Source organism: Macrotis lagotis, chromosome 5 (genome assembly GCF_037893015.1).
Source record: "Macrotis lagotis isolate mMagLag1 chromosome 5, bilby.v1.9.chrom.fasta, whole genome shotgun sequence".
NCBI lineage: Eukaryota > Metazoa > Chordata > Mammalia > Peramelemorphia > Peramelidae > Macrotis > Macrotis lagotis.
The window spans coordinates 8837582-8905580 of record NC_133662.1 but is presented as its reverse complement, the minus strand read 5'-3'; the positions used below and the strand labels follow the sequence as shown (position 1 = coordinate 8905580).

The window sequence follows — 67999 nt, the reverse complement described above, 5'->3', positions numbered from 1 at the left end:
AGAACTACCATTTCTCCTTCCCCATCTAGTGCTTCTGTATCAATTCTTCCTCTTACACCTCATTTGTATACAATAACTTTTTTTTTTATCTTTTCCCATACCATTTTACTTTTTAGAATCCTATCCTGTTCAGGTTAACCCCAATCTTTCCTTCAAACTACCCAATAACTAATAGCAATCTTGGACATATGGTTTACATTTTCATGTATAAGTAGCAAACAATTCTTCCTTATTGAGTCCCTTGTAATTAGTTATTAAAAACTAATTTTTTTTATTTATTTTTTATTGGATCTTGTATGGCAAATTTTCTATTACATTCAGATCTTATTGCAACAAAAGCCTGAATGTCTTGCAATTCATTGAATATCCTTTTTTGGCTCAGGATTATGCTTAACTTTGGTTGTTTTATTTTTGGGGTTTTTTTTTTAGGTTTTTGCAAGGCAAACGGGGTTAAGTGGCTTGCCCAAGGCCACACAGTTAGGTCATTATTAAGTGTCTGAGACCGTATTTGAACCCAGGTACTCCTGACTCCAGGGCCGGTGCTTTATCCACTGTGCCACCTAGCCACCCCCCATGCTTAACTTTGAAAGGGATGATATTTTCAGCTCCAACTCCAGTTCTCTTGTTCTTACATATGTAGAATTCCAAGACCTGCAGTCTTTTAATGGAACCACTGCTAGGTCTTGTGTAATTATAATTGTGACTCCACCTTATTTGAATTTTTTTCTTTGTTGCTCTTAATATTTGTTCTTTTATCTGGGAGTTTTGGAATTTGTCTATGATGTTCCTTTCAGTTTTCATCCTAGGATCCCTTTCAGATGGTGATCGGTGAATTTTTCCTATGTCTACTTTCTTATCTTGTTGTAATACATCATGACAATTTTCTTTAACTATGTTGTGTATTATTCATTTGTATTATGTATTATTATAATTTATAAATTGTATTATTTATCAAGTTCTTTTTCTTTTTATCATTGGTTTGAAGTAGTCCAATTATTCTGATGTTTTCTTGATCTTTCCTCCAGATTGGTTGGTTTTCTTATGAGGTGTTTCACATTCTCTTTCATTTTTTCATTTTTTTATATTTGTTTTATTATTTCTTGGTCTCTTATAACTTCACTGGTTTCCCCTTGCCCAAGTCTGATTTTCAAGGACTACTTTTCTTCCTTAAGATTCTTGATCTTTTATAGTTGGTTAAATATCTTTTCATAATTTTCTTGTTTTTATTGGATTGTTCTTATTTTTAAAAATGTTTTCCTCAGTCTCTTTTATTTGATTATTAAAGACTTTTTTGAGTTCTATGAATTCTTTTTGAGAAAGTGGTCATTTGACCTTACTCTTTGGGATAGGGGAGGTTTTTTTTGCTTCAGTTTCTTCTTCTGAAGATGAACCAGGATCTTCTCTATTTCTTTTTCCTTTGTCTACTCATTTAAAAAAATTGTTTTAATTGTTAATTGTTTTTATATTTACCTCTAGTTCTGGAGAGTATGGGATGGGGCCTCTGGCCTCAGGAACTTTGTCCTGGTCCAATATCTGCACTCCTTTTCCCCTCCAAACCACAGCTGGGGCCCCTCCACAAACTATGCTGGTGATGATCTTATTCCCTGAGAAGTCCTTCATTGGATAACTTTAAGTTATCCCCTCTAGTCTGGAACCAAAACCAAGAGCTCAGTTCTCCTTTAAGTGTTCACAAACAGTGGTGTCCTACCCACCTGGCTTGTTCTGGTTCTTTCTTACCTCAGACCTGGTCGGCAGCACAGCTGGACCTGGTGTCCCTTATAAGCAGACTTTCTTTCTCTTCCTTCTCTTGGATGCCTGACTCCCCACATTGTCTGAACTGGAGGTGATAGTTCCTCTGACTGAGAGGAATACCACCTCCCAACCAAATTGCCCTAGGGATACCTCTTGCTGTTTCAGGGAGCTTGCCAGAGGTGTTTACACTTCACTCCCCTTTTATCCCAGGAGGACCACTATTCTTCCCCAACTCTTTTTTATTTTTACTACTCTATGTTCACCCTGAGATGCTTTTTTTGACTCATTTGTTGAGGAAATATGTAGAGTTTGGGCTGTTCTGACCTACTTAGTCGTTTTCCAAAAATTCTCTCTAAGTCCAGAACTTCTGACCAGCAGTGCTTTTTAAAAGTTCTTTTAGGGGGCAGCTAGGTGGTGCAGTGGATAAAGCACTGGCCCTGGAGTCAGGAGTACCTGGGTTCAAATCTGGTCTCAAAAACTTAATAATTACCTAGTTGTGTGGCCTTGGGTAAGCCACTTAACTCTATTTGCCTTACAAAAAAAAAAAAAAAAGGTTCTTTTAGGAGCAAATTCCTTTTGGAAGAGTTATCTCTACCCCTTAATCTGTTGAAGAAATCACCACCTAAGGTTTAGCAACCAGTACCCATTCTCAAACTCAGAGGTAACCCCTAGGGTTGGAAATATAACTTTCTTAAAACTAATATTTGTGACCAGAGCACAGGGAAAGAAATACAAAATAGAAGATCCAGGCAAAGACCTTATTGAGGGACATACAGTCTCAAAGACACCTAGGTAGGTACATATTCTCACTGCCACACTTTTGGAAACTGTTATAACATGGGAGAGGGAGTACAAATCTCATCCACCATCTGACCCATATACTCTGACCCATGGAAGTCTAAAGGAACATTTTGGGGGCCCCCAAAAGAGGGCTTCTTAAAAGAGATTATAAACTCGGTTTTTATTAATCCTTATAATCCATATAGGTGTGTGAGAAATGTAAGGTGTTGGTCTTCACAGGGTGTGGAGGGGAGCCCTTAGGGAATCCATTACAAAGGGAGAATGGCCCAGCCAATCAAAAGACTGGAAGAGTTTTCCTAATCCAATTCCAGGGATACCAAACCCCAAAATAGTTCTCAACTGGTCAAGAGTGACCTAGAGATCTTGACCTAATGCTACTGAGTTTGCACAATTAGGCAATTGAATATTAACCCACACACGCCCTGTGACAATTTGGGTTCATTAGCATATCATGCATTGGATGATATGGGGGGGATCAAATTAGGGGCATGTCACGAAATGGGTGGACCTCTTAGATTGTTACTCAAACTCTGAGAGCCTATGAACATCCAAGAGGGAGGGGAAAGAGTTTCTGAAGACCATAAATTGCCTGAGGTTGAGGACTAATCTGTACTTTACCCCTAGGTGAGGTACCTGTACCTTGTAAGATGTATCTTGCAAGGTTCATGAATAGAATATACAATTTTCTCTCACTCTAGCAGGTTTTTCTTTTCTTTTCATTCATTTATAACAATTTGGGGGCTCATGCCAGGATCTTCAGAACTCCTCAAGGAATCCCCAGAAGAGACAGGGGAAGGAGCACTCATAGCTTGATTTCAAGCCAGATCCTTATTTCTTTTCTGGGGTTCCCTCAGGTAGATATCTGAATGGACCTGAACCCTGCCATTGATGGGGAGAGTGATGAAAAATTGTGGAAACGACCCAGAAAGGTAAGGAAAATTCTTCTGTAGTGATGTTCCTGCCCCTTTCATGGAGAATTGAGAAAAAAAGTCAGGTGAGTGGACATCAGTGGTTGGGATAACCACTTGGGGCACTTTTGGTGCGTAAACTGCAAGCTAGAGCTCCCCATCCAGGATTTTTTCAATAACTCAGGCAGTGAGCCTAGTGCATGCATTCCAAAGCACTACCCACCTGGGTTCCTTGCACTACTTGCCTGAGTTTCTTCTCCTAGATATAAGGATTAACATATGGAAGCATAGTAGTAGAATAATCAGGCAACTACTAATCAATTGAATATCCCAATCTATTTGATGAAGTTACAGGCCATGAACAAATCAAAAACAAAAAGGCACCTCCCCTGGAGCTAGGCCTCTGACTGGTTTCTGAGTGACTTGTGGAAGTCAACAAAATAACAAAACAAGTTCTAATTTGTAATATGTTTTGGTTTCTGAGGTATAAATGCTGATACTGAAAATTTGGCAAGTATCTCTCTGGTACAAACTGCTTACAGCTTGCTGTTGGTAGGAGTCACTCTCTGGAGACCCAAACTATGGATGCTGAGATCATATAAGGTAGTTCAGAAGGAGGGCTGCCTGAATTTGTCTCAAGTACATTTTTATTCTTTGTTCCTAGTTTGGTCCTCTGAAACCCAATAGAAATTGCAAACCTCCATCAAACAATAGGAGATGATGGAAGTGATAGTATTGGATACTAACTGGACCTGGAACGGTCTCTAGGTTTTATTTTTTCTTACGTCATCATCATACTAGCTAAAATTTATAAAAAAGCCTCCTATATGCTAAGCACTATGCTAAGCATTTTACAAATATTATCATTTGATTCTTACAAATGAGATAACAGTACTTAATATCTGTAAAATGCTTAGCACAGTGGGATATAGTATTCTGAGAGATACCTACTCTGAGAGGTAGGTACTATTGTTATGCCCATCCTACAGAGGAAACCAAGGCAGACAGGAGTGACCTGCCCAGGGCCACATAACTAGTGAGTATCTAAAATCAGACACTGGGATTCTTCTTAACTCCAGGTCCAGCACTCTGTCACTGCCCCACTTGGCTACCTAAAAAATTGATGGTAGAAATTTCCATTTAGAAATGGATTCTTTCAGTGATTTCTCATGAATCAAGGTTTTATTGGAACTCTTCTCAATTTGTTCCAAGTTATTTGGTTTTGACTCTTAGGTTGACTGAAACCTCTCCTAGCAAAGTACATTTGTCATATTGCCTTCAATATCCTTTAATAACAGTAGTAGAAAACTGAGTTCAATGGGGAGACAATAAAATACATAATGATGGATTCTGAATTTTGGAAACAGCACAGAAATCCTGACCATAGATGAAAGGAAGGCTTACTCTTGGGTTCCTGATTGGTGCTCATCCAACCTCAGCTTGAAGACCTCTAAGGGGAGGAAACCACTGTCTCTCAAGACAACCTGTATTGCTTTCTGACATTGCTAGGAAATTTTTTCCTTGATGTCAAGCCTTGAATTGCCTCTGTAATTTCCATGCTTTGCTCCTGGTTCTACTTTATGGGGACAAAAAATAATTTGAAATACTCTTTTTTATGTTAATTTTTTTTTTTTAGGGTTTTGCAAGGCAAATGGGGTTAAGTGGCTTGCCCAAGGCCACACAGCTAGGTAATTATTAAGTATCTGAGACTGGATTTGAACCCAGGTACTCCTGACTCCAGGGCCGGTGCTTTATCCACTGTGCCACCTAGCCACCCCTATGTTAATACTTCAGATAATGGAGTGGACAGTGGAGCAGTGAATAAAGCACTGGCCTTGGAGTCAGGAGGTCCTGAATTCAAATGTGACCTCAGACACTTGACACTTATTAACTGGGTTAACTTGGGCAAGTCACTTGCCTGATTGCCTTGCATCTAGAGTCATCTCCAATCATCCTGATCCATATCTGGCCACTTGGAACCAGGTGGCTCTGTAGGGGTAAGTGAGACTAATGACTTAGCACAGCCCCGCCCCCCTCACTCAAATCCCGTTCACTTACTTTTCATAGTATCACTTCCCTGAAGTCATGGTCTTCTTTGAGAATGAAGAACAAACATCATCCATCATCACAGTATTCCGAGTCTTATCTTCTCCAGGCTAAATAAACCCAAGTCTTTCAACTATCCTCCACTGATGGATAATCATGAAAAATCTCAATAGTAGAGAACTGGTAAGAAACACCTCTCTCCTCTCAGCAGAGGAGGTGGAAACCAATCAAAAGGGATCTGGGATTCTACTTCTGCAACTGCTATGATCCCATCCACACTGGATAAATACCTCTTAAGCTTTTTTTTTTAATCCCTAGAGCTTTAACCCCAGGGCACATGAGATAATATTTGTTAAAAGCTACAAAGAAGGAAGAAAGGGAGGGAGGAAGAGAGGAAGGAAGGAAGGAAGGAAACATTTAGCACAATACCTGGCACAGAGTAATAAAAGCTAACATAATAACATAAAATAAATAAATAATATAATAGTGCTTACTATATCCCAGATGTGCTAAGTGTTTTATAATTTTTATTTCATTTGTTCCTTACAACAATCTTACAAGGTAAGTGCTAATATTACATTCATTTTACAGATGAGAAAAGCAAAGTAACTTGTCTAGGATCATACCATACATATCTGAGACAGACTTTGAACTCAGGTCTTCCAGACTCCAGGCCTGGAGCTCTATCTATTATACTACCTAGTTGCCTAAAAGTGTTAAATATGTATATATGTATATATATATTAGATGCTATATAAATGTTTTTCCTTTCCCTAACTCACCTTACAGCACCTAACAATAAACTATTTAATAAATACTTGTTAAATTGAGTTGAATTTGTTGAATGTGGAAGAAGTAAATGGGGAAGAAACAGGTTTATAGAGAAGGAATTATATTAACAATTAACATTTACTATAGCATTTTCCAAAACACTTATATATATATGTTAATATAGAATGGCATAAAATATATATATTATGGTATATATTTATAATATATTATATTATTATATATCACAAAATAAATAATTATAAAATAAATTTAACCTATATGATCTCATTTGATTTTCACAATAACCCTGTGAAGGGGGTTACTATTGTTATCCCCATCTCATAGATAAGGAAGCCATAAGAAAATAAGGATTACAGTTGTCAGGTGTCTATGGCAAAATCTGAACTCAAGACTTCCTGACAAAAGGAACTCATTTCATAGATTGGATTTAGCATGGTTGTTTACCAAAATCTACCTCAATGTTGATATTCCCTTAAATGGCCTCTGCGATCCTGAACTCCAAAATTGGCATTGTATCCTCTGTGACACTTAGTTGTTCATAAATGAGGAAAGAGAAAGAAAACAGGAAAGACAAAGTTGGAGGTTTAGAAGAAGGTTTTAGAAGAATAAAGGAGGGGATGGCTAGATGGCGGCTAGGTGGTGCAGTGAATAGAGCACCGGCCTTGGAGTCAGGAGTACCTGAGTTCAAATCTGACCTCAGACACTTAATAATTACCTAGCTGTGTGGCCTTGGGCAAGCCACTTAACCCCATTGCCTTGAAAATCTAAAAAAAAGAAGAAGAAGAAGAATAGTGGAAAAATCTGTGGGGTTCTTTGTATTTGCATGTCTCTGACCTCTTCTTTGTTTTCTTTACTATCTGGAGATTTTTGCAGACTTGATTGGTAGGAAGGCCATAAATCTACATATGTGATTCAGGGCACTTCTGTCTGCCTACTTTCCTCAACTATAAAATAGGGTGAGGATCCAGAGGGAGGTGAGTGGGATAGAGTAGTAAGGAAAGAAGAAACTAAGACAAAGTTGCTACCTCAAACCTTAATCTTCCCTTTTCTCATTCCCTTCTTTACTAGTGTTTCCATCATTTAATATGAGCCTCCAAGAGATCCCTGGAGCGAATCTCACTCTTGGATGCCTGGTATTTGGCTTCTCCTCATCTATTATCACCCTGACCTGATGCAGAGAATCAAGGGCATAGGGAATATTGAAATTAATTGGAAACAAATTTTATAAATCTTTTGCTTGCACTGTTAAAAATCTTTACTCTTTCTCTATCACTCAGAGCCCTTGACCCCTCCCCAAAAGACAAACTCTCCCATGCGGGACTTGGGCAACTCCCAAATCACTACCTCTTCCCATGGATCCTGAAGGGGGTATTTAAGGAGATTCTGGCCAGGTTTGTCCTCTTTTTACTTTCAGACTTCTGCTAGATCTGGCAACTGGACTGTCAGGATTAAATTAGCAATTCCTTTGGTTTTCTTTAATCTCTCTGACTTCTCTGTCATTTTATGTTGTAATTACTTCTCAATAAATGTCTATTTTCTTTTATACACCTGCATTCCTGAGTCAAGAAGTGATTCTTCACAGGAAAACACTAAATCTATTGCAACATTTTGGCAACCAGTGAAGGATATTTCTACCCTTGACCCTGGAGCTCCCTCAAGCTCAAACTCAGAGAGGTGAGAATCACCCTTTTCCAGACCCAAGATTTCTAGAAAATTAGGAAAATTAAATTGGACCTTTTAGCCACCCTTCTTATTTGCCCCTTCTCTTGACCCTGGGGTAATGCAAGAGAAGGTGCTGTGAATTCAATCCTTTGAGTTGAGGCTGTGAGAGCGTGTGTTTTTTAGAGTTAACAGAGATGATCATCTGGAAGCAGGGTTCATAGGTTTGTGGCCTTAGGAGTATGACTTTGTCTCATATATTTGAGAGGTACCAAATATATGCATAGAAGAATTTTTGACTATAGGTCCAATCAGTATGTTATTTGTTAATCTATTAGTATAGGAAGTAATCATTAGAATTAAAACATTGGGAAAACTTATTTCATGCCAAAGACCTCCCCCCATCTCATTGGAAGGAATTAGACTTACTGGTTTTAAAAAATAAGTATCTTACAAAATTCTGTTACATTGAATTGGCCTGGATATAATCTAAAAGGAGATGAAATCCATGGCACTCTTAAACATGACAATGGAATTAGACAAATTTTGCCAAAAGACAGAGAGAATTACTCATTAGTTATTAGAAATTAGTTATGTTCAAACTTTTATGGCATTAGCAAACCACCAAGAACTTGTTAAAAAATAAAAAGTATTAGTGACAAAATCCCTTCTCAGTGAGGAGGATCCAGAACAGCTAGACATATTTGATTACCTAATTCTATATAGGGTCCCTCCCCCAGTGGCTTCCCTGACTCCAGAGGCTTCGCCCAACTCTAGCGTTATTCAAACTCTAGCTTCACCAGAACCCCAGAACAGTTCTTCTGGCTTGAAATCTTCCACCCATCCCCCAATCTCTAGTTATTCAATCTAGAACCAGGTCCTTAAACACTCTAGGGTCAAAATCAAGTGTCCCTTATGACTCAGCCTGAGAAGCTTTAGCTGAAACCTTGTGTACTCCCCCTCTATATGCTCCCTCTCAGACAGAGCAAGGCCAAAACCTGCCCAGTTGAGGCTTAGAAATCCCAGCTAAAAGGAAAATTGCCTCCAAGCATGAGTCTGAGTTTACTCCAAGCCATGATCAGGCTCTCAACTATTTAAATTTTGAATTGAGTACTTCTCATACCAGGAGAGGAACTCTTATCTTTTACCATAGCAGCAATCATCTTCTCCCATACCCCTGGTTCCTCCACCTCCCCAGCAATCTCCTCCTGCATATTCTGGGTTCATCCACTGGTCTCTCCCTCTCCAACACTGGCAATCCTTCCCCCTGCTCAACCTTCCCCTGTTCTTCTGGCTCCCCCCCTTCAAAAGGATTCCCAAAATATTTTTACTTTTGAGTGGATTCCTCCTGAAAGATTGCCTCCATATCAACTGATGTGGATTGTTACTCCTACAGGGATTTAGGGACAGCTCCCATCTTTTTGGTCAAACATTGGGAAAAGATTTAAGAGACTTAAAGTTAGATGACAGCACAATATCCAGTATGTTGATATTCTGATCTGCAGCCTAACATGAGAATCTGCTTTGAGAGATGCTACCCAAACCCTAAATTTTCTAGGATCAAGAGGATATATAGTCTCAATGAATGAAGTTCAAATAGTCTCTCAATCTGTCAAATATCTGCGGCTTCACGTTCTCTCACCAAAGAGAGAAAACAATTTTATCCATCCCTCCCCCAGTCACTTAGAAACATCTGCATGCTGTGGGTTTTATAGAATTTGTATACCAAATTTGGGGGAAATTGTTAAACCTCTTTATGATGTAATAGAAGACCCTGACAATCTGCCCTTAGGGTCCAGATCAAGCAAAGGCTTTTGAGACCTTAAAATATAAACTGACTTTTTCTTCAGCATTAGCATTACTTAATTTAGATAAGTCCTTCACCTTATATGTAGATGAGAGGCAAGGTCAGGCTTTAGGAGTCCTTGCTCAGACAATGGACCCAAATTTGAGACCTGTGGCTTATTTCTCAAAGCAGATAAATCAGGTAGTTCTGGGATGGCCAGCATGTCTTCGAGGAGTTGCAGCCACAGCCCTTCTGATAGAAAAGGCTACTTAAACTCACTCTAGGCCAACCTCTGGAAGTTCTTATTCCCCCCACAGAGTATCTTGGAGGCAAAAGGCTCTCTGAACAAAATATCAGGCCCTTCTATTAGACATACCTGACCTCTCAGGGTCTGCCACAGTCTCAACCCCACAACCCTGTTCCCTTGACAATCCACCGGCAAGTAGTTTAATTCATGATTGTAAGGAGACTTTAGACTCAGTATATTCCAATTGACCTGCCTTAAAAGACATCCCCCTCACTACCTAGATGAGGAATAGTATTACAGATAAGACAAGCTTTATTTTATTTTTTTATTTTAAAGATTTTATTTATTTTGAGTTTTACAGTTTTTCCCCTAATCTTACTCCCTGCCCTACAGAAGGCAATTTGTCAGTCTTCACAATGTTTTCATGGTATTCATTGATCCAAACTGAATGTGATGAGAGATGACACAGTGGATAAAGCCCCTGCCCTGGAGTCAGGAGTACCTGGGTTCAAATCTGGTCTCAGACACTTGGTGATTGCCTAGCTGTGTGGCCTTGGGCAAGCCACTTAACTCCATTTGCCTTGCAAAAACCTAAAAATAAATAAATGTGATGAGAGAGAAAAGGAAGAAAAATAAAGTAAAAGAGATAGCAAGATTACATAATAAGATATCAGCTTTTTTTTTCTAAATTAAAGTTAATAGTCTTTGATCTTTGTTTAAACTCCACAATTCTTTCTCTGGATACAGATGATATTCTCCATCACAGACAGCCCAAAATTGTCCCTGATTGTTGCAATGATGGAATGACCAAGTCCATCAAGTTTGATCATCACCCCCATGTTGCTGTTAGGGTGTACAATGTTTTTCTGGTTCTGCTCATCTTGCTCAGCATCAGCTCATGCAAATCCCTCCAGGCTTCCCTGAATTCCCCTCCTGGTTTCTAATAGAACAATAGTGTTCCATGACATACATATATCAGTTGGTTAAACTACTCCCCAATTGAAGGACATTTACTTGATTTCCAATTCTTTGCCACCACAAAGAAGGCTGCTATGAATATTTTTGTACAAGTGATGTTTTTAACCCCTTTTCATCATCTCTTCAAGGTACCCAGTAGTGGTTTGCACATTTTTTGTTGCTCTTTGGGCATAATTCCAATTGCTCTCCAGAAAGGTTGGATGAGTTCACATCAAGCTTTATTTTAAAAGGAGAGAAAAAAACCAGGATATACAGTTGTCAGCCTCCATGCTATAGAAACTGAACTTCTCCCACCTGGGTCTTCTGCTCAGAAAACTGAGCTGATTGCACTTACTAGGGCTCTAGAATTAGGGAAAAGCAAAAGGATAAACATTTTTACTGATTCAAAGTATGCCTTTCTAATCCTACATACACATGCAGCTATTTGGAAAGAAAAGGGATATCTCACAGCAAAAAGAAACCCCAAAACTCCCCTTAATAGAATAATCAGGAAATTCTAGATCTTCTCCAAGCTGTTCAAAAACCCAAAAAGTAGTCCTATTTTGTAGAGGTCACCAGACAGATGATTCAGATATAATTGTGGAGAATAGGCTGGCTGATCCGGCAGCTAAGCGAGCAGCCTGTCAGCCTATTACATTGGCTCCTTTAATTCCACATTTGCCTGAATCCCTCTCTCCTCCATAGTACCTAGGAGGTAAGCTTTAGCCAAAGACAGGGATATACACTCTCCTCCTCTGTTTGGTATCAAACACCCTCGGGTCAACTCTTCATCCCAGGAGAGAGTCAGTGAAAACTTCTCTTTGGATTACACCTGGCCATTCACTTGGGAAGAGAAGCCCTTTATTCTCTAGTAACATCTATTTTTACAGGCCACAAGCTAAGGGAGACTGTCAGCCAAGTCTGCAGAGCCTGCTCCATTTGTGCTCAAGTAAACCCTGAGGATGGGATTAAACCTACACTCTTAAAACCTGTGCAAAGGAGAAGTACCTATCCTGGGGAAGACTGGCAAATTGACTTCACCCATATGCCCCCTTTGCATGGCTTTAAGCTCCTCCCTGTATTGGTGGACACCTTCACCTCCTGGGTGGAAGCATGGCTTTATAGAACTGAGAGAATCCAGGAAGTCTTCCAAGTCCTTCTTAAAGAGATAATCCCACACTTTGGCCAGTCTTGCTCTTTGCAGTGATAATGGCCTTGCTTTTGTCTCTCAGATAACTCAGGGAATAGCTGAGGGCTTTGAACATCACATACTTTCTCCACTCAGCTTGGTGCCCTCAAGCCTCAGGAAGTAGAAAAGATGAACAACACTCTCAAAAGGACCTTAGCTAAATTATGCCAAGAGACTAAGGAAGACTGAATAACACTTCTCCCAGTTGGATTGTTGAGAGTTCATATTGCTCCATGAGAAAATATTAAGTTTAACCCCTTTGAACTGTTATATGGCAGACCATTCCTGACATCTGATATCCTTTTTTTTTTAAGGTTTTTTTGCAAGGCAAATGGGGTTAAGTGGCTTGCCTAAAGCCACACAGCTAGGTAATTATTAAGTGTCTGAGGTCACATTTGAACTCAGGTCCTCCTAACTCCAGGGCCGATGCTCTATCCACTCCACCACCTAGCCACTCCAACATCTGATATTCTTGTAGACTCAGAGCAACACTTTTTGCCACACAATGGGGTGCTGTCAGAATAGCTCTCTGAATATGCTAACAAGCATCTCCCCAAACCTAAAGATAATTGCTCTAGAGAAGTCTCTCCTGTAAATCCAGGGGATGGTATATTTGAAATCCTAGATGGCTCACGGAACAGATCCACTGGGAGTGAAATAGAAGGAACCACACTGAGTTATTTTCCCTTCCCCAACAGCAGTGAAATTGGAAGGTCTCCCTAGATGGAATTTCTAGGATTAAACCTGTCCCTTCCCCAGGTTCTCCTCCAGGTGATATCACACATTGTTGTGAACCATTGGAAGACTAGGAGTACCTTTTTAAGAAGACATCCTGGTGGAGCCAAGATGGCACCAGGAAGAACCTCTCCTAGGTGTTTCCTCCATAATATTTTAAAAACCTAAAAATTAAGACTAACTAAATTTGTGAGAGTCAGAACCTACAAAAAGATCCAGTGAGGCAATTCTCCAGACCAAGGTAACCTGGAAAATAGTGGAAAGGCTCCACTCCATGGGGTTAGAGGGGCTACCCACCAGAGGGAAGGAACTTCAGCTTCTTGGAAGCAGCCCCAGGGCACCTGGGAGCCACAACTGGGGGGGGGGGCAGTTTCCTGACCAACACCACAGGGAGCATCGGGCACAATTGGAGGATCAACAGAGAGAATCTCTACCAGAGCTAGCACATGAAGCCCAGATGCTCAGGGCAGTTGCAGCAGTCAGCTCAGTCAGCTCAGTATCAGTGGCCACAGGACAGCACAAATCTAGGAAATGGAAGCAGGTGTGGAGTCAGTAAGGAGGAGCAAAGTGGGTAAGGAGGAGCCCCTAGGCAACTGAGCCTTGAGTGCTCAGCCCACCAAAGGTAGGGGAGTGGAGAGAGACTTCAGAGGTCTGCCCTCTGTACTTGGAACAGGACTCTGAGGCTCTGACCACATTCAGATCCTGATTGTACTCTAGGCCCCCATAGAACAGGTTCCCCCCCCCCACCTCAGCCCACCCCCCAGGACAGAGGGGCACACTTGTGGTCATTCACAGACCAGGAGGGAAGTCAGAGCTTCACCCACTGAGATCCTTGTAGGGGGTGTCCCAATAATACTAAAAAGTTCAGGAAACACCCCCAAACCAGGCACAGGCTGGAGAAATGAGTAAACAGAGAAAAAAGAGGAACACCATTGAGAAGATGCGGAAATACAAGCTCCTGCAACTAAAGACTCCAAGAAAAAATGGAAATTGGGCTCAGGCTATGATAGAGCTCAAAAAAGATTTTGAAAATCAAGTAAGGGATATAGAAGAAAAATTGGGAAAAGAAATGAGATGCAGGAAAAATATAAAAACGAAGTCAGCAGCTTAGTCAAGGAGATCCAAAAAAATGCTGAAGAAAATAACATGTTAAAAACCAGCATAGATCAAATGGATAAAACAGTTCAAAATGTTACTTTAAAAAGCAGAATTGGCCAGATGAAAAAAAATAAGAAAGCTCTCCAAGGAAAACAAATCCTTCAGATGTAGAATGGAGCTAAAGGAAGCTTTACGAGATGTTAATATGCAATACTTCAACACCAAAAGAATGAAAAATTAGAAGAAAATGTGAAATATCTCATTGAAAAAACAACTGATATGGAAAACAAATTCAGGAAAGATAATTTTAAAATTATTGGGATACCTGAAAGTCTTGATCAGGAAAAGAGCCTTGACCTCATTTTTAAAGAAATCCTACAGGAAAATTGCCTAGAAATCCTAGAAGCAGAGGGCAAAAATAGAAATTGAGAGAATCCATCAATCTCCCTCAGAAAGAGATCCAAAAAAAAATCCCCAGGAATATTTTAGCCAAGTTCCAGAACTCCCAAGTCAAAGAGAAAATATTAGAAGCAGCCAAAAGAACACAATTCAAATACTGTGGAGCTGCAGTCAGGATCACACAGGACTTAGCAACAGCTACATTAAGGGCTTGTAGGTCTTGGAATATAATATACTGGAAGGCAAAAGAGCTTGGAATGCAACTGAGAATCAACTACCAGCAAAACTGAGCATCCTCTTCCAGGGGAAAAGATGGACTTTAAATGAACCAGGGGAATTTCAATTGTTCCTTTTGAAATAACCAGAGCTGAACAGAAAGTCTGACCTTCAAATGCAGGACTCGGGTGAAGCATAGAGAGCAGAAGAGAAGGGTAAAATATGAAGGATTTAATGATGATTAAACTGCATGTATTCCTACATTGAAAAATGATACTGATAATATTCATATAAAACTGAGGCAGTTAGGTGGCGCAGTGGATAGAGCACCAGCCCTGAAGTCAGGAGTACCTGAGTTCAAATCCGGTTTCAGACACTTAATAATTACCTAGCTGTGTGGCCTTGGGCAAGTCACTTAACCCTATTGCCTTGCAAAAAAAAAAACCTAAAAACTAAAAAAAAAACCCCAAAATATTCATATAAAACTTCTCACTTAATAGAGCAGGTAGAAGGAGCTTTTATAGATGAAGAACAGAAGAGAGCTGAATTTGAAGATATAATATATTGTAAAAATGGAGTCAATGGGTGAAAGGGAAATGTAATGGGAGTAAGAGAAAGGAGAGGTGGAATAGGCTAAGATATTTCATACAATAAGATTTTTTTTTATTGCAATGAGCTATTGCAATGATATGGAAGGGGGGAAGGTGAGGGGGATGAGGAAACCTTTGCTCTCATCAGAGGTAGCTAGGAGAGGAAACAGCATATATACTTAATGGGGTATAGACATCTAGAGTAAGGAGAGAAGGGGGACAGGGGGAAGGGAGGGGATGTGAGTGATGGAGGAAAGGATGGACTGTGGGGGAGAGTGGTCAGATATAACACATTTTCTTTTTAACTCCTTGCAAGGGGCTGGGTTTGGGTGGCTTGTCAGGGACCACAGGGCCAGGTGGTTGCTGGGCCTAAGGGGTGGTATGTGGGCTCAGGGCCTCGTGGCTCCAGGGAAAATTAAAAAAAAAAGATGCTTTGAATGTGTCAGTGGATACTTTACACTCAGCATAACTGAGCTATTTTACCCTATTTGAATCATATTCTTAACCCCATCCTCACTGTCCTTAAACCAAAACTACTGCTGCTAATTATCTTTTGTTTTTTTCACTCCTATTTCTTCAGGCTTAGGGTTGTCATATTGTTCACAACTGGAACAAATGCTCTAGTTCAAATAGTAAAATTCTATAGGAAGGGTGGGGCTCACAATTACTGGGTGTGTCACCATCATCCTCAAGAGGCAAGCACTCCTTTTGCTTTCCCCTTACCCTCAGAGAAGCTGGCATGGAAGTTTACTTAGCAAAGATCAGTTTTGAATCTCCCTGGTATAATTATTGCCCATCTCTTCTCAAATCTAATGGCCCAAGACCCTTGTTTCTGAGCTGGAGAAATCTGGGAGGCTCTGTTGCTTTTGTCTCCACTCACATTTTTCTGAATGGATCTGGCATCAGCAGTAAAAGGACTTTTATTCATTTTCAACTGCCATTAAAACACCTTATATCCTTACAATGTTAATAAGAATATGCCTGGACCACTTCCAGATACCTGTAACATAGACCTCCCACAAACAGTCAGGATAAGGGCTCTCCTGAATCAGATAATAGGATCTCTTTGTTTCCCTGCTATTTTTCTTTCTAGATTGATTGATCTTAAGATCCTACACCCCTTACAGGTTCTCAGCTCTAGTTGTCTCTCCCCCACCAGCTTCTGGGTCACATACTTCCTCCTGCTATTTACAATAACACCTGTAATAATCATTCCTGTACTAAATGTGAACTTTGGGACAACATCCTTTGGTACCTATCTAAGGGAGCTGAATATTTGCTCCCCCAGCATGGCCTTTTGAAAATGAGGCCATACTCTGCAACAGTTAGAATTTCACTCCTTGCAAATGAGACCTCCCATATCCTCAGATATTCAAGAGTCACAACATTTTAGCCAGTGTGGTTCTAGATAATTGTATGGCTCTTGATAGATTATATATCTCCTTGCCTCTTCAGGTGGCAGGTCTGTGCTCTAGTCAACACATCTTACTCTATTTTTTTTTTTAGGTTTTTGCAAGGCAAATAGGGTTAAGTGGCTTGCCCAAGGCCACACAGCTAGGTAATTATTAAGTGTCTGAGGTCAAATTTGAACTCAGGTCCTCCTAACTCCAGGACCGGTACTCTATCCACTGTGCCACCTTGCTGCCGCTTACTCTATGTACATTAACAAATCCTATAAAGTGGAACTCCATACCCAGAGAATACTATAAAAAGTGACTTGGATACAAAACCTCCACTCCACCTTGAGCTCCTCTTTCTCAGGATCTCCCTGGAGTTCTTGCTGAGTCCTTCAATTGTTCCACTTATAATTGTTCTTTCTTCCTTTTTGGTCCTTGCCTATTTAAACTCCTTGTCAAATTTGTTTCTTCTAGGATCCAAACAATGGGTCTATTGCTAGTGACCTCACTGGAACATCAGCCTCTATCTCATCCTGATTGCCCACATCCCTTGGATACTACTTCAATTGAGTTTCATCTGCAGGATATTCCCTCTCCAAATGGGCCCTAATAGATGAAGGATAGGTAGGGAGATTGCTACATCTGTTCTTAGTCTTGAAGAAGTTCCGGAAGGCAGACCTTCATCCCAATTCCTCGTTAGAATCTAGATCCCCAATAGGGAATAATGAAATTAATTGGAAATAAATTTTACAATCTTTTGCTTGCAATTAACAATCTTCACTCTTCCTCTATCATTGTTAAAACACTCCATCTTGACCTCCAGTCTGTAAATCGAGCTAGGTTATGCAGGCACTGAAATTAGAGACCCTTGATCCCTCCCCAAAAGGCAAACTCTCCAATGCAGGACTCTGGGCAAATCCCAAATCACCACCTATTCCCATGGACCCTGAAGGGGGACTTAAAGAGATTTTGGCCAGGCTTGGCTTCTTTTTACTTTTCTATTAAATCTGGCAGCTGGATTGTCAGGATTAAATTAGCAATCCACGTGGTTCTTTAATCTTTAATTTCTCTATCACTTTTTTTGTGTTGCAACTACTTCTCAATAAAGCTCTTCTTTTTACACCTACATTCCAGGATCAATAAGTGATTCTTCATAGGAAAACACTAAACCCACTGCAATAGACTTGGCTTTGAGATGGAGAACCTCTAAACCAGGGACCCAGGATCCTAAGGTTGGAACCTATCAGAGCTGGACAACTGAAAATTCCATCAGATGAGCGCAGATATACCTGCCTTGTGGAACACTGAGGGTAAATCCTTAATGCTCAGTCTGAGCAGGGTAAGGAGTTATTAGAGTTGTGGGGACTTGGCTATATTTCCAGGGTTTAAAAAAGTGATGAATTTCCTCCAGACTCTTGGGGTTATGTGTCACAGTGGCTGGATCCCTGGGTCTGGAGTTAGTTAGACCTGAGTTCAAATGTAACTTCAGGGGCAGCTAGGTGGCTCAGTGGATAGAGCACCAGCCCTGGAGTCTGGAGTGCCTGAGTTCAAATCCAACCTTAGTCACTTAATAATTACCTAGCTGTGTGGCCTTGGGCAAGCCACTTAACCCCATTTGCCTTGCAAAAACTAAAAAAAAAAAATGTAACTTCAGACACTTAATAGCTATGCAACCATGGGTAAGTAGCTTAACTTCTGTTTCAACTACAAAAGTCCTCATCAAATGAGGCAAGTAGTCTACCTATCAAAGCAGACTCAGAAACTTTTTGAAAACAATTACAAAACACTTCTCACACAAATAAAATCAGATTTAAATAACTGAGCAAATATCAACTGCTCATGGATAGGCCAAGCAAATATAATAAGAATGACAATTCTACCTAAATTAAACTACTTGTTTAGTGCCCTAACAATCAAAATTCCAAAAAAAATTACTTTAATGAATTAGAAGAAATTATAAGTAAATTCATATGGGGAAATAAGAAATCGAGAATCTCCAGAGATTAATGGAAAAAAAAGTGTAAAAGAAGGTGGCTTAGCCCTACCAGATCTAAAAATATATTATAAAGCATCAGTCATCAAAACTGTCTAGTATTGGCTAGGAAACAGAGTGATAGACCAGTGGAATAGACTAGGTGCAATAGCAGGAAATGATTATAGTCATCTGCTGTTTGATAAACTCAGAGTCCAGCAATTGGGATAAAAACTCTCTTTGATAAAAACTGTCGGGAAAATTGGATAGTCCACCCCCCAAAAAAAGTATGGAAGAAACTTAGACCAACACCTCATACCCTATACACCAAGATAAGATAAAAGTGGATACAGGATCTAGACATAAAAAACAATATTATAAGCAAACTAGAAGATCAAGGAATAGTTTACCTTTCAGATCTATGGAAAGGGAAGCAATTTATGACCAAGGAAGAGATGGAAAACACCAATAAAAATAAACTAGGTACTTTTGATTAAATTAAAAAGCTTTTGCACAGAGAAAACCACTGTAACCAAGATTAAAAAAAATGGAGTAAATTGGGAAACAATTTTTACAACTAGTGTTTCTGACAAAGGACTCATCTCTAAAAATACACAGAGAACTGAAATTAAAAAAAAAAAGACAAGACATTCCCCAATTGACAAATGGTCAAAGGATATGCAAAGGCAATTTAAAGATGCCTTTAAAGATGAGGAAATCAAAGCAATCCATAGTCATATGAAAAATTGCTCTAAATCACTAGTTATTAAGAGAAATGCAAATTAAAACATCTCTGAGGTACCACCTCACACCTCTCAGACTGGTCAATATGACCAGAAAGGACAATGATCAGTGTTGGAAGGGATGTGGGGAATCTGGGACACTAATACATTGTTGGGGGAGCTGTGAACTCTTCTGACCTTTCTGGAGAGCTATTTGGAATTATGTCCAAAAAACAACAAAAAATATGTATACCCTTTGACCCAGCAACACCACTACCGGGTCTATATCCTGAAGAGATGATGAAAAAGGGTAAAAAACATCACCTGTACAAAAATATTCATAGCAGTTCTGTTTGTGGTGGCAAAGAAATGGAAACTGATGGGGAATGGCTTAACAAACTATGGTATATGTATGGGATAGAACACTATTGTTCTTTTAGAAACCAGGAGCGATGGGAATTCAGGGACACCTGGAACGATTTGCATGAACTGATGCTGATGCATGAACTGACTTCCATGAACTGAGGGAAATGAGCAAAACCAGAACATTGTACGGCCTAACAGCAACATGGAAGTGATGATCAACCTTAATGGACTTGTTCATACCAAGGCCTGATTGTTATCAGGCAGAATTTTGGGATATCTATGTAATTCTGCTGTATCTCATACTATACATTTCTTCCTTAAGAATATGATTTCTCTCTCATCACATTCAACTTAGATCAGAGCATACTATGGGAATGATTTAAAGACTAACAAACTGCCTTCTGTGGGGGGTGGGAAGCAAAATGGGAAAATTTTAAAACTCAAAATAAAACCTTTCTAAAATTAAAAATAAAATAAAATTACAAACTATTGCATCTTAAAAAAAAAAAGAAATTTTGAACACATTTATGCATGGCAGGGCCCTAATGCATTATTAAATCCAAAACAAGAAAGGTTGGCTGTCTCCTTCAAACTAGCCCTCTCAGGCTTTTGGACCTAGATTCCAGGGTTTGGCTTCAACTGAGACAGTGCTTAAAAACTTTAAGAGACTAATTTCAACTCCAAATTATGGGCATGATCCCTGTCCATAAGGAAGATAGTTCGGGGCAGATAGGTGGAGCACAGTCATGATAAAGGTCTGGCCCTGGAGTCAGCTGTGTAACTTTGGGCAAGTCACTTAACCCCACTGCCTTGCAAAAACTGATTAACTTTTTTTAAAAACAGGAAGATAGTTTGGTAAAACTTAAAATACATACAAATCAATTAGAAAATAGTTAAGTATTAAATTGTGTGGGATAAGCTTAGGTGAAATGTGGCTGATGATTTTCCAGAACTGTGCTGAATTTTCAACAGAAAGAAAAAGTATGGGGATTAGGAAGGGGAGAGCAGAAATAGTAAAAGATACCAGGCAGAAATGAGTACAACAAATTAAGACCAAATCTATAGTATGTGTTTAGTTCTAGCAGGTCAATTTTAGAAAAGGCATCAACAAACTGGAGGATCTACAAAGATCAGACAAAGGGACAGGAAGTTGAACATAGAGAATAATCCAGTATTTATTCATTTATCCATTCAACAGAACTTTGAAGCTCCTCCTAGCTCTGGGATTCTGATTATCTGTGAGCAAAAAGTAATAGTGGGAGCAAAAAGTAATAGTGGGGGGGGTGGCATAGTGGCGTAGTGGATAAAGCACCAGTCAGGAGTATCTGGGTTCAAATACAGTCTCAGACACTTAATAATTACCTAGCTGTGTGGCCTTGGGTAAGCCACTTAACACCATTTGCCTTGCAAAAACCTAAAAAAAAAAGTAATAGTGGGGAGTATTGGGAGATAAAGAGAGCCCAGAATGTGAGGAAGAAGAGGAACAATTTGAAGCAGAATGACAATTTTGTCAAATCTAACTGGGGGGAGCAATACTACCTTTCCACAAACCAAAAAATTCAAACCTAAGCAGAAGATACATTCTAATAAAGTGATATTATCCATGAAGGATAGGCCTGAGAATTAGGGTAGGAAGAGGTTGGGACCCTGCTCTGGGGAAAAGGAACAAGCAGGAATGAATGCAAGGAACAGGAAGAGAATGAATGGGTAACAGGAAGAAAATATAAATCTGAACTAGGTAAAGAACTGGACCACTTGGGTTCAATTCTCTAGCACCCAAGATCCAGAGTAGAATGGTGCCTAGTTGATTGAAAGCCCAGGAGCTTTGAGAGCTTGTGGATTCGGGAGCTGGTCAGTCTAGGGAGGGAGCAAGAGGCAGTGAAGCGGACAGGGGCGGGGGACTGGGCAGGGCTGGGGCATTGAAGCGAGGCTGGGCCCAGAGGAAGCCAGTTCCTGGCAGTTGGAAGGCAGTTCAGACATAACTCCCTCCCCAGCCCCAGCCTGCCATGGGTCTCCCTCTACCCTGGCTCTCTCGTTGCTGTTGTCGTCTATTGCCCGCCTGGATCATGGCCCCCCACACCTCTCGTGGGGCCTATTCACAGAATGCTAGGCCACCTAGAGAGGAACTAGCTACGCAAGAGACCAGGAAGACTCTATCCCCAAACAGGGTAAGAGGAATGGCGTTGGTGGGGAGAAGAGGGGAAGAGGGATAACATAGCTTTAGCCTGGAAGGGACAAATCTTAGTTCAATTCAGTTCATCCCCCTACATTCTGGACCTAAGAATCTAATTTTAGGATCCATACTAGAACACTTCCCCACCTCTTAATTTTTAATACTGAGGGATTCAACCCTTCCTATTACCTCCTCCCCACCCCCCACCCGTCCCCCATACCTTCATATAACAGAGTCCACAATGTCCTTGAACAGGTCCCTGGTTTAAGAGTTAATTATTCGTCAGAGGGGAGGTGGTTTTCTTTCAGCAAGGCCTTACAGTCCCTCATATCTAAAGGCTATAAGACCTGCCTCCTCTTCCAGAATCTACCCCAGTTCCCATTGTCTTACTATATTACAAGGGGCTAGGTTGGGATTCAATGGTGGGGGGTGGGAAGAACTTTTTCTCCCCAGTAAACTCAGTGTGACAGTTAAGTTGCTCTGTTCCCTCTGCACTCTCCCCTCCAGGGTCTAGGCCACAGAAGAGCCAAGTTGGCCCAGGCAGAAGAATTGCTGGAGCAGCAGTTAGAGCTGTACCAAGCCCTACTGGAGGGGCAAGAAGGGGTATGGGAAGCTCAAGCTCTTGTGCTCAAGATCCAGAAGCTGAAGGAGCAAATGAGGCGGCACCGAGAAAGTCTGAGAGGTGATGCCTGATGGGACCTGTCCTTACCTTCCTTCACTGGCTGAACCTAAGTAAACACTTCTAAGAACCCTTTTTAATCTAAGGTCCCATCCTGTTTCCTTCCTTTTTTGGAGCACAGAGAACATCCAATGACAAGAAAAGGAATGTTCTCTTGAGAGGAACTGGGAAGGGGTACTCAAAGGAATTCAGCCCTCACCCTATTAACTGAATTTCCTCACAATGATCCTATTTCCAGTCCCCTAAGATGACTTCCATTTCTCCCCCTAGGCTGAAGACACCACCCAGTGCCACCCTTTAAATAAAGGAGCAAAACTCTCAGACACTTGACACTTTTTTGTTTCATTTTTAGTTTTGTTAAAAAAAATCCGACAGGACAAATCAATAAGGGAGTATAGGGATGACATGAACAGAGCCGTTGGGGGCGGGGAGGCTGGGGGTAGGTGGCAGTAGTGTCTCCTTCACCTCCCCTTCCCCGCCACACCCCGAGTGTTTGGCTCCTGGGGAGGGAGAGGGTATCACACTCCAAGGACAGGCCAAGGTCTCTACCGAGTCTGCTCAACTGAAAAATAAAAAAAATAAATTAAGATTAGGTTAGGGGAGGGAGTAGTGATTAAAAGGGATGAAAAAGAATTATATAGAAATGGGGGGGAGGTGATAAGAATTAAAAAAACTTTAAGACTTAAAAAAAAAGGCAAAAAGTTAATTATTAAACAGGAAAGCCGAATACTCACTATAGGAAGAAATGTCTATCTCATCAGGCAGTTCACTGATGTTGACCTCGAAGCGATCCTGGACATCATTGAGGATTTTGGCATCATTTTCATCTGACACAAATGTGATGGCCAAACCCTTTGTACCAAACCGACCTGCCCTAGCCACCTAGGGACAAAAAATGATAAAATGAAGGAATAACCTGAAGAAGAGAGAGAGACAGATTATCAAAAAGAGGAATATGGGACCGAAAGGTGAGGAAGGGGTTGGATAGTCAAGTACAGGGAGGGCATTAAAAAGTATCACCTAACCCTAGGGCTTACCCTGTGTAAGTATGTGTCTGAATCCTCTGGCATGTCATAGTTGAATGCAATGTTTACTCGTTCAATATCCATGCCCCGGCCAAAAAGGTTAGTGGCCACAAGAATACGACGCTGAAAATCTTTGAACTGCTGATACCGGGACAACCTGAAGGTGGGGACAAAGGGAAAAGAGCAGAAAAGGACATGAAACCTGCCCATGGCACTCCCCTGGCCCCCCAATCCAACTTCTCCGCTCACCTCTCCTCTTGGGGCATCCCACGATGAATGGCAATGGCTGGAAAGTTCTGTTCCACTAGAAGCTGGGCCAGGGCAATGCAGCGCTGCACAGATTTCACGAAGATCACCACCTATGTTTGATGGGGTAAGAAAAAAGATTCAATAACCATCTTATACCTCAGGAGACGCACTCCAATCCTTTCCTGTACCACCATACAGTCTACTTTCACTCTGCTTCATTTGACTCTAAAAACTATCATGCATCTTGTTCTTAAGATAAAACCAAAGGGAAACCACCTAAAGTAAAGACAAAATCTTTATAAAATCATGCAGACCAAGCAGATAGGAATGATATCACACAGCATTAGATCTAGGGAGTCTCCCCTGGTATTTATCTTCAAGGGATTTCCCTCCTATTTTCTCACCTATGCTCCATCCCTCCCACCTTTAAGCTGAACTGACCTGGTTAAATTCCAGAACGTCCAGGAGGTCGAAGAGTTTTCGGTTCTTCTCATTGTCCTTCAGCTTCACGTAGTACTGCTGCAGCCCATGCAGCGTCAGTTTCGTCTCATCATCCACGAAGATCTCCATTGGCTGGGGGGGAGGAAGGGAGGGGACGGAGGAGGGAGGGCAGAGTGGGGGTGTTAAACCTGAGGGGGGTGGGGGGGGTGGGGATAGGTGACTCCCAATACACCCCATAAATGGGATAGGGAGAAGAGAGTAGTAAAGATGTCAAGTTCCCTTCCCATCTCCAACCCCACAGCCTCCCAAATTCAACATGGTCTCTTCTCTAGTAAAGTAAGAGTTTTAAGTATAAGCCATCCTAGGATGTCATAAACATCTATGGAAAGCATATTTGGGTAGGAGAACAAAGGACAAAATTGATAACTTCCAGAGAGACCATCCAATGGCAAGAGGTTATTCAGATGGAATTACAAAAGATCACCTCAGTTTGCCTGGGAGAAGGGGTTAACAGTGGGAGTGATCTCAAAAGGAATATGACAGTAACAATCAGATAAATCTGAAATGAAAAGTTAGGTTGATTTAAGATGTTCAAATCTCTAAAAGATTATGATGCCATGTCAAACAGCTGGTCAAAGGGAAATGGAAGTTACGTAAAGCGAAAGACTACATTGCTTTCACCTTCCAACCAGAACCATCTAAGATGGGAGGACTGGCTTTCCCAGCCATAAGGGACCAGCAATAAAGGTATTCAGTCAAAGAACTGAATCACCTCTTTATTAAATAAAAATTCTCCTTTACAGCTCTTGATCTACAAACCCCCTTGAAGGGGAGGACAAAACTACTACAGAGGTAATAACAGGTTCAGCCTTAATTCCCATTTTCCTCTCTCTCTAGCTAGCCCTAAGGAAGGAAATGGTCTAAAGCTCACTTAGGAGCAAGAATTTAAATGCCTCCTTGAAATTCATTTCTATTACCCTCAGGGGGTAACAGCAAGAGAGGCAGTTCACAAGAGGGAATAAGACAGATAAACCCCATTCCCAAGCCTTACCCCACTGCTCTTTCCCCATTCTGAGAACCGCAAAACCCCACCTGGTCACAGCAAAGTAAAGATCTTCCCTTGTTACCTTGCCCTTTCCCCCTCCCGGGAAAAAAAAAAAGAAACAAAAAACCAAAAAAACTCCACCACCCACTCAGGAGCACCCCCGCAACTCGCATGGGTGAAGGGAGCGCGCAGAACGCGTAAGGTTCAGGAAAAAAAAACCGGGAACGGAAAAAAAGGCTGGTTTGGTCCTCTGCTTCCTGGACACGGTTCTCCTGCGGCCTCCGCTGCCGCCTTCCGATGATGGATGCCATCCGCAATTCCCCCGCCGCGTTGAGTCTCTGCTGCTGGCTCACATCTCCAGAGGGTCCAGATGGGGGAGGAGGAGAGGGAGGGGAAGGAGTAGAAGGGTCGGGGATTGAGGTGCCGGAGGCCCCCACCCCTGAAGGTGGGAAGGGGGCAGACTTTTGCTCTTCTGTTGGTCATGCCCTGAAGTCTGACTGTCCCTCTCTCTCTCTCTCCTGTCATCAGGAAATGTGGGTTTGGGGGAGATTTGAGTTTTTAGGGGAGTCAAAAGGCCCCAGTTGTGCTCGTTGCCACCTTGAGGGTATGTGCTTGTGGGGACAAAGGAAATGTTGGATGGTGGGTAGGACATTCTGTCCCACCTTGCCAAAGGGGAAAAAGTTTTTTTGTTGTTGATTGGGTTTTCTTATTTTGTTGGGGTTTATTTGAATTCTACCCGCTCTCGTGTTTATCCCGACCAAGTCTTCCGGAGTTTCCCTGGCACCCGCGCAGACCTTATCACTGGCTGTCTCTACCTCTGTCTTTCCAGGGAGGACTCAGCCCTGGGGAGTGGTCATATGACTCCATCTCAGCACTGGGAGGATAGGGGAAAGGGTAGACTGGAGAAGGTCGAGGAGAGGGAGTAGGAGGCTGCGGGCAGGGGATGGAGGGAGAGTAGGTAGAAGGGTATTTACGTCTTGCATGAACTTGCGGCAGACAGGGCGGATCTCTTTGCTCAGGGTAGCACTGAACATCATGACCTGCTTCTCATGGGGGGTCATGCGGAAAATTTCCTGGACATCCCGACGCATGTCTACAAAAGAGGGACGATGAGGCTAAGCATAGAACAAAGGTTATACAGAACTTTCCAATAATACTGAAGAAAACAAGAGTCACTACCTGGTTCCCTGTATCCTGCTCACACTTAGTCTAAACCTAAACAAAGTCAGTCAGTATACTACTTGTGCTTTTACTATGATGCCCTACCCCCAAAACAAACACTCATACACCTGACTTCACTAAATTATCTTCAACCTTTCCTTCCAAATCTTGCTCAAAATTCCCCTTCCAGAAAGTTCTCCCTAATTAGATGTACTCAGTCTTCTCTTGCTGAGAATTTCAGTATGCATTCTAGTTACTATATCTAAAATTTTTTAGCCTATTTGTCCAATTACTGCAATGTCCTGGTTCTATGGTCATTCTCTTCCTACCCTAAAAGCTAAACTCCTTTTCCCTTCGATATTTCCTAAAACTAAATTCTACACACATAAGGCACAGTAATCAGTATAAAATGTTCCCATATGCTTGAAGGTTCTTCTATAACTTATAGAAAAATGTCTGAACCATTCCCTCCTTATTATTACCATTACCAAAGCTGTCCAAAGTACTATACTGACTTGAACTTCCCAGATCCCCTTTTATCATATATCAATGAAAAAATTCAGATATTCAAAGAATCCCAGCTTTCCGAGCCATCAGTAATGGGTGATAGATCAAGAGTCGTCCTGGCACCAAGGTGCTCTATCTTAATATGAACACATCACATCATGTGGCTCCAAAAGTCAAATATCGAGTAACAGTCCCAGTTCTGCAATTCCTCTATTCATCAGGTCTTCCACTCACCGAGTTGTTCGAGCATTTTGTCACACTCATCCAAAATAAAATGTTTAATGTGTTTGAGATTGAGGCTCTTATTTCGGGCCAGGGCCAAGATACGACCCGGGGTACCCACGACAATGTGTGGGCAGTTCTTCTTCAGTACCTCCTCATCCTTTTTTATTGATAGACCGCCAAAAAACACTGCCACCTGTCATCCAGAAATGAAAAGGTCACCATAGAGAATAATTATCTTCCTAGTTCCTAAATTGTCACCATTTCCCAGTCTTGACGGTTTCCCTATTTGCCTCAAACCTTTTTAGTGTCACATAAAAACTTTAGAAATTACCTATGTGCTCTCATTTTACACATAAGGAAACCTCAACTCAAAGGGATTAACTCATTCTAAGGTTATGATGCTATGGTTAGCAGTAGCAGAATCAGAACCAGAACCAGAACTCAAATCTTCTGACTTTAAAGCTAGTATTCCTTCCATAATCTCATAATTCTTAAAAAGGCCTGCTTCATTCTGAGATTAGGGTGAATGTAGGGAACATTGAAAAGCAGAGGTTTCGGTTTGTTGCAATGTTACTGAACATAATTTACCCCACCGAGACAACCCAGTTCTGACTGGGAAGAAGTAAAATCAAGCAAACTCATCTGTACCTAAGCAGACAGCATGCTTTCTACTCCAATACAGTTAAGTGAGAAAAGTATAATGGGAACCTCTTAGGCCATCCATCCATCCAGTGGTCCAGATAGCCAGGCCTCAATTTTCTGCTATCCTAAAGAATGAAGACATCATGTACCTTCTAAATCCATACATATCATTAGGGAACTTAATACCATTAGGAAGCTTAAAACCTTCCCACACCACACACCTAAACTTTAATCTATGCTACCACTTCCTAGATCAGAAAGGGAAAGGACCTAAATATAATAATGAGGCTAATAGAGTAAAAGAGAAGCAAAGGGTCAGGATAACATCCCAGTTAACTTAATGAGTCTTTGGTCACTGAAAATCTACCCTTAATAGAAGTTTTTTTTTTGGAAATTAACGAAACATAATGAAAATCTCACCCACATCCAACATTTTAGGAACTTGCCTAGGGTATAAAGCACAACATACCTGAAGATAAAAGTTTATTCTGGAAATGGTTTGTGATTCATTTTAGGATTAAATAGTCTGGGTTACTATTATGTTCCCAAATAAACCTGAAAGTTTCTTATTACTACTCTCTTCCTCCACCCTCAGTTTCTACCCTTAATCCAGTCTGCTCTTCATCAATTACCTTGACATTGGGCATATATTTGGAGAAACGCTCATATTCCTTACTGATCTGAAAGGCCAGCTCCCGTGTGTGACACATTACCAGCACAGAAACCTTAGATGGAATAGACAGATGTTCAGCAGACTGCTCTTTAAGAAAAGGCAGATCATAACAAAAAAATATAAACTAAGCTTATCAAGCAATTCCAGTTCTGGAGTCTAACAATTTATGTGCCTCTTATACACTCTCAAAACAAAAGTGCCTTATGAATTCAAGCATCATTTAAAAACTATTTGGTCTTCCAAACTAGAAAATGAGTTCCTTAAGGGAAACAATTTTTCATTCTTTCCCCCAGCATTATCTAGTACAACTCTAATCACTAGATAGGATTTAACTGTTCAATAAATATACCCCCTTACCCCTTCATTACCACCTCCCATTCCCCTACCTCCACCCCAGGACCCATCTGCCATCAGTCAAGGGTGATAGATAGAAGTCATCTCAGCACCAAGTGCTCATGTCTCTGAAAACACACATCATGTGGCTTAGATAGGAATACTCCTTTCCCTTCAATACTTCCTTATTGTTCCCCAGACAGTTTATACCTGACCAGTGACTGGTTCCAGTTGCTGCAGCGTGGCCAGCACAAACACAGCTGTCTTTCCCATGCCTGACTTGGCCTGGCACAAAACATCCATTCCCAAGATGGCCTGAGGAATACACTCATGCTGGACTGGGGGAAGAAAAGGAAAGATGATGGATTAGAGACATTAACTCCCCTCTTAGACATACCAATCCAAAGACCTCTTACAAACCAGTTCCAAGATTTACTAGAGGCAGCTAGATGTTTAGACCTGAGTTCAAATCCAACCTCATACAATTAGCTACATGACCCTGAGCAAGTCACTTCACTTTTCTGCTTCAGTTTTCACATCTGCAAAATGTGTTAATAATAGCACTTACCTCTCAGAATTGAGGAGAGGAAATGAGACAGTATTTGTGAAGCATCTTAAAAGTACCTGGCACAAAGTAGGCACTTAATAAATGTTTATTCCCTTCCTTTTGGTTTTACATTCCAGGGTAGTTCCTGTCACAATCCTGTGACCCTAACACATTTCCTACACTTAACCAGTGAAAGGAACAAAGACAAGATTTTGATTTTAAATTAAGAAGCTAGTCTTAGGCAATAACAATCCCTAGAGAATGGGAATAAGGATTCAGCCTTCAAAGAATGAAACCTCTGTATTACTCTCCTACTTTTTTATTCCACTTTAACTCTAGATCTCAACCTTCAAAAAATTGATACCCTCTTCCAAATTCAAATTCCATCATAATCTCCCCATCCCATTTCCACCAGTCCACCCACACCTTACCACCACCATCTCTAGATCAACTACCATTCTAGTTCAATAGATTTTTGCTTTGCTTTATTCCTATTTCATCCCACTCTAAAAACTCTTAGGACTTCTGCTCCCTTCTCTTAACACTTCCTCAGTTTTGTTCCCACTTCTCAAAACTCTGCTTCCTACTCCCTCAAAGTTTCTTGTTCCCAGATTTCCCATTGTAGGTCCTTCTTCTTGGTCCCTAGACTTATGGTGTAAGAAAGAAAGATGTTTACCTTCAGATGGATGCTCAAAACCACAATCTACAATGGCTCGGAGCAACTCTGGCTTAAGTAGAAAGTCCCGGAAGCCAGAGCTGTGGATGGAGACATAGGAACCTTTCACATCTTTCTTTGCAGGGGCCTCAGCTCCATCCCCCCCAGCTGCTGTTTCCACTTCATCATCTTCATAATCCAGGAGTTCGTTGTCCACATCGTTCTCTGCCATGGCTGGCTCAGGGGGAGGGGAATGCCTAAACAGGCGGAGGGAAAACTTGGTGCAGGGAAACTAGGGTGGTAGATTCAGGGAGAAGCAGGAAAAGATGAAGATACGGGATTCAGAGTTGAAAGCTAGAGAAGACAGGGTTGAGAGAAACAAGATGGTGATGACTTAAAAGTAAAAATTCCCCACCAACCTCCAGTTTCCTCCATAGTCCTCCCTCTTTATAAAAATTTTGAGCTATTTCCTCTGGACAGAAAAAAAAAACAGACAAGCTGAGATTATAAGGGTGAAATTTGGGGATAGGGAGATTTATTATTCTTTAACCGATTAAGTTTGAGGTAAGGAATAGAAGAAACAAGAGATATAAAAATAATGAATATAGCATGAAGGAATTGCAGAAAGTTAAGTGGATAATTTACAACTGCATAAAATTAAGGAAATTTTTTTCACATGGGGAAGGGGGGGAACTAGCAACAATGGCTTTGCAGCTGCATTAATATCTGAAGAAAAGAAGTAGTTTCTTCCCATTTGCAAAACTGCACAACCAATAAAATCAGATGGAGTTTCAGTCTCAAAACAAGCACACCAATGTTGCTTGGTTGTTCCTCAAGCCCCAGACTATCCAAATCCCTTGTGACCAGACAATGACCACCAGTGGACAACCTCTAATTGAAGTAGGGGAAAATATTCTTAGCTCAAAGGCAAGGGAAAGAAGGGGGGGTATCGTTAGAGTATCATATATATCCCCTCCAAACTCGAACCAAATGGGGAGGGTGGCGCAGGAGAAGGAACTGCTGGTAGTTTAAGCAAACTGGGGCCTAGAAACCTGCCCTTCCCAATTGTTCTTAATGGACCTAGGAGCAAAAGCTCCCTGGCTATTATTACTTTGGGAAATGAATTTGCCTTCTCTCTGCACTACAGTCCCCACGAATGTCCCAGTTAAAGAGAATAGCGGCGCACCCGTTCCGACTTCTCCGACGGGAGTGGGACCGGAGGGAAAGAGGAGAGGATGGCGCTAAAGAAGCAAGGATTAGCATACAGGGAACCAGTGGCGGGGACACAATGGCGCTGCGGCCGCCATCTTGGGTCCTCCCCCTACGCTCCCGGTCCCCTCCTCCCCCCCCCCCCCGGGGCCTCTTTCCTCCCGGGCGGGGCGGGAAAGGAGGCGGAAATAACGGCCCCGAAGGGGTTCTGAGGCTAAGGTACCGCTCTTGGAAGAAGTATCAGGAGGTTTTTGTTGTCAGGGATCTCAAAGAATGACGGATGGACATGGATGAAGGCCGTGGCCGCCGCTTACCTGAGCCGGGAAGAAACGCGTCTGGTGGCGGCAGCAGCGGCGACCGAGGAAAGCGGCCTCCACTTCCGGTCCCCGCGTTCCCTCTCCCCTTTCCACCACACTCCCTTTCCAGGACGCCAACGCGCAGACGCTAAGTACAGGAAGCGTGACTCGAGGACCTCCTCCTCCTCAACCGTCCCGCGCATTAAAGAGAGGCCCCCGGACCGCCTGATTGGATGTAATGGTAATGAATCTCTAGTTCCTCCATTGCAGCTCTACTCCAAGTAGTAGGTGGGAAATTCCCACTACTACTTTATTTTTCGTGTGCGAACACTTCCCTCGCCGCTATTCCGAACGCTCGGTACTCCCCTTTTCACTCAGGCTTCCTTCTCTCAGGCTTCTTCGCTCGTAACTCAATGAATGGGATGCGGAAGCGGCGGCGCGTTCCCTCGGGGTCCTACGAGCGCCGTGGTTGCCAAGGTGACCTAGGAGTCGTTTCGTTTAGGCTTCCTCCGGCCTACGTGTTGGGTGTGGTCGCTGTGTGTTGCCCCGGGGCGAGAGGGGGGACGTGGGAGTGGAAGGAAAGGGAAGTGAGAAAAGGTGGGTATGCCTCGTTTTATGTTTAGTCTGTGGTCCCATAAGAAGAAAGGAGTTGGGCATGCTGCCATTCCGCCTGAGAACCCCAAAACTAGTGCACTCTAGACAGCAAGCATTTATCAAGCGCCTGCTGTTTAGGCACTGTGATGCCAAGAAAGACAAAAACAAACAATTCACTAATCCCTACTCCTGAAGCCTTCAAAGTCTAATGGAGATGCGAGCCACATTTCTGCATATACAAGATGGCTAGAGAACAAAGAGTAGCGGGGGAGGGGGGCGAAACCTGGCTTCTTGCAGAGAGCGAGGCCTTCGAGGCCGGCCCAGGTGAGGGCAAGGGATGTTTTCATAGCTGATCATCCCTGGCACTTAGGGATGTCCTTGATTGATTTTGGAACAATGATAATATTCCTTAAAGCTTAAAAAGGATGGATTAGCCATAATGTTTGCCACTGTTACAGGACATATAACTAGGTGAGTGGGCAAAGGGAAAGAAGTGGTATATATACTGGATGCTCAGGAATGGAATTTTAAGGACCCAAAATTAGGAATGGGGAGCCTAAATTTAGGTACAAGGCTTCTTCACTTTTCATTCTCACTGCTGCTTCCAGCCTTGGGGTCTACCTACATCCACAAAAATTATGCCTAGGTGCAGGGCTGAAGGCCAAATAAATTCTTAGGACACAATCTGAAGAGTACAGAATGATTTGAGATTCTCTTAAGAAAAGGTAGCCCATTTCCAGAAGTGGACAATAGACAGACTCCCTAGTCCAGTATGGTTGTTTGAGAACAATCTATAATGATGATGATGATGATAATAAATAGCTAACATTTCTACAACACTGGTCTTACACAATTTACCACTATTATCTCATTTGATTCTCACAAGTCTTGGAAAGTAAGTGCTATTATTATGCCCATTTTTTTACAAAAGAAGAAACAAGTGAACTTAAGTTCAAGTTTTTCCAGTTCTATTGACTTCACAGACTTTTAGTGACTGTCTTCTATATCTTTTGTCACTTGGGATCAGTTGCTTAAATATAAACTGTAGTGTAAAAAAGTACTAGTAAGTGAAATAATGGGGGAAAAAAATGGATTTAAAATACAACACTTGTATAGAAATCCTAGCTCTGGCACTTACTTCCCTTCTGGTAATTAGAATATCTGAGATGTGGAATGTAAGGGAATTGGATTAAATGATCTAACTTTACCTAAGTCCTATGACTTCCATTATTTGTTTTAAAACTTAAATCATTCCTTGCTAAAGATGCTTTATCCTAACTTTCCAAATCCGATAAGTAATGAAGGTGAAGGGGAATGAAAAATAGGGTATTATAGGGGAGATTTTACCAAAAAAGAACTCTTCAAGTTTTTTTTTAACAATTTATTTTATTGACATTTGCATGGGTTTCATTTTATAGTAGAATAGCACAAAAGGAACTTGAGGTGTGGGAGAAGGAAAATAGAATAGGATAGGGGACACTCCCAAATAGCATTCCATTGAACACAGGATATTTCTCTATAGCTAAGACAAGCAGTATATTATAAGAGCCAAACAGGTCACTCCAAGAAATTTTGAGGGATAGAAGAAAGAAAAGAGATAATGGAGAAGTAAAGGAGATGATATAGAATCAAAAAAGGAAAGAGTGGGAAGTGGAGCCAAATAAGATTAATAGGTGGACAGCTATTTTCATCATTGGTCACTAGAGTGACCCAGACCCTTGAAGGACAGCCATTTCTTTTTTTTTGGAGGGGGGTTGCAAGGCAATGGGGTTAAGTGGCTTACCCAAGGCCACACAGCTAGGTAATTATTAAATATCTGAGGCTGGAATTGGACTCAGGTCCTTCTGACTCCAGGGCTGGTGCTACCTAGCCGCCCAACAATCATTTCTTAAATGAAATCACCTGGGGAGAGATTTCAACCTAGCTGGGGAAAAAATTATAATAATAGTAGTAGTTTAAAGTTTGCAAAGCACTTTACAAAAATTATCTCATTTAATCCTCACCAGAACTTTGTATGTTGAAGCAATTGCTGTCCATTTTACATATGAAAAAATTAAGTAGCTTGCCCAGGAATATACAGCAATTAAAATGCATTAGAGGCCTGCTATCAAGGAAAGGATTTTAAGGTCACCAGGGAGAAAATTTAGATTCTGTGTGGAAAAGGCCTTCAGGGAACTTAAAAGGTCCTGGTGAGAGTTATGGAGCTAAAGATTTATGGGTCTATATAGGAGAATTACAGGGTGATTCCTTGAATTTCTGGGGGACTGATGGGAAAAAAGGGTATGGCTGGAGAACAGGGTGTGAGATGCTGGAAAGGTGGTGGGGGGTAACTGGTACAGAGCTCCTAGGCAGCAATCCGGTAGTTGGGATGGATCTGGGGCCTGATGTCACAGACCATGCCAAGGAGTTGAGCCAGGACATGCTCACGACTTCGCTGCTGAGAGCTCTGCATGCCCTGTACCTGGCGCCGAGTTGCCTGCTCCACCTCCGCTGACAAGTTTCCCTGGGAGCCCATAGCCTGGGTTGGGGGGATGGGGTGTAGAGGGAAGGGGGTTTTGGGAAAAGAGAAATAGGAAAGAAAGAGACAGAAAAAAGCCCCGGAGTGTGAGGTTGCCACAGGAAGACAGATCAAGAAAAAAAGAGACCTAATGTGGACAGCATCCCTTCCCTTGAATCTTTATATGCAGACTATTTGAATTCTACAAAAGCAGTCCAGGCAAAAGACACAATCTTCATTAAGATCTCACCACACGGAGGGGGGGGGGGGGCGCTGCTAGGTGGCGCAGTGGATAAAGCAGGTCCTGGAGTCAGGAGTACCTGAGTTCAAATTCGGTCTCACAACACTTAATAATTACCTAGCTGTGTGGCCTTGGGCAAGCCACTTAACCCCATTTGCCTTGCAAAAAAAAAAAAAGATCTCACCACATAATATCCTAGACCTCATCAATCACCCGGGCAACTGCCATCCTCCATACTGCATGTAAAAAGCCAACATTGTGTTATAAATTCTGTGCTTCCCTTAGAGGCCTCCCAGGCTTCCCTCCGCATCACAAAAATGTCTGAATATACTCCTATTTCACAGGAATCCCTACCCAATTATAGTCCTCTCCACACTCAACATTACCCTGATTCCCTTTTTCAATCCTAAGTAAACCCCAAATCTTACCGCTTGCTGCTTGTTCTGAAATTCCTGCTCCCGTTCCCTCCGATATTGCTCTACTTCCATCTGAGCCTCTTCCTTGGCCTGCTTCAGACGCCGAGCTTTCCCTAGAATGAAAAAATGGAAGAATAGCCCTAGCAAAATAAGGGGCTCTTTTATGATCACCCTCTTAGTTTTAATGCCCTCTCGGAAGAAACCCTGGGCCTACATGACCCTCCCCCACACACACCAGCTCCTCTCAGTAATCTAAATGTCCAGTCCCTCTAAAGCCCTCTTCCGGGCAAAGGCTCTCACTCTTTCGGGCATCTGCCACCTTCTCAGCAGCTCTCTTCTCAGCCTGCAACAGCTGCTGAATACCCTGGGATTGACTGGCCATCTCTAATTGTGAGTGGTGATGCTACCAAAGGTACCAGCTTACTGCTACCACCTCTACCACCACCTCATCCAGTTATTCCTCCTTCCCTCCGTTGGGTCTTAGTGTCCCCCTGTTCTCAGTTCCCTCTTCCTCGGGATTCAAGCTAATCCTTTCCTTCTTCCTCTCCCCTCCTCCCCATTCCCTTGCTCTTGCAGTACCACTTGCAATAACCTGAGGGCAACATAGACCAGATCATTGCCTATCAGTGTTCCTAAGCAGATAACCTATCTTTCTATTTTTGACAGCATGACCTTTCTCTTGCCTTCATTTTAGGAGTTTCTATGGAAAGTAAAAGAATGGAATTGAGATTGGTGGCCAAAAGCATTCATGACATTTAAAAGTAAAAGAATTGAACTGGAAAGCGGAGACTATCATGGACTGGGAATGGATGATGGAAATCTAGTTTTTCTCTAAATCTGATCACTCTTGTACTCCATAATTGCCAGCATTTGTTTGTTTTAAGATCTGCTTTACAAATATTGCCTCGTTTTAGCCTTACCACAACCCAAGAGGTATATGCGGTTTATCCCATTTTTCAGGGGAGAAAATAAGAGAAATTAAATGACTTGCCCAGGGTCACACAGCTAGTTCTATGTATGAGGTAGGATGTGAATTGTCTTCCTGATTTCACTACTCTTAAGCATTGCACACCACCTAGCTGCCTCCCTACCTCAGTCATCTGTAAAACGCTGATAATGGCATCTACCAGCCAAGGTTGCTGTGAGGGTAAAAATGAAATATTTGTAATGCACTTTGAAAATTTTAAAGCGCCTCATAAATTCTTATGATTATGTATCTGGGGCAGGGGTTTGAACGTGTGTGAAAAATTACTGGACAAGTCCTCTCAGGGTTAAAGAAGAGTTTATGTAAAGAAAAACCTTGCATTCCAAGGGACCCGGGTCATTTTGCTTTTGCAATAAAACTGTTTTGCTGAGGCACAACATTGTGACCATGAAAACTTTATTACTATTTTTATTCCTAGACAAAATAAGTTATCCGAGGTCACTAGGACCCCGGTCAACCCACCATCTGGTGAGAGACATATTTTGAAAATATTACATTCCTTTCTTTGCATCTGTTGCTGGGGGCTGTTTTCTGTGAATAGTTCGTGCCCCTCCCCCCAGAAAACTCAGACAATCGACTGAAGGGGAAGAGGGTCAGGGAGAAGGGGTGGCAATGCGGTTAGAAGTTATATAAACCAATTTTGTTGTGCTTTCAGCGCCTTTCTGACTTGAGTGCGCCCTTTTGAGACAGTAAATAAAAACTTGCTTTTGCTCAGAAATTGTTTTATTGTATTTTAGTATATTTTTACCAAGCACACTGTAAGAATCCACTGAACCCCCCTCGCCTCGCTCCCTCATTCCCAGTCCTCCTTTCCGTCTGTGTTTCTTTCTCTACGTTTCTCCCCGCTGCGTCTCGTTCTCTCGGTCTCTCCGGATTTTCCTCTCGCTCCTCGGCCCCCATTCCTCTTCGGGTTCCTCCGATCCGGACCCGAGCCCGGCCAGGGCAGGGCGGCAGTCCGCGGTGGAATGGCAGCGAACTGCTGGCCCAGGTGCTCTTCCCCAGTTCCCGCCGCACGCGGCGCGGCGCGGCCCGGCCCGGCCCGGCCCGGCCCGGCGGAACCTTTCTCCGGCGCTCCCCAGTTCCAGCACGCGCTTCCAGGGTGGTTGCCTTCCGGCCGGCACCCGCTCATTTCCGGCTGGCTCTCGCGCTCGGCCCCTTCGGGCCGCCCCGGCCTGAGGCGGGGTTCCTATTCATTTGAGCCGGATGTCAGCGGAGGCTTCACTTTCCCAGCCCGGCCTTCGGAGCCCGAGACTGCGGTGGGGATTCTGCCACGCGACCGAAGGCCTCGATTCTCGAGGTGCGCGGCCTCGGAGCTGCGGGGCCGGGGATAGAACCCTTTCACCTGTGCCTCCTTTTTTTCTTATCCGTCACGTGATTGGGGTTCGTCTCGACCAGGGATTCTCAACTTTGTGTGTGTGGGGCCCTTAACTCCATTGCCTTAAATATATACAATTTTAGAAATAAATTTTTAAAAAAATTTTAAGTGTCTGTAACAGTCAGCTCTTAGAATCTAAGATGAGGGGCTGGATAGGTGCCATAGTGGGTGAAGCACCGGCCCTGGAGTCAGGAGTCCCTGGGTTCAAATCCGGCCTCAGACACTTAAGAATTACCTAGCTGTGTGGCCTTGGGCAAGCCACTTAACCCCATTTGCCTCCAAAAAGAATAAAAAAAAAAAGAATCTAAGATGAAACCCTTCTTGGAATGTTTTTTGAATTATATAAGAAAAGACTAAATTCAGTTCTAGGTTAGTGAAAATAGAGATCATTTTCCCCCATTCCAGGGTGTTTGCATATTGAATCTTGAGAGGAGACCACCACAACTTGATACCTTCAGAACTGTCCTGTAAGGGCCTGACTTCTCACTAAGGGCTTTGTCTTGCAGGCCAGTATTCCCATGATTTACTTGGTAAGTTGAAGCAGTTCCAAAGGTCACAGGGTAGTGTAGAAAAGGCATATTTAGTGACTCTCTTGCACCTCCCTCCAGCCTGAGGTGGCAGATATTTTTTAAATGTAATTAGATCAAAACTAGATGATTACAAATTCATATCCCAAATTTTGCCAACAGCACAATGTTCTTCCATTCTTCAAAATCTTTTTTTAATTATACTTTTTGAACATGACTAATGCCAATGTTTTGCATGACTTCATATGTATAAAGGGTATAGATTTCTTGCCATTTCAATGAGCTGAGAGACTGAAGAGACTGAGAGACTGATTTAAGGAGTGGGAAAATATTATTTTGGGGAAAAGAAAATATAATGGAAATGAAAATTGCATATGTTGAGGAAAAAATTGTACTTTTTGAGTCAAAGGACCCCAAACAATTGTTTTATTTTATCTCCAGAATCAGGTAGCCATTTACCACAGTACTCCTATAAGAGAGATACTTAATGTTTTGAAGACGTCAGTTTTTATTTCAAGATTTTGTTTACTTATTTTGCAAGGCAATGGGGTTAAGTGAATCACCCAAGAACACACAGCTAGTTAATTATTAAATGTCTGAGACCACATTTGAACTCCTGACTCCAGAGCCTATGCTCTATACATTCCACCACCTAGCTGCTCCTTATTTTAAGATTTTAAAGTGTACAGAAGTGGGAGAAATAGGGAGAGTATATGGGAAAGCAAGGAAAATGAAAGCGACAGCTTAGAGTTTATGTTCTCTTCTGGTTCTAATTGCCTTTTTCTCTCTCTTCTCTGTCCAAGACCCATCATGAGATCTTCTTCTTGTAGGCGTCAGAGACGTTTCCAAAGATATTTGTCTACAGGACAGCTGAGCAAGGCTCAATCCCTCTTTCAACGCCACCCCAAGCTGGATATAGATGCTGGAGAGCCCCCACCACTCCACCAAGCCTGTATCCGCCAAGACACCTCTGCCCTTTATCTACTACTTCACCTTGGGGCTGACCCTATTCATCAGGACTGCCATGGAAATACTGCTCTACATGCTGCAGCTCAACAGGGTCCTAGTGGTGAGTTTAACCTTTATGATGATAATATTTGTCCTTGGTTTTCGAAGAAAACCATGACAAGAGGGAAGTGATGCCATAACATGAACATAAATTGGATTTGAGTGAGAAAGTACTATGCTAAGTCACCAGCTTCACTTTCTCTTCCAGAGCCATCCTTATGGAACAGCTTTGGAAGTGTCAGACAGGAGCAGCTAGGTGGTACAGTAGATAGAACACTGCTTCTGAAGTCAGGAGGACCTTAGTTCAAATTTGGCTGCTTTTGCTTTATAATTGCCTAGCACAACTTTGGGCAAGTCACTCTTAACCCCATTGCCTTAAATAAAATTTTAAAAATAAATATTTTAAAAAAGCTTTAGACAGTAATAGTCTACTCTCAGAATCTAAGATGAAAGAAGGCCCTTTGTGATTCATTTCTTTAACTATAAAGTGGGAATAAAAATGATAGTTGCACTGCTACTTTATAGGATTGTAAAGGTCAAGATCTTTTTAAGTCCTAACACATTATATACACATATATATGTCTATACAATTCTATATACACATATGTATAGACTCAGACAAATATATATCCATGATGGGCCTATATGCAAAATATATTAAACTTATGAATCTTTGTGTATATCTATGTATACATATTTATTGTGTGTGTGTGTGTGTGTGTGTGTGTGTATCCCAGATGACACTTGATTAAGATTTTTACATCCATTCATTTGGTTCCTACTGTTTACTTCCAAGATGGTAGTCATTTTTCCAACCTGCTTTTCCTATCCAAATCTATTTGTATCCTCATTGCTCATTATCTGGCCCATAATGGTGGTCTTTGGAGAAAAAGTAGGCACCCAAATGGGTAATTTTTCTCATTCTCCAGAGCTTCCCCCATTATATAATTTCTCTTAGTACCCAGATAAGACAGTTAGATGGTTCAGTGTGGTTGTGATAAAGTGCCGGGTCTGAAGTCAGGAAGACTCATCTTACTGAGTTCAGATTTGGCCTCATATATTTACTAGTTGTATGATGATCAGCAGGTCACTTAACTGTTGTTTCAGTTTCCTCATCTATAAAATGAGTTAGAGAAAAAAATAGCAAACCACTCTTTGCCAAGAAAATTTCAAATGAGGTCACAAAGAGTCAGACATGACTGAAATGACTGGTCAACAATAACAGGGACCATTTAGCAGTATTCTGTACCCGCCAAGATGCCTCTGCCCTTCATCTGCTACTCCACTTTGGAGCTGACCCTATTCACCAGGACTGCCATGGGAATACTGCTCTACATGCTGCAGCTTGACAGGGCAGTATTCTTATAATTTTAGATGAGAGCCACAGCAATCAATTTTGTCCTTTGACCCCTGTCAACAGCCTACAAAAACTTTTTTCTGCCTTTGATGATAAAATGCCCCAGTGCCATGAAGATGAAGAACAAACAAGGAAAGACCCCTGGGGAACTTATGGGCTGGGAAAAATCTCCAGAGCCATCTGTAGAAGTGGAGGAAGAAGAGGAAGAGGCTTACAGGGAGAGAAAATGGAGAAAAAAACTTCAGGAGGAGCTAGAGGATGAGTGGCAGGACATGCTGGGGAGGTTTGAAGGTAAGGATACCCAGACTAATACTCTCTAAGTATTTCAGTGATTCCTGTACCTCTCCCACTTTCCATATCTCATTTTGCTTAACTATTCCACATTCATTCCAATCCTTTTCATCTTTTTCGTCTTCATGTCTATTTGTTTCCCATCTGTCTCCGGACTTCCTCCTGACCTTATTGTTTCTCTTTCTGCTACCTCATTAAGAAGTCTTTCCTTTTATATACCCATTTCTTATTAGGTGATGAGGATGCCACCCTAGATACCCCAGAGCCAGAGTCCTTCTCTGCCTGGACTGAACGCCTGGCTCAGGAACATGCCCAGAAGCAACAACAGCAGCAAGCAACAGAAAGAATCCAGCATACAAAATATACGTCAGCCTCCTACCACAGCTGGCAGCAGCAAGATAAATGTCGTCTATTCCAAAAGCAAACCCAAGCCAAGGAAGACGAACTGAGGGAGAACCGAACCAAGAAGACCGAGGAAACTCGAGGGCATTGTGGGAAAGACCCTAATAGACCAAAGCCCAGGGGAGACCTCACCAGAACAGGGGACAGATTTTGGTATTTGGGAGATATACCCTGGCCCTGTCTTGGGGAGAGGGACCCTGAAGTAATGGCAGTAACCCTGATGGCCAGAGGTCCCCCACCCACAGATCAGGAAGCCCTAAGGAAGTATTTGAGGGCACAACAGGTCCAGTGGCATCCTGACAGATTCCTGCAGAGGTTTGGGGATCAAATTGAAGCTAGGGAAAGGGAAAAAGTAATGGAGATTGTGACAGCTCTGTCCCAGGCTCTCAATAGACATGCAGAAGGCCTAAAGTGACCCAGATGAAAAAGACAGAGAATGGGTACATGTGATATAAATAATGAAGACAATAGGATTCAAGAAATAAAAACATGGGGCCTGGAATGAGGGGAAAATTGGGCTTGGGAATAGAAGCTAAAGGAAAGGAACTATAGAAAAAGATGAGTCCTGAATAAGGACAGGTTGTGAATTAGAGATGAATCTGAGCTAGAGTAGTGGTGGGAGGCTGATATCACTAAATCCCTTCTCTTATTTCCTAATAAAATGTAGTTCCCCATCTTACTCCTGATCTCCTCTTCCTTTTTCCATCTCTATGGTTTCTATCACCTATGACATCTCTTTCCTCTTAAGCCTACAGTTCCCTACAGTCCCAGAAACATATATGCGTGTGATGTGCTCTTGGTCAGTGATATCACTTTATCCTGACTGATGGCCCTACTTAGGCTACCCACCAAGATCAAGGTCCAGAGGTCCCACCAAAGTTTATATATATCTCTCCCCGCCCCCCAGACCAAGTGCCTGTCACCTCAACCCAGTTGTTTGTGGCTGGAGAAACAGGCTTAATGTGAACAAGGCAAAAAGGGAACAAAACTGTGGTCTCTTCTCTCTTCCCCCCACCCACCAGAACCACATCCTCCACTCCCTTACCTCCCCCCCCAGGGCTTTCCCTTTGCTGAGTCACTAGGATTTGAGGTGGGGGGCAGTCTAGGCTAGGAGACCCATCAGAAGCATTGTGGGAGGGCAGAAATGGGGGAGCCAAGAGCAGAGAAGGAAGCAGCCCTTCTGTGGGGGAGTGGAATTTCAGTTGCTAAAAATATCAGGGGAAGGAGGAGGAAAGGGCCAAATTGTGTAACCTGGGCTGTCTGTTCTTGGGTAACCCAAAGTCCATGCCCAAGAACTGGATCCCTGGTCTCCCAACTGGAAATGAAACATTTAGACCAGCCTGCTCATGGAATTCAGACATCAATACCTTAGAAAGAACAACATACCTTCTAACTCCTACTGCCTTTCAGAATCCAAGGAATTATCCTGATTCTCCTCCCAATTCTCCCCTCCCCATATTTCCCTGCTTTCACCCTTCTCCCAAATTTAGGACTTTGATTTCCCACTCTCAGCTTTTGTTCCTCTCAAGGACCCAGGAACTTTGCCCCTGGTCTATAATCTCAGGTGATATATGGGCCTAGTCTTAACTTTATAGATCATTATCTCCTCTTCCCGGAAACTGGTTGAAGCTCTGGGGGGGGGGGGGAGCTTAGAGGTCATGTGGGGATTCCCATGGGGGGCACTTTCTTACTCCCTCCTCTGACCTCCCCACACCTCCCACCCCAGCTTCCAGGAAACAGGAGGTGGGAGTGGAGATAATACTGTTTCCCTTTCAGTTCACTCCTTACCAACACACACTCCTTTTCATGCCATTGGGTGCACATGCCTATCCAAGGTGTTAGAAACTAAAGTTTTAGATGATAGAGTTGACATCTGTATGGGGGGGCCCCAGAGAGACAGAACTGGGCATAGGGCATTAAGTTGAGGATTCCTGGGAAGACTAGTGAAAACAAAACAGGAGGAGGAAGTGGACAAGAGGTCTCTGAGAGGACATAAAGTCTCCAATCATCCTTCATTCACCCTATTTTGCTTCCCCAAACATAACTCTCTATTCTCCATTCTTGGCATCTTGGCATATATGTTCCACACTTAAAAGGTTCTCCACATCTCTTCCTTTTTATAACCTTGTCTTCCTCCATAGTTCAGCTCAAATACCATCTCTGACAAAGGGCCTTTTTTGATCCTTCCAGCTCTTAATGTCCCTCCCCTCAAAAGACTTTGTATTTTCTATTTAAGTGATGCAGGAAATTATGGGCACTAAAATATTATAGTTGGAAACAAATTTTTGTAATCTTTTCTGCACTGTTAAAATATTTAAATCCTGTAATCAAATATATATTATATATATATATATAATCATATATAATTATATATAGTCTCCACTTTTGATATATCTTACATATGTGTATCTATATGATAGCTACATACATGCACATATATATATATAATATATATATATTTGGAATTGATTTTTGTAATCTTTCCTACACTGTTAAAATGGTTCCTCTTAATCTTTATTTTGACCCTGGCCATGCACTCACCTGTGAGTTAAGTTAGATTACACATGATTGATAGTATGTCACTTTAAACCAGGTAGGACACCCTCCTAAAGCAAACTCTAATATAAGACTCCCAACTACTTCCAAAGACTTCACCCCTTCTACGGACCCTAAGGGACATTTAAAGGGAGTCTGGCCAGTGTTCTACTTTCTTTTATTTGCCTCTCTCTGAGCAAGTTAATTAGCAGTTGATCTGTCTATTAAATCTACTGGGACCAAACCCCACATGACCTTTAAAGACTTCTTTAACCACCCCTCACTTTCTCTCTTTTGATAAAACTATTTTCTTTATACACTCACACTCTCAGGTCAGAGAATCATGAGTTTTTCACTTGGACTGAACTAATCTTCCTACATCATAAGAACTGTTCCTCTCCCTCCCTATTTTGACCTACTCCCACTCTGGTAGAATGTAAGCCCCTTAAGAACAACGATAGTTTTTTGGGGGGTTTTTTGTCTTTGGATCCCTAGCACAGAACAGTGCCTGGTGTATAGTAGGTATTTAATACATGCCTTTTGGATTTTAATTGAACTAAATGGGAGTGTGGATATTCTATGTGCATGTGAATGTGGATGAGGTTTTCTGAGAAAGACAAAGTTGGGATGTAGGACAGAAGCCTTTTGAAGGAACCTATGGTCTCTGAGAAACTGAAGATTCTCAGAGGGAACTGCTGTGATTTAGAAGGGACTTTGAGCTGTGAACAACCTGGGCATCCAGTTCCTCATAGACCTCAGAGATTTTGGAACTGGCATTCAAACCACCCCAGGATTGGGAATTGTGAGGTTTATACTCTGGATAAGAGGGCCCAGTGAAGAGAAGGGACAGGAAGTACTGATTTCTTGGCAGCCCCTCCCCCTTAACCCAATATGAAGCAGGGGAACACTGAGCTCAGAGAAATGTAATTTTTTTCTTTCTATATTACAACATGCACAGTGGACATTCTAGTGCCCGGTGTTAACTGCATGGACTGCATGCTTCAAGGATTCTCCCCTTCTTTGTGCCTAGGTTCTCTCTCTACCCTGTGCATGTTCTGGGTTTCAGGGCCCAGTTCAGATTATGTCCTGTCTGAACAACAAGAATACCTGATCCTGGAATCCACAAAGACAAGGCACACTCCAGGGACATCTCTGTTAACAGGCTATATACATGACTGAGGTCAGACTACTACCCAGATCCTGGCCACTGCCACAAACCAGAACAGCCTGGAAGTCACAAAGACATAGGGGTACATACTAGGGAGTGTATGGTGTCACATTTAGAGTTTGTCCCCACTAGGATCCAGTTAAATGGGGGTTTGCAAGGCCAATACAAAAGGGAAAATACTTTAACAATACAGAAAGAAAAGGATTATTGCATATGTCTGGAATACAATATTTGTTTCTAATAAAGAAAAAAATTGCAACATTTCTCTGTGCCCAGTGTTTTTCTTGATTTCTCTGTGCCCAGTGTTTTTCTTGATCTCTAAGTTTTCTCAATTGTTTTCTCCCTTACAGATGTTATGTAAAGTAATACATATCCAAATGTATCTCACCACCCCCAATTCCTCAACTCTTCCTAAGCTCCGAACCTCTCAAAGTGTCTGGCCCCCCAACCCATAAGGGGGTTCCCCTGAGATGAGGGTGAAGTTCACTTTCTCTCACCACATAGTTTCCGGTTCTGTGTCTCTTGCTACTGAGGCTGATAAAAATACTGGTCCCCTAGGGGCCCTTAGCTTCCTTCAAGTCCCTGGGGCCAGGCACCCAGGCATCCTGTGCCCTTGTTGGGGTGGGGGGCAGGGATCACCCTGATTAGTGACTCAGGTTCTTAACAGCTAAGAAATGGGGAGAGATGAATTATGTCCTTGTGAACTCCAGAATCAGAATCAAAGCTAGGAATTTGAGTTACAATAGAAGTTGTATTGGTATAAGACTGACAGAATAATGTTAAAAATGAGACTAGTTAGGGGGCTGCTAGGTGGCGCAGTGAATAGAGGACTGGCCTTGGAGTCAGGAGCACCTGAGTTCAAATCCAACCTCAGACACTTAATAATTACCTGGCTGTGTGGCCTTGGGCAAGCCACCAAAAAAAAAGAAAGAAAGAAAGAAAGAAAGAAATGAAGCTAGTCAATGCAATAACCCAAAACAACTCTGAAGGACTTATGATGAAAAATGCTACCCATCCTCAGAGAAATAGCTGATAATTTTCAAAAACAGATTGAAGCATACTTTTTTTAAACTTTAGTTTTCTTGAGGTTTGTTTTTTGAGGGGGAGAGGGTCCTATGTTTTCTTTCTCAATATGACTTAGGGAAATATTTTGTATGACTATACATTTATAACTGGCATCAACTTGCTTTCTCATTGTGGGGAGGGGGGCACTGTGGAGGGAGGAAGGGAGAGAATTTGGAACTCAAAGTTTTAAAAAATGAACATTAAAAATTGTTTTTACATGTAACTGGGGAAAATAAAATATTGAATGAATAAATAAATTTATAAGCTAACTGAAAAAAAAGAATTGAGGCTAGTGAGATTGAGTGTCAATATTAAGATTTGGGATTACCAATGAGGTTGGTATTGGGGTTGGGGTAGAAATTGGTGGCTAATATCTGTTTCAGGGGTAGGATTGGGGTTGGGGTTGAATAAGATCTAAAATGGGAAAAAATTATAGAGGAAGAATTAGGTTAATGATGAGGCAGATATTCTCTCCCCTAAATTATTATAAAATACTTTGTGGCTCTCTTTTGACACGTTACATATTACCTTGTATTAAAATTATTTGGATATATATATAATTTCCCCTACTAAATTCCAAGCATTACAAGGACAGCTGTGTCTTATTCTTCTTTGTACTTTCCATGGGAATTTGCCCATGTTATACCTTCAACAAATCTTTATTGAATGTATAGTTAAGGTTAAAAATGGGTTTAATAGGATGAGGTCAATAACATTAGTGTTGGGAGTTCAGGTTAGAAGTACAGATTAGGGTTTAAAGTTAGGGTTGGAGTAGAGATTGTATTTTTATTGAGAATAAAGGATCAAATGGATTTGGAAGGTCAGTACTGAGATCATTATGAGGTTGTGATTGGCTTTGATTTGGGGTTTAATTCAGGGTTGGGGATGAGTTAGAATTGGAATTAAAGATGGAGTTAAATTTAAGATAGATTAGTGTTAAATTCCAGGCTGGGATTGGGTTATAGGGTCTTATTTGATTTGATCAAGTTGATACAGGCTATAAATGTATAGTCATTCAAAACATTTCCCTAATAGTCATGTTAAGAAAGAAAATATAGACTCCTCTCCCTCTCAAAAAACAGATCTCAAGAAAACTAAAGTTTAAAAATAAATATGCTTCAATCTGTATTGTAAAAATTATCAGCTCTTTTTCTGAGGCTAGATAACATTCATCATCGTAAGTCCTTCAGAATTGTATTTGACTAGTCTCATTTCTAACATTATTCTATCTGGTTCTCAAATTCAGTGTAATGATTTCATTAATTTCTTTGCAAAAGCCTTCCTTCTCCACCTTACCATGAAGTTAGGTTGAAGCCAGCTCTCCACATTATCATCCTTCACATACAGGGAAACCCTATCCCCATCTCCAAACAACCAGCTGCCTCTCCAACAGAGAGAAACTGAATCCTGCTCAATTTCTGAAACATTGAAAATTCTTAACTGGATCTCAGGAAAATAGCATGCTATTGACCCTAGTTCAGGCATCCTCTCTCAGCCTTTGACTTTCCTAGTCTCAAGAGTTCATAACCCTTCTCTCAGTTTACCCCTCCCCCAGTTCTCTCTCCCTCAGTGCACCCCCTCAAATCCTCAGTCTGTCTGTCTGTCTGTCTTTGTCTTTCTCTCTCTCTCTGTCCCTCTGTCTCTCCTCTCTCTCTCTCTCTCTCTCTCTCTCTCTCTCTCTCTCTCTCTCTCTCTCTCTCTCTCTCTCTCTCTGATTCTCATCTCTTGGTCCTTCAGTCTTTGTCTCTCTGCCCAGTCTCTTCCTGGTCTCTTCTAATTCTTCTTACACCCAGGTTTACACGCGCACTACTCCAAGTGTCTCAAATTCCTCACCTCTCAAGCTTCAGGCTCTTCATTTTCCTCTTTTCTAACTTCTCTCTCTCTCCATTCTGTCTCTGTCAGTCTCCTCCTCTTTCTCTCTCTCACAATTATTTGGATTGAGTGTGCATCATACTTATTTGACCCATTCTTCCCAGGTATCTGTCTCCCTGTCTTTTATCTGCCCACACTATCAAAGTTCAGAAATCCTGGATCAGAAAAAAACACAGAAAGAAACAAAAACACAAGAAAAGACTAAAAAGAACAGAGATCGTAGAGAGATAGTGAGATAGACAGACAAGCCCAGATATAAGGAAAAGGAAAGGAAATTAAAAAGGGGAAGGGAGAAGGAGGAAATGACAGATACAAAGAGGGGTGATGATAAATTTAGGGAGTGAGGGATAGATTTGAGAGACAAGAATGTTTGTGTGTGTGTGTGTGTGAATTTTGTCAGTGGAAGTAGAAGAGTGAGTTGAAGTTCATTATAGCCAATATACCTTTTTTTCATGTATATAGCTCAGAACATACAAGTACAGTTTTGTACAGATTTGCTTGATGTTTTGTAGCATAAATTATGATCAAGAGATTTATGTACACCTGAGGGGTGAGATTACAAAGGAAGACAATTCTATGCAGACTCAGTCTGGAAGAGGGAATCTATTTCACATGGTTACATGATAGGCTCTTTGGTGGATTTTATAGGGGCTAAGGAATAGGAGACATCAGGAGTTTGTGTATTGCAAGTAGGATAAATATAAATAGTGGGAATAAGGAGGAAAATGGGGGGGTAGCACAGTCTGGGAGCAAGAGTGGAAGGTAATAAAGAAAATAAAAATCTGGAAAATCTCTGGGGGCTCTCCCAATTCATTCCGCTTTCCCCTTTACATTCAAGTTACTTTCTCCCTGAATCTTCTTAACCCTATTTCCTTTTCCCAGAAATCGTCTCCTAGCCCCCAACCTTTGATTCTTCCTCCCAGCCTCAACCTTTCCTGCCTTCGGTAGAAACACCAGCTCCTTCTCCTAAGCCCCGGGGGCTTCCCCCGGCCAAGCTAGAGCCCTGAGCCCTCCCGCCCTGCTGCCGCTTCCTCTATAAAGGGACCCGGGCATCCTGGTCAGGAAGCCCAGCTCATAACAGGTAGGGGCTCCTGGCTGAGACACTCCTGAACCCTGAGCCATTCCCCCTAGCCCTTAAAACCCCCTGATTTCACGTTGCCTCACCAAAGCTTCCTGTGTCTATTATTTCCACCTGCCCCTTTCTGGTCTGTGTAGAGTTTGGTCTCCACCTCACTGTTTCTGGGTCTCTGATTTTCTCTCTGTCAGTCTCTATCTGCTTCTGTTTCTGTTCCTCTCTGCCTGTTTCTGTTTCTGTGTCTCATTTCTGTCAATTAGTCTCTGTACTTCTGTTTTTCTCTCTACATGTGCCTTGGATTTCTGTCTTAGTATCGCTGTCAGCTTCTTTATGTCATTATGTTTTCCATATCTTCCTGTTTCTCTCTGTACTTATTTCCCATTTCCTTTTCTTTTTCTCCCTCTCCCCCCCCCAATATCTCCACCCTGGGCCCTTCTCTACTTTCTCTTTCTCTCTTCTCAGGTTCTCCCCATGATCTCATCTGGAGTCCTGTGCTTCCTGGGGGCACTGAGCCTCCAGCTGCTTTGGCTGCAGCCACCAGGGGCTCAGGTGAGAGACAAAAGGAAAGGGGATGACCTGGGGGGGGGGGTCAGGAGCTTAAAGGGGCAAGAAAGAAATTTTGGTCCTCTGGTACTTTCTTAACCATGCTCTTTCATAGGGTGCTCTCAATCCTGATAACTCCCACTCATCTAGTCCAGCCCCACCTCATTCAGCTCAACATCCCAGCCAGAAGAGGCTCATAAGAGACACCCTCAAACCAGCTGCCCACCTTGTTGGTAAGAATCTAGTTACATTTTCTCCATTTCTCTCATAGACTCAAGCATCCAGCTCCCACTTTTCTCCCCTTCTCAGTGACCATTTGTTCTCTCCAACCCCATAACACTGCGATTTCTGTGTCTCTCCTCTAGGAGATCCCAGTGCCCAGGACTCTATACATTGGAGGGCAAGCACAGACCACGCTTTCCTCCAACATGGCTTCTCTCTAAGCAATAACTCCTTGTTGGTCCCCACAAGTGGTCTTTACTTTGTTTACTCCCAGGTTGTTTTCTCAGGGGCCAGCTGTTCTGAGGTTACTCCCATCCCACTCTACCTGAGCCATGAGGTGCTCCTCTTCTCCTCCAAGTACCAGGTTCATGTACCTCTCCTGAGTGCCCAAAAGTCTGTGTGCCCAGGGTCCCAAGGGCCCTGGATGAGATCAGTCTACCAAGGAGCTGTGTTCCTGCTCACCCAGGGAGATCGACTATCTACTCATACAGATGGTGTTTCTCATCTGCTTCAGTTGCCTAGTTGTGTCTTTTTTGGGGCCTTTGCGCTATAGAGAAATAGAAAAATAAAGAGGAAAATGACTTCAAGGCCCACCTCCATGTCCCTTTCCTCTGTTCCTACAGCTTTAAAGGTCCACACTATCACTCTCTGCTTCCACCATCGCTTCAGTTTCTTTCAAGTATTTCCTTTCTCTGCAACTTTCAGAGATGGAATTCTGGGTGGTTTGAAAGTAACCACACACCCCTCCACTCCTGCCTGACCCATTTCCATATGCTGGCCTGAGAATTTCAAATCTAATCAGAAATACCCAGACAAAAGTAATTTGGTTGACTGGTTAATAGAGTGGGGTTTAAGCCTCGTCATGGAAAGGAAAAAGAAAGAAAGGATGTATGAAGTGGATATCAAAGGTTGGTTGAAATAGGGAATGGGGAAAATTTATTTATGAATGATGATTATAAATTATTTATTTATAGAGAAGCTGAGAAAGGGAAGAGGGAGATAGAAAAGACAGTTATCTCAGGAAGAAATATCAGATAGAGACAGAGACAAAACAGAGAAAAAAATAGAAAAGGAATGAGGGAAGGAGGGAGGTGGTCAGGTGAGAAGGAGAAGGGCTTGTAAAAATGGGGACAACAGAGTTCTAGGGACCATATCTGGACCTATGCTCTCAGTAAAGTTCAATAAATATTTTTCCTCTGAAATGTCTGTGTCTTTTTAAAGGATGGGATTATATAGGGGTCTTGGTGGAGGGGGATACAAAAGGGGAAGATTCTAGGAGTCAAGTTGGAAGTGAAGGATACATGAGGAAACAGGAGGACAAATGGGGAGAAAATGAGAGAATGAAAGTAATACAGGGATTCTAGAAGACATGAGTGATAAAGGTGTTTTTGTGAGTGTTATAAAAATCTTTTGGGGCTTCTGGGAATATATATCTTGACATAAAGATGCCCTGAGGGAATCATGAAGGATTTGGGGAACCTATAATTACAACCTATATTAACAAACCTATAAAGGATCCAAAAATTCCTGTAGTTCAAGAATGAAACCCATGATGTGAGTCCTGAGGTCAGAATGAAAGTAGGACCTTTACAGGTTTGGTTTCATCCTCTTTGGGATGTCCCTACTTCTTTAAGAAACTCAGATTCCAAACTACTATCTCCCTTCTCCTCCCTCTTCACTCAAAGGGCTCCAAAACTCAGATCTCAGTTTTTTCTTCTTTTAGGGTTCCAATCATCTGAATTTGAAAAACCTAAATTTTCCTCAAGACCTAGCCTTTCTTGAATAGTGTCTTAAGATCTAAGAGGCCAGAGGCCTGGGGAATTAGTTCCTGACACCTTCCTTCCTAAAGTCATCATTGATGTTAAGCGGAGTGATATCCCTGGACTCTTGGATAACCTCAAGTCCAACTTTCCAATACCCACCCCTATTGGGAGGAAGAAACTGAGAGGAAATTTGGGGAAGGTTGACAGGGCCCCCACTACAGCTTCCTCCAGATGAGCTCATGGGTTTCTCCACCAGGGAAGTTTTCCGCCCTCTGGGTGAGAGAACCTTCTCCCCCGCCCTCCTCACACCCTCCCCTTGGGGCTTATAAAGGCAGCTGCTCACTCACTGACTTGACAGAAGCTCCCATACAGAGAACATCAGGGGACTAATCAGAGAGTGAGAGGTTCAGAGAGGTTCTCTGAAAAAATTCAAACCACTGGGCTCTCTCTCTCTCTCTCTCTCTCTCTCTCTCTCTCTCTCTCTCTCTCACACACACACACACACACATCCATACACTGGGCCATTTGTTTCTCTGCATCAACGAACTACAAATTTGGACTTCAGGCTCTTCCAAAACAACCCCTCTGGAAACTGAGCAGCTCCACAAAACAGGAACCATGAGCACAGAGAACATGATCCAAGATGTGGAGCTGGCAGAAGAGGCACTCCAAAGGAAGGCAAGGGGGCCCCAAGGCCTTGGACGCTGCCTCTGCCTCACAATTAGCTCCTTCATTCTTCTTGCTGGGGCCACCATTCTCTTTTGCCTGCTGCACTTTGGGGTGATTGGGCCCCAGAAGGAAGAGGTGAGAGAGATAACTTATTTGGTTATAGAAAGAGGATCAGAGAGAGATTGAGGGAACCAAGGACAGATGAGGAAAGGAGATAAAGACAAGGAGAAATATGACAAGAAGAGGAAATTGCAATAAGGGAGACAGATGGAAAAAGAAAGAGCATGATGGAGAGAAAGGAAGAAAAGGGGAGAAATACTAAGAAGGATAAATGGGGGGATACTGAGAGAAACAAAAAGAAAGATGGAATAAGGGAGAGAGAAATGAGGGAAAGAGATGAGAATTAAGAGAGGCATGTCTAGCATCTAAATATACATCTCAACTTCTCTCTTAACTCTGGCCATAATTCATCACTGATCTTGTCCTTTCTTCTCTAGGAGTTCCCAGATGCCATTTTTGCCATGAAACCTCTGACCCAGAGAGTCAGTAAGTGTCCGTTGTTGATGATCCTAATCTCCTAAAACTTCATTCCCAAGTGGGACATATCTAGGATGATGTTGGAAATAGGGATGGGGGGAACAGTTCTTAGGGGATAGAAGCATCTCTGAATTTTGGTCTCTGGTGTGGGGAGGGAATGAAAGAGAGCTAAAACTCAGTTTGAAACCTTCATTTTTTCCTTCTCTTTTCTTCCCCATCCCAGGATCTTGTCAGACTGAAAGTGACAAGCCAGTAGCTCATGTTGTAGGTAAGAACCTGAAATTTTGGAATGGGGACCAAATGGGACCTGGAGTCAAGGCTCAGTTGAGAGTCAATATGAAACTTTGGGGATAAAGCAGAACCTATAGAAGAGGGTGGAGAAGAAGATGGCCAGAGCTGGAAGAACCAGAATGAAGAGAACATAAAGAATGTCTTAAACATTAGAAATAAGATGTGGGAAACAAAGTTCAGGAAACAAAATGTGGAAGATGACATTCAAAAGAAACATATGGATACAACTGTTCCTTCCTCTTTCCCTACAGCTAATCAAAGCGCAGAGGGGCAGCTCCAGTGGTTGAGTGGACGTGCCAATGCCCTCCTGAAAAATGGTATAGAACTGAAAGACAACCAACTGGTGGTGCCATCCACTGGGCTCTACCTGGTTTACTCCCAGCTTCTTTTCAAGGGTGAGGACTGTGCCAGTGAACTCCTGCTCACCCATACCATCTCCCGAGTTGCACCCTCCTACAAAAAGAAAGTCAGCCTCCTTGCTGCCATCAAGAGTCCATGTCAGAAGGCATTACAAGGAGCTGGGGAAACCAGTCTCTGGTTTGAACCAATCTACCTGGGTGGTGTCTTCCAGCTTGAGATGGGTGATAAGCTCAGTGCTGACACCAACTATCCGAACTATCTCGACTTTGCTGAGTCTGGCCAGGTCTATTTTGGGGTCATTGCCCTTTGAGAGAAGAATGGAAGCCTTCCCCCTACCTCCTCTCATGCCCTGTCTAACCCCTCATTCAACTTTATCAATCTTCCTTAATGCTTCTTGATTTCCTTCCTTTTCTGGGTCTGAAAAATGGTTTAAAGACTGGGAATTCGTGTTAAGAACATTCTAGAATATGACAAAAAACAATGAGAAAACAAGGGTCAGCAAAGTACAAGTACTAATATAAAATGATATTGGCTCTGCATTAAGGAACACATATATAGGTTCCAGAATAACATAAAAATCCATCTACTGAAACAAATTCAGACCCTAGAACAAAGTTGGTAACCCAGGACCTAGTCCATTACCCAAAACCTTAGAAAAAGGGCCAACCCTTGAAGCCTGACCTGAGGGAAAGGACCTTCTTTACTGGAGAACAGTTCCTGAGATATATATATCTGACATGGTCCGGAAATGAATCAAAATCCAGATCATTCCTGTTCTATGTATTGTAATACAGAAGCCTTGCCTTTTGCCCCTGGGTGGCTTCTGTTTATTTATAACTAGATAATATGTTTATTTATTTATTTATTGCATATTTATTTATTTATTTATTTATTCTTGAATATATTTATTAAGGAGGTTAGCATTCATGGGGGACCCAGATGTTGAGGTTTCCCCAGCTCAGGAGTATTTTCTGTGAAAATGGAGCAAAGCGAGGGGTGCTCCTATCCTTGCTCCTCGTTCACTTTCCCATCTGTCAATTTAAAAAAATTATCTGATGTTATTATATTGCTGATCTAGTGGCTATGTCGCTGTGTCGCTGAACCTCTGCTCCCCAAGGGAGTTGTGTCTGTAAGCGCCCTATTTGTCAGTGGCGAGAAATAAACTTTGCTTTGAAAACACTTGGAATTTTATGAGATTATTATTTATGACTTATGTATTTGGGAGATCATGGTGCATTGATTTATTCAGTTGTTTTATTTCCTCTAGCTACCTCATTTCAAAAACTTTCCTCTCCAGCTCCCAATTCCTTCTCCCCTGGATGTGAGAGCTTCTTTACAATCTCTTCCTCATCTTTAGTCCTTAGGTTCCAAGATTATAGAATTAAGGAGAGCTCACAGAAAGAATAGAAAAATCATACTCATACCCTGATACTTAGAAACAAAGAATAGCCTCTTCCTTTACCAAGTCAATTGAACTCCCTCAACACCATACTTCAAAAATTCTCTCCTCCCTCCTGTCATGGAAGAATTCCTTCTCCATAAGGTCATATTCCTACCCACACATTGATTTTATCCCCTTCTACCTCCAGTACCCATTTGCTTGACTTCTCCATTGACCCTATCATACATTTGTCCTCCATTTCACTGCCAACTTCTTTAGGACTTAATTTATTACCAATTTCTATTATTTACACTCATACTTTCTTAGATCCCATGCAACTGACTTCTTGCTTCCTCAGGCAAGAACGCTGGTGTTCCCATCTCATTCTGAAATCAATTTTTCTTCTTCAGCAGGGGAAAATGGGGTTCGATTTCTATTGGGAATGTTCTCAAATCAAAGAGAGATTTTGATATGATTAGAAGCAAGCTGTTGTAAATAGAGCATCTGGCTCCACCTGAGTGACTTTCCTCCTTTCTGAGGAATTTTTAGGTATTATCAACAAAGAGGAAGTGTGTTATCTTGGAGAAATCATTAAACAGAGTCAAACACCTGTCCTGACACTATTGTGTGACCTTAGACAAATTGTTAATATCTCTCACCTCAATGTCTTACTCTGTAAAATGAGGGAATTGAATTAGATCACATAGCAACTATCATTGTCCAACTCATAGCTGAAAGGAATTGTCATTATCACATAGCTGAAAAGGGATCATCAAAGGAAAGGAGGGGAAATTCCCCACTTCTCAAGGTAGCCCATTACACTTTTGGACAGTCCCCCTCCACCCAAATCAAAATAAAATAATAGCCTCTTTAAAATTACTCCCATCCCACTTTACTCCTGGTTCTGTCTTCTGAGGTTAATCTGAACAAATCCAATCCCACCCCAACAGAACAGTCTTTCGATTGAATGGGGAAGAGCTATTATCCTAACCCCTCCCCCTAAACCCCCTTCCCAGTCCTTTTATCTCCAAGTTAAATATCCCCAATTCCTTCAACCAAAGGTCTTTAATTTCCTTTTCAGTTCTAAATCCTATGAACACCTATGAGAATGAAGCCAGGCAAAGGAAATCATACCTAGAGAATTGGGAATTTCCAGTTCTGGGAATTCCAATTGCTCTCAGGGGAATTCCCCACATCTCAGGTGAAGTTTCCAGATTTTGTGACCTGAGAGAGTAAAGAAGGAGAGTAAAGAACTTCTAGGGAACCAGGTGTACAGTTGCCCAATTTCCTTCCCCCCCAGACTCCTTTCAGGGATCTAGTTTTCCTGCACTCCCAGCTTTCCCCTTACCTTTCCTATACTCCAAGGAATAAGGCTAAAGAAGTTTGAGGAAATCAAAACTAGTACAAAGGCTATTCTGAAAATGGAACCTGTCTCCCAGGCTAATTTGGGATACAATGGGAGAAAGGAGGATGTAGAGTAAGACAGAGACAGAGATAAAACTATAGATGGTCAGAGTTTTCTTCTCCCCACCCACTCCCACCTCCACCCCCAGTTTTGCTATATAGATGAACAAATTATGTTTTTCAGAGCAACTAATCTGCAGAGGAATGAAAGGAGCCAAGGACCTAAGACAAGACTGACCTAGATAGAGTGTTGAGTCCCCCATCCACCTCCTCCACACTGGAACGATAAATGGGTCATTGGTGGTAGGGCGGATGATGTTGTTACTCACCCCATTTCCCCCACTGTTCCTGGAACTGGGGACCTAAAGTGTGAACTGGGGACTAGGTCTTTCCATTCTGCCTTGGATTTAAGAATATTCTCCTCAGAAACTTTTTCTTTCTCTTTTGTCTCCCCATGACATGATAATTTTCTCCAACCCGCCCCCCCCCCCCGCCAGCCCTGTTTTCCCTCTCTAGGACATGATAGCCTTTCCTCTTTGCCATACAGTTTCTCTCTGAAATGAGAACAACTCATTTCCTTCCATATCTTCCAATCCTCATATGTTTCTTCTTCTTTCATGAAAGTCCTGGCCCCAGAACTCTTCAGGGGAAAGAAGCATCATAACTCCATTGGTCTAACTCAGGAAGAGATCATAGGAGCCCAGACATAATATTTTTATGGCCTTGCCAGCATTCTAGGCCCTCATAATTTTGAATGGTAGAACTATCAATTGCATTAAACTCTTTCCTTGATAGGAGAAATACACAATTCCCCTCTTGATTATTGATCCTGGAGGGAAAAAAAAAGTTGATTCAGGGATAACTATAAAGAGACTAGAGACAAGAGTAGAGACTGATGAATGTATCTGGAGTGTTAAGTCCCTCTAGTCTTCTTTCCCTTGAATATCTCAAACTTTGACTGGAAAAATGATAGGCAGTAAGTCTTCTTGACAAAAAAGGGGTGCTAGGCTGGAGCTTTACAAAGTGATGAGAGGATTCTTTTATATTTAGCAGGAAAAGAGCACTATAATAATAATGTTTTGTCCTTTACTTTTTTTTTTTAGGTTTTTTGCAAGGCAAATGGGGTTAAGTGGCTTGCCCAAGGCCACACAGCTAGGTAATGATTAAGTGTCTGAGACTGAATTTGAACCCATGTACTCCTGACTCCAGGGCCAGTGCTTTCTCCACTGCGCCACCTAGCTGCCCCCTGTCCTTTACTTTCAAAGAAGACCATGACATCAGGGAGGTGATGCCATGACAAACACATGAATTGGATTTGAGTGAGGGAGTGCTGTGCTAGGTTATCAACCCCACTTTCTCCTCCAGAGTCTTCTGGGTCCAGTGGCCAGATATGAATCAGGATGATTGGAGATGGCCCTGGATGAGGGGCAATCAGGGTTAAGTAACTTACCCAAGGTCACACAGTTAGTAAATGGCCAGTGTCTGAGGCCAGATTTGAATTCCCATCCTCCTGAATCCAAGGACAGTACTCTATTCATTGAGCCACCTAGCTGCCAGAGCTAGAAGATCTGAGTTTGAATCTTGTCTCTTCTGTGTGATGTTAACTCATTTAAATTCTCAATACCATCTCAATGAAGAAGTTGGACTAGATTACTTTAAATTTCAAACTATGATCAGGCTGAGTAGAGGAAGAGGGGTTATACAACATGGGGGGATGTGTCATGGATGGGATGACCATGGAATGGAAATGGAGTGTGTCATGGTGGAGTGGTGAGCAAAGGAAACATAGACCAAAAGATAGGATAGAGGAGGCAACCTTTATTGTCAGGACAAAACTTCACTCATCAAGAAACTCTAATACAATTATGATCTCATTTCTCCCTCCTTCCCTCTCTCCAACCTTTAGGACCTACTTATCTGGCCATTTAGCCTTCATTTTCCCTAGGACTCTACCTCACATCCCCCTCCCCCCCAACCAAATCACTGAAATTCCCAGCAAGGAACATAGGATTTAGGAGACCCTTATGCTACCATTACAGCCCCAAAGAACGTCTTCCCCCTCCTGAAGTCCACCATGTCAAGGTGACTGACATTAACATAGATTCTCTCACCCCCTCGAAGCTGAACCAACCCTCCAAACCCTACACTGGCATACCACAAAGTGCCCTGTTCACCCCTCCTGGCCTGCCGCACAGTTTCAGCCCCCTGAAGTAACAATTCTGGCTCCCCTGACCCATAGGCCCCCTTAGCCCGATATAACCAACTGCTGAGGGTAACAGAGACGCCTGGGTCCCCGGCCCGATGATGAGACCAAGGCTGTTGTCCACCAGAGGGAGCTCGGCCTCTGTACCCGATGTGACAGTAGAGGAAATAAATTCCATCTTGGGGAAGGGACAATAGCCCTTCATCCCCCAAGAACTGTGTTCCGCTCTTCAGAAATGCTTCCTCATGTTCTGACACCCAGTGGAGTCCATGATCTGATTTTGAGACACCTGTGGAAAAATAATGGTGAACATTGCCTCTTTTTTTTTTAGGTTTTTTTTTTTTGGTAAGGCAGACGGGGTTAAGTGACTTGCCCAAGGCCACACAGCTAGGTAATTATTAAGTGTCTGAGGCTGGATTTGAACCCAGGTACTCCTGACTCCAGGGCGGGTGCTTTATCCACTATGCCACCTAGCCGCCCCTCATTGCCTCTTTAAGAAACAACTCTTGAGGGGTAGCTAGGTAGTACAGTGGATAGAGCACCTGTCCTGGAGTCATGAGTACCTGAGTTCAAATCCGATCTCAGACACTTAATAATTACCTAGCTGTGTGGCCTTGAGCAAGCTACTTAACCCCATTGCCTTGCAAAAAAACAAAAAAAAAAAGAAGAAACAACTCTTGAGCTAAATGATTCTGTCCTGATAAGCAAGTTGCCTTGGAATCTGAGTAGGAACAGGTTAGTTGCCTTGGAATCTGAGTAGGAACAGGTTAAGTGGGTGGAAGAAAAGTTGGAAGAGGCAGAGTAAGGAATGGGGGGAGAGCCTAAGATCCAGGATGCTAAAACAATGAGAGAATCTGTGGGATGCTAGGACATGAGTCTGGAGCAGAAGGATAGAAATTAATGGTAAAAGGAGTCCAGAAATAGGAAGGATTCCATTAGGGAATAGGAATGGAAGTGGGGAAGAAAATAGGAAAGGATTGGGAAGGTGCTGACATGAGACAATGGGAAATGAAGAAAGAAGCCAATAGGAAAAGGGAAGAGGAGACAAAGAACCCTATGGAAAAACCAGTGAAGAACAGGATGGGTTTTGACTCCAACTCAGATTTACTTGAAATTCACTTTAGGTTTATCTGAAACCTTCCCCAAATTCAACCTACCTCCACATCCCTTGGTTAAATCCAGGCTCTTACCTATGAGGTGTGCAGCTGGGGGAATAGGAATGAGATCTGATCTTGACTCCACCGTTACTTTATGCCTTCCTACAGGGGGAGAGAGAGAGAGAGAGAGAGAGAGAGAGAGAGAGAGAGAGAGAGAGAGAGAGAGAGAGAGAGAGAGAGAGAGAGAGAGAGAGAGAAGATTCTGAAAATCATGACTTTAGATGTCAGGGGTTGTGATATGAAAGGGGATAGTAGGAAGAAGGGCCTGGGGACTATATATAGATTCTGGGAACCACCCTTACCCAGTTGCTGCAGCAATTGTCCTCCTGGACCAGAAAGGTCAGCTACCTGGGTGGAGAGACAGTGACCTGAAGTTCAAACATGGTCATCACTACCTTCTCTTCCATTTGGATCCAAGAATTGGATCATCAGCTCCCAGTTCTCTCTCCTCCCAACCAATCCCCATTTCCCAGTCCAGAGAGTCACAGGAGTGTGAAAAAAGAGAAAGGAGGGCATCAAGTTCTGAAAACCCAAGGAGAGGTAGAAAAGTCTAGGCTTTTTGATCCACAAGTATCAGGAAAACACAAGACAATGGTTGAAGTAAATTAGGTAGGGAGTGTCGATGCTCACAAAAGGATACAGAGGGATTTAGAGATGCCAGGTATTTCACAGAGGTGGACAGGGGGAGCCTAAGACACAGAAACTCAGAAAGAAACCAGGGAATAGCGAGAAACAGAGATGCTCCATAACAAAGGTGTAATTACAGAGAGAGACTCAAATAGTCACTGGTCACCTGTCCCCCTTGTTCTTGGGACATCAGGGCCAACACAGTCAGGACAGTGAGGGGAACAGACAGCAGCAGAGTTCCCAATACTGCAGCTCCTACTGAGGCCAGCAAAAGGCAATCCTTCCTGTTAGGTCCACCAGCAAAGGGTTCCAGCCCTGGAGCCCCCATGGATGCACTGAGCTAGAGCCTGAGCCAGAAAGAAGGGTCTTTCATACCCCAGGGGTGGGGTTACCCCACACACACACACACACACACACACACATACCATGTACACACCTGTCTGGGACTTTCCAAATACCCCTCCTCTCATCATGGTTCTTCCCCATCAACCCTCAACCAGGTTTCCTGTTTACCCAGAGATGGGGCAGGGCAACTAGAAGCCTAGATTCTCTGAACTCGGGAAGGAGGTAGGGTGCTATATGGCTTGATGCCTGGGTCCCTTAGGGGATTGGGGATTGGGGGAGGGGAAGAAAAAAGAGATGAAGTTTGTGTGGCTGGATATTTATATCCCCAGGAGAAGCATCATAACCTAAGAAGGAGAGATATAGGTAGACCCTCTACATCTCTTTGTCAATACCCAGACTCCTGGTGATCAATGCTGGATGACAGGGCTCAGTCCCAGTTGCAATAAAATGCAGCTGAGAAAAATGCGGAGATACTGAGGTGTATATCTAAGGAGAGAATCAGGAAATAAATATTAATTGAACAAGTTCTTGGTACAAGATAGATAGTATCTGGTTTGTAAAAATTAATACACAGTCCTTTCCCTCAGAGGACCTCAAAGATTCTATTAAATGCTAAGATTGAGTGACAAATAGTAACATGGATAAAATTGGCATATAATATAGTACATCATACCAAGTGAAAGGTGATGATAGAATTACTGTAACATAGGTAGTGCAAGTTTTATCACAATTTTTCAGATAAAGAAACTGGTTCTGAGACTGTAAGGGACTTGCCTTGTGCCATATAGTAAACAAGTAAGTAGTGCAGAATTTGAACCCAGGTCAGATCTCTTGATTCCATTTCTAAGGCTCCATTATTTTTTTATTTCATTTTATTTTTTTAGATTTTTGCAGGGCAAACGGGGTTAAGTGGCTTGCCCAAGGCCACACAGCTAGGTAATTATTAAGTGTCTGAGACAAGATTTGAACCCAGGTACTCCTGACTCCAAAGCCAGTGCTTTATCCACTGCCACCTAGCCTAGCCCCCCCCCCCCCCCCCCAGCCAAGGCTCCTTTAAGAGGTTGCCTGAAGCACTGAACTTGAAGCCAGAAGACTGGAGTTGGAATCTTTGATCTTCCCCTTACTAGTTGTGACCTTGAGCAAAATGAGTTTCTCTTTCTCTGAATCTCAATTTCATCTCTGATGTACTCCTGACTCCATTCCATTCTACTTCACACTGACTCCAGTGCTCTATCTACTATGCCATCTAGAATACACAGTAAGGGGAAATGGGAGAATCAGGAAAGACTTTTTAAAAATATTTTATTCCCTCCTCATTACATGCAAAGGTAGTTTTCAACAATAACCCTTTTGCAAGTTTTTGAGATACATATATTTCTACCATCCTTCCTTTTGTTCTCCCTTCCCATGGCAGCAAATAATCTGATATATTTTGTACATGTGCGATCACGTTTAATATATATCCATGTTAGTCATGTTGAGGAGGACAGACTCTATAGTTTGTTCTCTGAATGTGGATGGCATTTTCTATAACAGGTATCTCAGAATTGTCCTTGATCACTGAACTTTTTTTTGTTTTGTTTTGTTTTAGTTTTTGCAAGGCAATAGGGTTAAATGGCTTGCCCAAGGCCACACAGCTAGGTAATTATTAAGTGTCTGAGGCTAGATTTGAACTCAGATACTCCTGACTCCAGGGCCCATGCTCTACTCTATCCACTGTGCCACCTAGACACACTGATCACTGAACTGTTGAGAGTTCATCTTATTCATCTACATCCATCATAGTTGATGTTATTATTAATGTGTATAATTTTTTCCTAGCTCTGTTCACTTCCCTCAGCATCAGTTCAGGCAAGTCCCTAGACTATTTTTATTAAATATTTTATTTGAGTTTTACAATTTTTCCCCTAATCTTACTTACCTCCCCCCATGGAAAGCACTCTGTCAGTCTTTACTTTGTTTCCATGTTGTACATTGATCCAAATTGGGTGTGATGAGAGAGAAATCATACAGGAAAGACTTTTTAAAGAGTAGACTTAAAAGAGCTAAACCCTGAAGGGAGCCAGAGGTTCCAGGAGGCAGAGATAAGAAAAGAAGATATTCCAGATATGGAAGTTAATTTGTGCAAAGGCCTAGAATCAGAAGATGGCAGGAAGAGCACCAAGTCAGTCAGCTTGCTGTATAGAATTTATGACTAGGAACAACAAGTAATCAACCTAGAAAAATGGATTCAAGTCAGATTATGAAGAACCAGTCTAAAAGGTAAAAGGTAAAAGGAGTTGGGTTTTACAATCATGCTATTGGGGAACCACTGAAGTTTCTTAAGCAGAAGAATGAACTTTAGGAATATCAGTTTGGCACCTGTTCAGAGAGTAGTTTAGGGAGGAGAGAGAATGGAGGTAAGAATACTAATTAAAAGACTATTGCAATAGTCCAAATGAAGGTTTGAAGAGAGATGATAAGGGTTTGGACTATTTTAGTTCTGTAAATAAAAAGAAAGGGATGAATGTGAGAAATATTGAGTTAGTGGAATTGACAAGGCATGAAATTGATTGTGGGGTCTGAAATATCATGGGATATTTCAGAGAAGACTCTTGGATTGAAAAGATTGCATTTACTATTTGATTTGGGGCAACTAAGGGGCTCATTAAAAAGGATGCCTGGGCTAGTCGGGAAGATTCATCTTCCTAAGTTCAAATCTGGCTTCAGACACTAGCTAGCTTGAGTATGTTCCTTAACCCAGTTTGACTCAGTTCCTCAACTGTAAAATGAGCTGGAGAAGGAAATGGCAAAACCACTCCAATAAAAGAAAAGAAAAATAAGAAAACCCCAAATGGAGCCAGAGTTGGACATGATTGATGATGATGTTTTGTCCTTAATTCTCAAAGAAGACTATGACATCAGGGAGGTGATGCCATGACAAGTACATAGATTGGATTTGAGTTAGGGGTGCTGTTCTCTTTCTGAATACTTTAGGATTATCTATAATGGAGGACTGGCGAAAAGACAACAGAGAGAAACAATAGTCTTCTGTTCTACCCTAGGAAGCAAAGATCATTCTGGAGTCTGTATATTTTCCAGATCCGAGACCCTTGCAAGTTGCAAAACTGGATCTCTAAAGGAGGTGGGGGTTGGAAAGAAGGAAGCATGGACCCATGATGGATGCTACAGAATCATGTGACTAACTTCTTAAGAGTACCATACCAAGGGAAGAAAATTTGTGTCTAGGAATCTGCACATTTGGGTTCCTTGAGGGAGAAGAGAGTAGAATGAGTGATGGGGGCGAGGGAGGTGGAGGAATTTCTTAAGTTCCTTCAAATTTTAAAAATCATTATCCTTCTACTTACTCTTTGCCCTACCCCTATACCCTTCCCCCCATCAGAAAGTAGAACTCATGAGTTCCCAGTTCCCAAGCTCTGGTCAGTTATGTCTGGTCCTGGGGTGGAGTCAAGGGCCCCAAACTCCTCTGAAACAGGAACCAGTGGTTGGAGGACAGGAAGTGAAAAGGCAGAAGCCTTGGGGCCAGTTACAGGCAACAGTCTTCTCTCCCTCCCCTCTCTACCCTCAGCTGTGTTGGTCTCTGGGGACCAGCTTTACCTGTCAATCATGTAGGGCAACCCTCACTTTTTAAAACTAATTTTTTCAAAGAACAGGCACTTTTATTCCTCTAATCAAAAAAGAAAAAGACAAAAACAAAATTCCTGTAAAAATATGCATATTGAGCAAGACAAATTTCCATATTGGTCAGATACAAAAAATATATGTCTCATTCTGCAAACAAAGTATCTCAGCTCTCTGTCAGGAAATAGGAGATATGTTTCATCATGAGTCCTCTGAAATCATGCATAGATCAGAGTTTTCATAATTGTTTGGTTTTAGTTATTGATATTTTGCCTATCTCTGGGTTTCAATGAAATTGTTTCTTTTATAATTTCTTATGGCATAATAGAATTTATTATATTTCATATAGTATAATTTGTTCAACCATTTCATAATTGATAGATACCCTTAAATATATAACTATTTTTGTACATATGACGCCTTTTCTTCTTTATCTGATTCTTTTGGGGTATAATTTAGTAATGATATTGTTGAGTCAAAGGGTACATACAATTTAATGACTTTTTGGGAATAGTTCCAAATTGATTTTCAAAATGGCTATATCAATTTATAGTTCTACCAAGTTAATGTGCCTATTTTCCCCTGATCGCTCCAACATTTGTCATTTTCCTTTTTTTTAAATTAATTTTGTCAATCCAATGAAAGAGAAGTAGAATCTTGGAGTTGCTTTAAATTGCATTTCTTTCATTATTAATGATTTAAAGTATTTTTTTTCATATGGTTCTTGATAGCTTAGATTTCTTCCTTTGAAAATTGCCTGTTTGTATCCATTTATCAACTAGGGAATGACTCTTATTCTTATAAACTTGAACCAATTCCTTACATGTTTTAGAAAGGTGATCTTATTCAGAAAGATGTGTTACAAAAATTTTTCCTTTCTAATTTCAGCATCATTGGATTTGTTTGCGCAAAAAAAAAATCTTAATTTTATACAATCAAAATTGTTTCTATTCTATGATCTTTTTTTGGTTATGAATTCTTTTCATATTCATAGAACATGAAAGTAATTTCTTTCTTGATATTCTAATTTGTTTATGTCATTCTTTTTTTAGGCTTTTTTGCAAGGCAAATGGGGTTAAGTGACTTGCCCAAGGCCACACAGCTAGGTAATTATTAAGTGTCTGAGACCAGATTTGAACCCAGGTACTCCTGACTCCAGGGCTGGTGCTTTATCCACTGTGCAACCTAGCCACCCCTATGTCATTCTTTATGTCTAAATCACAGATTCAGCTGGATCTTGTCTTGTTATTCAGTGTTAGTTTATGCCAAATTGCTTTCCTAGCAATTTTTGTCAAATAATCAATTCTTACCTTAGAAGCTGGGGACTTTGAGTAGTCTACTACTGTGTTAATTGACTTCAGTATAAGGACAATACCCTCTTGAATTACAACTGAGGGAGTTTTCTCTGCTTCAAGAAATATAATAAGCACAACTCAAAAATGGCATCCACAGAAAATATTTAGATGCAGCTTTTTAGAACAGTCTGAAAGCAATGATGCTTATGGTACCACAATGTTTCTTTTCCTCCATTTTAGCTACAGAGAAAATATGAAAAATGAAAAAAAAAGCCCTTTTCTTTCCTTTTTGATTCTTTTCCTTTAAAAATTGTGCTTGAGGCAATTATGGTATAGAAATAAACATTTGACATTAAAAACAAAAAAATATAATAAGGCAATTTCCTATATTCACCAATCTCCACACTTCTTGCTCTAGAGATTTCTTCTACTTTAGTGTGAGAACCTTCTCTTCTACAAAGCGACCATGGAAACCAAATAAAGAATAAGGGTAGGAAGGTTATGAAGAGTGGGAAGGGAGGCAGAGAAACACAGAGAAAGAGAGAAAGATTAATAAATAGACTGAGACAGAGACAGAGACATAGAGAAAAAGAGACCTACAGAGAAAGAAAAAGAGAGAGAGACCTAAAAGGAAGAAGATATGAGTTGAGGTAGCTCTAATATGAGCTAACTCTTTGAGTGATCTTATAGGATGTAAAGTATTGTGAGATGTCTCTGATGAAGGCTGTACTTTCTCTAATTTGGGGGTGGAGTATATCATCTAGCTATAAGGGAAACATGGAATATTAATACCTGCCAAATTGTTTTCTCTCCTATAGAAACCTACATGTTCAGGGTAATAGGAGTGGAGGGACTCTTTGAAAGAGAGGAAGTAAGCCTTGGGGTCAATCATAGACAATCCTCTTCTCTCTCTCTCTCTCTCTCTCTCTTTCTCTCTCTCTCTCTCTCTCTCTCTCTCTCTCTCTCGTAATGTTTGAAATTCAGGTAAATTGAGGAACAAAATTCTGAGAAAGTAACCAATAAAAGAGGTCTTTAGCTCCCCAGAAAGTCAAAAGACGTCAAAGGAGGGCCATCAGATTATTTTTATAGACAAACAGAGGAACATACAAAAGTTAGATGGGGAAAACTATAATTGGTTAGAAAAGCTGTAGTACCATGGATGGAGAAAACCACATGAGTGGTTGGAAACTGGGAATGTGGGCTCAGGACAACCCCTCCTTCCATGTTATCACTATGGAAAATTCATTGGTGATATTCAATTCAGTTGAAAGCCCCTGGAGAGATGCATAATAAAGCTGCTGCTCCAAAGAATCAAATTGGGATAAGGTGGGAAAGAAAAACTAAGAAAGGAACTGTTGGTATGGAGGTGGAGTTTTCCATATAGAGTTGTCTCTTGGCCCTCCTGACCATCTTTCTGAGTAGTTAGTATCACAGCAATAACAACCAGACTTCTTGGATGGCTAATCTTAAAGAGATTACAGACCAGACTCTCTGGTATCCACCTGCATCCTTCAGGGACAATAGATAACATAAGAATAGGACAGTAACTAGAAGGAAAACCAAATTTCTAAACTTAAATAACGGAGAAGAAAGTTGAATTTCTGAATTTAATACTTTATACTAATGTGATTTGGACGGTATACAAAATGTAGGCAGTGATATTAGAATAAGCCAAATATAAAATAGAATCTATTTGATTTTCTCATTCCCCTCTCTACTCTTAGCTGCAGCAGCTGTCTCTGGGACCAGCTTTCCTACAAGCCATTTAAGACAACCTCCTCTTTTAAAAAGTTAAGTTTTACATTCAGTTTAGATCAATGTATAGTATGGAAACATACTGCCTTCTGGAAACTACCTTCTGTGGGGGGTAAGGGGAAATAGAGATTAGGGGGAAAATTGTAAAATTCAATAAATAAATATATTTTTTTAAATTAAGTTTCTTTTCAATGAGTGAAAAATCTATTTTCTTCCCAACCCCTTTAATTGAAAGAAAAAAAAGGACAAATCCTTATAATAAATATACATAGTCAGAACTGCCCATGGATAGGTAGAGCTAATATAATAAAAATGACAGTTCTACCAAAACTAAACTACCTGTTTAGGGCCCTACCAATCAAAATTCCAAAAAATTATTTAATGAGTTAGAAAAAATTGCAAGCAAATTCATATGGAGAAATAAAAAGTCAAGAATTTCCAAGAGCTTAATGAAAAGAAGTGCAAAAGAAGGTGGCTTAGCCTTACGTGATCTAAAATTACATTACAAAGCATCAGTTATCAAAGTATTTGGCATTGGCTAAGAAATAGAGTGGTGGACTAGTGGAACAGACTAGGTACAAAAGCAGGAGATGATTATAGTAATTTGCTGTTTGATAAACCCAAAGAGTCTAGCTATTGGGATAAAAATTCCCTCTTTGATAAAAACTGCTGGGATAATTGGAAGTTAGTATGAAAGAAACTTAGATTAGAACAACACCTCACACCCTTTACCAAGATAAGATGCAAATAGTTACAGGACTTAGACATAAAAAACAATACTATAAGCAAATTAGAAGATCAAGGACTAGTTTACCTGTTAGATCCATGGATAGGGGAGCAGTTTATGACTAAGGAAGAATTGGAGAACATCACCAAAAACCAATTAGATGATTTTGATTACATTAAATTAAAAAGCTTTTGCACAG

General features: G+C 41.7%; 7 protein-coding genes and 2 non-coding genes across 16 annotated transcripts; 4 read left to right on the top strand and 5 right to left on the bottom strand.

The window, feature by feature from the left end:
* Nucleotides 1-21572: 21572 nt before the first annotated feature.
* MCCD1 (mitochondrial coiled-coil domain 1) lies at nt 21573-22805 on the top strand. Its single transcript, XM_074236736.1, has 2 exons — nt 21573-21800; nt 22313-22805. The coding sequence occupies exons 1-2, from the start codon at nt 21639-21641 to the stop codon at nt 22496-22498; spliced, it is 348 nt and encodes a 115-aa protein (XP_074092837.1). The 5' UTR covers nt 21573-21638; the 3' UTR covers nt 22499-22805.
* A 2-nt stretch (nt 22806-22807) lies between these two features.
* Nucleotides 22808-31919, bottom strand: DDX39B (DExD-box helicase 39B). 4 transcript variants are annotated; one of them, XM_074236726.1, is made up of 11 exons: nt 31511-31919; nt 30009-30244; nt 28996-29123; nt 28412-28504; nt 27147-27330; nt 26219-26337; nt 24200-24331; nt 23759-23868; nt 23522-23666; nt 23219-23366; nt 22808-23046 (listed from the first exon to the last, which is right to left on the bottom strand). In XM_074236726.1, the coding sequence occupies exons 1-11, from the start codon at nt 31693-31695 to the stop codon at nt 23030-23032; spliced, it is 1497 nt and encodes a 498-aa protein (XP_074092827.1). In that variant the 5' UTR covers nt 31696-31919; the 3' UTR covers nt 22808-23029. The 4 variants fall into 4 exon arrangements, with proteins under 4 accessions (XP_074092827.1, XP_074092828.1, XP_074092830.1 ...); XM_074236727.1 differs by having other exon boundaries at nt 30009-30341; nt 31511-31598; XM_074236729.1 differs by lacking the exon at nt 31511-31919 and adding an exon at nt 31174-31321.
* On the bottom strand, nt 26994-27077 carry LOC141490307 (small nucleolar RNA SNORD83). Its single transcript, XR_012469148.1, has one exon. It is a non-coding gene; the product is annotated as a small nucleolar RNA SNORD83 (small nucleolar RNA).
* On the bottom strand, nt 28858-28935 carry LOC141490306 (small nucleolar RNA SNORD83). Its single transcript, XR_012469147.1, has one exon. It is a non-coding gene; the product is annotated as a small nucleolar RNA SNORD83 (small nucleolar RNA).
* NFKBIL1 (NFKB inhibitor like 1) lies at nt 31379-41864 on the top strand. Of its 4 annotated transcripts, XM_074236732.1 has the most exons (5): nt 37351-37522; nt 38006-38130; nt 38931-39196; nt 40556-40783; nt 41017-41864. In XM_074236732.1, exons 3-5 carry the CDS (start codon nt 38938-38940, stop codon nt 41598-41600), a joined length of 1071 nt encoding a protein of 356 aa, XP_074092833.1. In that variant the 5' UTR covers nt 37351-37522; nt 38006-38130; nt 38931-38937; the 3' UTR covers nt 41601-41864. The 4 variants fall into 4 exon arrangements, with proteins under 4 accessions (XP_074092835.1, XP_074092832.1, XP_074092833.1 ...); XM_074236734.1 differs by lacking the exons at nt 37351-37522; nt 38006-38130 and adding an exon at nt 31379-31733; XM_074236731.1 differs by lacking the exons at nt 37351-37522; nt 38006-38130 and adding an exon at nt 31985-32089.
* ATP6V1G2 (ATPase H+ transporting V1 subunit G2) lies at nt 32516-35803 on the bottom strand. The gene is made up of 3 exons (XM_074236735.1): nt 35541-35803; nt 35253-35353; nt 32516-34604 (listed from the first exon to the last, which is right to left on the bottom strand). The coding sequence occupies exons 1-3, from the start codon at nt 35620-35622 to the stop codon at nt 34431-34433; spliced, it is 357 nt and encodes a 118-aa protein (XP_074092836.1). The 5' UTR covers nt 35623-35803; the 3' UTR covers nt 32516-34430.
* Nucleotides 41865-48865: 7001 nt separating the features above from the next.
* On the top strand, nt 48866-50867 carry LTA (lymphotoxin alpha). 2 transcript variants are annotated; one of them, XM_074190147.1, is made up of 4 exons: nt 48866-48906; nt 49363-49449; nt 49559-49676; nt 49809-50867. In XM_074190147.1, exons 2-4 carry the CDS (start codon nt 49372-49374, stop codon nt 50216-50218), a joined length of 606 nt encoding a protein of 201 aa, XP_074046248.1. In that variant the 5' UTR covers nt 48866-48906; nt 49363-49371; the 3' UTR covers nt 50219-50867. The 2 variants fall into 2 exon arrangements, with proteins under 2 accessions (XP_074046248.1, XP_074046247.1); XM_074190146.1 differs by lacking the exon at nt 48866-48906 and having other exon boundaries at nt 48923-49449.
* Nucleotides 50868-51803: 936 nt separating this feature from the next.
* Nucleotides 51804-54435, top strand: TNF (tumor necrosis factor). Its single transcript, XM_074190145.1, has 4 exons — nt 51804-52232; nt 52595-52643; nt 52858-52902; nt 53177-54435. Exons 1-4 carry the CDS (start codon nt 52047-52049, stop codon nt 53593-53595), a joined length of 699 nt encoding a protein of 232 aa, XP_074046246.1. The 5' UTR covers nt 51804-52046; the 3' UTR covers nt 53596-54435.
* A 3318-nt stretch (nt 54436-57753) lies between these two features.
* Nucleotides 57754-60487, bottom strand: LTB (lymphotoxin beta). The gene is made up of 4 exons (XM_074236720.1): nt 60224-60487; nt 59733-59778; nt 59464-59532; nt 57754-58562 (listed from the first exon to the last, which is right to left on the bottom strand). The coding sequence occupies exons 1-4, from the start codon at nt 60383-60385 to the stop codon at nt 58093-58095; spliced, it is 747 nt and encodes a 248-aa protein (XP_074092821.1). The 5' UTR covers nt 60386-60487; the 3' UTR covers nt 57754-58092.
* Nucleotides 60488-67999: the final 7512 nt, after the last annotated feature.

What these genes read in the sequence shown, in the direction of transcription:
- MCCD1 (XM_074236736.1), top strand. Translation starts at nt 21,639, where the DNA reads ATGGGTCTCCCTCTACCCTGGCTCTCTCGTTGCTGTTGTCGTCTATTG. An exon ending in AGACTCTATCCCCAAACAGG is followed by an intron (nt 21,801 to 22,312) that starts GTAAGAGGAATG and finishes TCTCCCCTCCAG; the next exon opens with GGTCTAGGCCACAGAAGAGC.
- DDX39B (XM_074236726.1), bottom strand. Translation starts at nt 31,695, where the DNA reads ATGCGCGGGACGGTTGAGGAGGAGGAGGTCCTCGAGTCACGCTTCCTG. An exon ending in TGGAACCAGTCACTGGTCAG is followed by an intron (nt 28,505 to 28,995) that starts GTATAAACTGTC and finishes ATTCCATCTAAG; the next exon opens with GTTTCTGTGCTGGTAATGTG. An exon ending in GCCGCAAGTTCATGCAAGAC is followed by an intron (nt 24,332 to 26,218) that starts GTAAATACCCTT and finishes CCTCCCCCCCAG; the next exon opens with CCAATGGAGATCTTCGTGGA.
- ATP6V1G2 (XM_074236735.1), bottom strand. Translation starts at nt 35,622, where the DNA reads ATGGCCAGTCAATCCCAGGGTATTCAGCAGCTGTTGCAGGCTGAGAAG. An exon ending in GGTGGCAGATGCCCGAAAGA is followed by an intron (nt 35,354 to 35,540) that starts GTGAGAGCCTTT and finishes TTTTCATTCTAG; the next exon opens with GGAAAGCTCGGCGTCTGAAG. An exon ending in TTCAGAACAAGCAGCAAGCG is followed by an intron (nt 34,605 to 35,252) that starts GTAAGATTTGGG and finishes CCCCCAACCCAG; the next exon opens with GCTATGGGCTCCCAGGGAAA.
- NFKBIL1 (XM_074236734.1), top strand. Translation starts at nt 38,938, where the DNA reads ATGAGATCTTCTTCTTGTAGGCGTCAGAGACGTTTCCAAAGATATTTG. An exon ending in AGCTCAACAGGGTCCTAGTG is followed by an intron (nt 39,197 to 40,555) that starts GTGAGTTTAACC and finishes CCCTGTCAACAG; the next exon opens with CCTACAAAAACTTTTTTCTG. An exon ending in CATGCTGGGGAGGTTTGAAG is followed by an intron (nt 40,784 to 41,016) that starts GTAAGGATACCC and finishes ATTTCTTATTAG; the next exon opens with GTGATGAGGATGCCACCCTA.
- LTA (XM_074190146.1), top strand. Translation starts at nt 49,231, where the DNA reads ATGTCATTATGTTTTCCATATCTTCCTGTTTCTCTCTGTACTTATTTC. An exon ending in TGCAGCCACCAGGGGCTCAG is followed by an intron (nt 49,450 to 49,558) that starts GTGAGAGACAAA and finishes GCTCTTTCATAG; the next exon opens with GGTGCTCTCAATCCTGATAA. An exon ending in ACCAGCTGCCCACCTTGTTG is followed by an intron (nt 49,677 to 49,808) that starts GTAAGAATCTAG and finishes TCTCTCCTCTAG; the next exon opens with GAGATCCCAGTGCCCAGGAC.
- TNF (XM_074190145.1), top strand. Translation starts at nt 52,047, where the DNA reads ATGAGCACAGAGAACATGATCCAAGATGTGGAGCTGGCAGAAGAGGCA. An exon ending in ACCTCTGACCCAGAGAGTCA is followed by an intron (nt 52,644 to 52,857) that starts GTAAGTGTCCGT and finishes TCCCCATCCCAG; the next exon opens with GATCTTGTCAGACTGAAAGT. An exon ending in GCCAGTAGCTCATGTTGTAG is followed by an intron (nt 52,903 to 53,176) that starts GTAAGAACCTGA and finishes CTTTCCCTACAG; the next exon opens with CTAATCAAAGCGCAGAGGGG.
- LTB (XM_074236720.1), bottom strand. Translation starts at nt 60,385, where the DNA reads ATGGGGGCTCCAGGGCTGGAACCCTTTGCTGGTGGACCTAACAGGAAG. An exon ending in ACAATTGCTGCAGCAACTGG is followed by an intron (nt 59,533 to 59,732) that starts GTAAGGGTGGTT and finishes CTCCCCCTGTAG; the next exon opens with GAAGGCATAAAGTAACGGTG. An exon ending in CCCAGCTGCACACCTCATAG is followed by an intron (nt 58,563 to 59,463) that starts GTAAGAGCCTGG and finishes ATTTTTCCACAG; the next exon opens with GTGTCTCAAAATCAGATCAT.